Consider the following 67184-nt stretch of genomic DNA (forward strand, 5'->3'; position numbering starts at 1 on the left):
AGATGAGCTCTGAGACTGCAGACGGCTGACGAAGCAGCTACTTTGAACTCTGCAGAGAGAAAAAGGGGGCGTCCCGCTCTCTTCTGCACGATTATGAGTCAAGAAGAGGCTTTTAACCAGAAAGCTCGCCGATGGACACCAAAGCTCACTCAGCCTGGGTTCAGACTGTGGGGAAATGCTTAATCCAATTGTGAAAATGTGCAATTTACCTTCATGTCCACCAGGGTCAGAGTTTAGTGATGTTAGTGAAGCCCAACCTGTTTATATTGCAGGGAACGGGTGGACCAATGAATCAGGGGGCGGGATGCTTTGCTGCCAGGGTGAAGTCAAATTAACTAATCGAACATAAAGCATCTGAACCAAGTAGAACAGGACAAAAAAAAGACCCAAACCAAGAACATCTGACAGACAAAAACTGAAAACAGAAGAATATAAACAAAGACAATCTCAATGGCGGAGGATTGCATTCAGACTTACCACTTCAGCTCTCACCTCTCTGCAGCCTGGGGTCCTCAACATAGGGCAGGGGCTTAATTGGAGAGCTCCTTGCCCTCCTCCAGCTCGCTGCCAGATTCCCTGCTATTCGCGCTCTTGTTGTCATTGTGAGAGCTCCGATTTTCAGCCGGATGATGCCCAGCAGGAGGAGTAATTGCCCTGTTTTGACTCCTCAGGGCATTTGAACCTAAATCCTCCTCTTTGGATGTTTGAGGATGTTCAGAGAGACCGATGATGCTGTCAGGGAATTTACTCAAACTACAGCATTTTCAAACTGGTTCCTCCAGACATGAGACTCATGTACAGGAAGAATGGTTTAGAGAGGACACTGACTATTTCATGAGAGAGCAAAAATGGCTTTGTTTTATCTCTGAAGTTTAGATAGATGGGTTCTGCTTTAGCTGACGGAGATATTCTGATCTCATCAAATCCTGCTGAAAACTGTGAGTAGCTACACCCAGAAACATAAAACCTTTAACAATTTTCAGGTTAGTCGGTTCAGTTTTAACGTCACATAAACACAAGTAGCAAGTGAAAATCAAAGTTCTGCATTTCTAAACACAATTCTCAACATCTGTGTAAAAATGTTCATCCTCTTTTCTCCTCACCTTTCTTCCTCACAACATATCAAGTTCATGGACCGCCTACTGAGCAAAAATGTTCATGCATATTTTTTCTACAGGCATGCTGCAGGCGAGAGGTCTTAGCAAACAACACACAGGGGTAAGTAATGGTGAAGTACATAAGACACCGGCACATCGTATACATTTTTCATCTTCTTAACCCCCCCCCCCGAACCCTGTGCACTGTGCAAGGAGCCTGTTAGTGTTCTAGTAATAAGTACATGCTCCTTGCTTGCAGCCTTGACTACATTCACATCGCTCTCAGCCGCACGCACTCAAGTGACCACTTTCGAAGAAAGCCAATGTAAACACAAGTAAATGCAAGTTTGGGGCTTCCGTTTCCAAAACTGTCACCGTCACACATTGCTAGGAGTTTTCCACATTTTCAGACTCTATGTACAAAATGCTGAAAGTTCAATCGGTGGAACTTTGACCAATCAGGGCCTCAGATTTGGTCGAAAGGAATGGATGACGTCCCTTTTCATTCACGGAAGTGGCAATCATGTAAAAACTGATCATGAAGGAGAAATGAATAATTTAGGTTTTCTGCCCTAAATATTATGACTCCAAGTCTTTCATAGGTTGGAATAGAACTGTGAAAGAAAAACCCTTGAGCAAGATTCACAAGATTTGACATTTTGCACCAAGCCTCTTCCAACTGTAGGTGGCAGATATGTATGCTAATAATCAGTGGCACATGTGCGGTGTGAACACCATGTGTCAAGTGCGTTTAAGAACCGGGATTCAGCTCGTTCTTAAACGCGCGACAGATGCCCGATCTGAATGTAGCATTAGAAAGTAGGAAATAAGATAATCAGAGTGTAGTTTGTGTGAACATCCTACAGGCATGTATGTATCAATGGGGAAATTCCTCTCCGCATTTGACCCATCCCCTGGGGGAGCGGTGAGCTGCAGCTGAACTGCGCTCGGGAGGCAGTAGCGTTAAGGGTCTTGCCTAAGAACCCTCACTGAGTGATGTTAATTGCACGCCATTGATATGGTAATTGCCCCAGTACCATTGCTCATTCCCCTCCAGGAATCGAACCCTGGATTCCTGCATGGCAGCTTCTCACCTTACCAACCTAAGCAAGTACTCATATCTTAGTAATGACTATAGCATGTGGCGTATAGACACCGTAAAACAGCATCACTTGTAAATCATAAGTGTGTGAAACTCACATTATTCCTACAAATGCTTCACAATACACTTACCACACACACAACAATGGTACGTTCCATTTTCATTACATCCTTTAGGGTGGCCATACGAGCCTAAAGGGACCTGCAAGACACAACTCTAAGAGCCACTCCTCTGTACAACGGGCCTGGACAACCCAAAAACCTGCACTACCTGTACATGTCAACATCTGTAAGGGACCTACTAAGGGGCCTCACAGAGCCAATGAAACGTTACAGAAATGATCAGGCCTTGCAATGCCCCTGTACAGTCATGTAGGCTCCATTTCCACTGCATGGTTCAGGTGACCCAAATCCGATTTTTTTCCTCTCATGCGGCACAGATCGGATATGACCGGTGAACGTGTGAGCAGGACAAAGGCACATGGAATCTGATTTTCTCAGATCGGATTCCGGCCTCATTCATATGTGGAAATAAATCGGATACGAATCAGATACGCGCATTTGCGCGTGCCATTTAAGCAGACAAATTGGATATTCCTCAGTAAAAGCGAGTCCTACGTCAGTGACGTTCTCTCAGGTGGACACCACCACCTGAGACCACATGACTTATTACAAGCGCGATGGAGGACGAAGGCTACACACAGTGGAGCAATGCAGAGGTTTCATGCCTTAAGTCTTTGGGGCGAAAAGACAGTGCAGGCAAAAATGCTGGGTTGTTATCGAAATAAATCTGTGTTTGAAGACAAGCGAAAAGCTTAAAAAGCAAATACAAAGCGGTAAAAGACCACAACAATAAGAGTGGAAATAGCTGTGCAACATTCCCATTCTTCAATCAAATGAAAGGCATTTTGGGCGACCACCCGAATTACTAGATAGCTTTAGAGAAGATGACGTCGCTCCATCAGTGGACTGTGAAGAGCCGGAGTGTGAGAACAGTCACCTTACAGGTAAAGGCAAACTAACGTTTTTTCATTTGCTTTTTTATATGTTATTTTATTTTTTATATATAGTCTAGCATTTTAAAGTTGTTTCAGTAATCGACAGATTATAAAAATATGTTAGCAATTACGATATTACAGCTACCATCATTCATTACAAAGTATGATAGCTAACATGACTTTATAATGTGATGAATGCTTCAATATTATATTATATGCAATAGGCTATTACTTCAGTTGTTTATATTACATTTGTTTTTTGATATCATAGACACTAGACAAACGTGATCACAGTTGGTCATACTTATTAAGAGTAATATCTGATATCTTTAGTTCATATCAGCCACTTTTTGGAATTTTACATGTCAACATTCGCAAAACAGATGAGCCCCCTGACACGCCACAGACCACCTCAAGTGAGACCAGTGCTTCATAGTACGTAGTACACCGGGTAACATTAATAATCATTTGTATAACCGTAATTTTAATTTTTTACAAATAGGTCATTTTATTTTCATTCACGGTGTTAAGTACTTATTTTTTGTACAAAAATAAATACTATAGCAATACAGCTATAATGTTATTGGTCAACACTCATAATGTAGTAATTGATAAAGCAGTCAACAAAAAAATAGCTCATTATCTAAAACATTTGTCTTTTTACAGGTGCACCTACCACAGAAAGCGAAAAAATAAGCTTGAATCCACAATGGATGATTTTCAAAGACCATCAAAGAAGCCTGTCTCAGGCAGATGACCCTGAGCTACAGCTTAAATTGCAAGCTGCCCAGCACGCCCACGAACTAAAGATGACACTGTTTACACAGTTTCTTGCAGGAAGACCATCGTACCAGCCACCACCTCACCCAGGCCATGCCACAGGGTCAAGCTATTTCCCAGATCAGGTTCACCCGCCTAGATTTAGCAAGATTTTTCCCACCCTGGTCCCTTTACTCAGGATCACACACACCCACATTTTCCCCAACATGATGGCCACCCCTGTCCCCCCTTTTACCACTTACTTACTACTTACTTTACTTATGTTTATGCTGGTCCCTTTCACTATTCCCACCCTCCATTCTTTCCAGATAATCGTACACCACTCCTACCTCCTAAATCCCCACTTCCAAAAATCCTCACCGCCCTTCAACCTCCACCCTCTCAACATACATAAAATACAATTATGAGGATAAAAGTTGTGCCTAAATAAGAGTCCAGCATGACAGTGTCGTGATTTGGCAAACAGGACAAACCCAGATGTAGGAAAGAACTACAAGCACATTAGCAGCAAAAGTCCAAAGATTTTCCTTTATACATATAGAACCAAAGAACAAGGGCTCAGCAAACTAGTCAGGAAGCAGAACGAGCAGCCACTGAAGGCTCCAGCAGAGTTCCTTAAATACACTGAGGCTAATTATTATAACCATTATAGAATATATGGACATTTAATAAACATTATAGTATTTCAAAAAACAGTACACACTGTAAACCTAAATAGGTTCAGTGAGCTAAAAATTTATGAGGAAACTGATTACATAATATTTTCCTTACCTAAAAATTATTAGTTAATCAGAACTTAGGATGTTTGAGTTGAATAAAATAAAACACTTTAAATAAATTGAAACGACAACTTTTTATTTAACTAAGTCAAAGATTTTTACTTTACTAGACTACCATATTAAACCTAAATACCATACTTGGGCTGCATGATGGCGCAGTGGTTAGCACTCATGCTTCACAGCAAGAAGGCCCCTGGTTCCAGTCCTGTCTGGGGGACCTGAACCAGAACATCAATGGGGGTCCTCTCTGTGTGGAGTTTGCATGTTCTCCCCGTGCATGTGTGGATTTACTCCGGGGTCACCGGCTTCCTCCCACTGTCCAAAAACATGCTTTATAGGTTAATTGGTCACTTTAAATTGTCCCTAGGTGTGAATGTGTCTGTGATTGTGGCCCTGCAACAGACTGACAACCTGTCCAGGATGTCCCCTGCCTTCACCCATTAGTAGCTGGGATAGGCTCCAGCAGCCCCATGACCCCGAAGGGGATAAAACGGAAGAAAATGAATGAATGAATACCATACTTGATTACCTCAAAGACATTAATATATTCACTCATCTTCTAAACCAGTTTTGTCCTTTTCGGCCTATCCCGGCCACCTGTGGGCAAAGGCAGGGGACATCATAGGGCCACAAATCACACACCCATTCACACTCCCATTCACACCTAACAACAATTTAGAGTAACCAATATCAATTTCCTCCCACTGTCCAAAAATAGGACAGTGAGAGGAAGCCATGCACGGTGAGAACATGCAAGCTCCACTCAAAAGGGTGTTCTGTTATCCCCAGCCGGGACTTGAACCGGGGCCTTCTTCCTCTGAGGCAAGAGCGCCACCGCGTCTTTCTTCAGTACGTGGCTGAGTTCACGTTCATGTGCATTAAAATGCCAAAGAATAGTAAATAAATAAATGGCAAAATCAATCAATCAAAAGAACTCTTGAGTCGTAACTGAACTCAGTGATCGCCGCAACAGCGACACTCAACATGAAACCCATACAAGGGTCCCTAAAAATGTTTTTAAAATAGTAAATATTAAACCGCAATCAATTTTTTATAGGATTTTCCATAGGAAAAAAAACTCACGTAACCCAACTTAATGATATGAACGGATCAGACGTGGCTATTCTACGATTTCAGATCCTTTTGAAAAAATGTGGAACGAAACAAACGAACACAAACTGCTTGTCTACAATGAATGAATGCAATGAAAGTAAAGGGTACATGTACTGCTAGAAATGTCCTCAAAAATAACCATCACAATCTTTGCATTTTCCACGGAAAAAAGAGAAACATAGAGAAACACACGTGTGCGGGGAGCACAAGTCCACAGAAATGAATGAAAAGAAGAAGAAAAAAAACGTCGTTACAGACCTTTTTCGCAAAAACCGGAAATACGTCATCAACGTGTAAACCCAGTTCCGGTTTGTGCTTTGTTGGCGGAGAAATGGAAGCTAGACTAGTGTTTTCGAAACCCTGAGTTGTCTTCCGAAGTTCACCAGCCCCGATGTGGTGAAGAGTGTGGAGATGCATTCGTCCACTAAAGGAAACAAATTGGACAAGGGATATAAATTCTTCCACGAAGAGTTTATCCACCATTACCAAGGTAAGCTTTAGCTAGCTTTAGCCATAGCCGCATCACCGGTAACTCTGTCTGTTTACGTCAACTGTAAATCCTGGTGTTATTAATTTGTAATTTAAGGTATAACACATCGCAGTGAATATATTGTGTGTATGTTTAAGTGAAAAGGCATGAGATTAACATCATAACACCCAAAAATTTGGTGAAGCTGTAAATAAGAAATGTTACCGACATTCAAGTTGCCCGTTTGTGTGTTCATTCTTTTTGCTGCGGTTGCGGCACTTTCTTCACTTACTATTAGCATTATTTTTTCTGAAAGTAAAGGTGACCAGACGTCCTCTTTTTCCTGGACATGTCCTCTTTTTTGATACCTATATAATAAAATAACATTGAACATAGATGAAATGTGATCATATTTGCTTTATGTACGCAGCTCTGCACACCAATTACTCTCGATGAAATATCTCACAAACTCACTTCACTCCTCTTTTTTACAAACTCAAATCTGGTCACCCTACTGAAAGTTAGAGTTTCATGTTATTATGAACATTGATGTAGCAACATAAGTATGTCCTATTTAATTGTAACCTATTTAATTTATTGTGTCCAGATATCACTGGATGCAGAAAGTGCCAACCTGAAAGCTTTCTCCTGCAGTTGTGCGACTGGTAAAGGATTCTGCAATCACATAGTTGCCATCCTGTTCCAGACCACACATTATTCACAGCTGCTCCATCCCCCTGGCCTGCACGAGTGGCTTGCAAAGATGGCACAGACCAAGAGCACAGGTGGGTTTGTGATAAAATTATCATTATGATTTAAGAACGGATGTGTATCCATTACAACTGTAAATTATTATAGAAACACCCCCAGTAGTGACTATAGATTGTAATTGCTTTTTGCCTTTTATTTATAAGGGAATCCATCCTGAACCGGTTAGTGAGCTGGTGGTGCAAAAGCCCAAAACAGTTGGCAGGGACGGTCTGAGCTCCACACTGTACAAGGCATATACAGGTGATTAATTTAACTTTTTGTTGCTTTGTGAGCAAGTTAAGTTGTTTTTTCTAATCTTATGACTAACCAAATTATGGTTATTGCAGATATAAAGAATAAAATTTAAATGTACTTATGCACTCATGTCTAACTTTTGTGTGTTGTGTTTCTCTTGTAGGACCACAGCCAGATCCATATCTGATGGCATCTGGAAGCAGATTATGCCAGGTGCAGCCCCAACCTCTCATGGCTGTGTTGGATGGGGTTTCTGAGATGGAATGAAATAGAACTTGGATATATATTATGGCAAATGCATGAATGCATACCTTAAATTACACTTATCTTGTCTTTATCAGTTTAGCCTTCTGTCTTACTGTTAATGATCTGTAATGTTTTTTTTAATGTAAATTTTTGATGTTATTTGAGTTGTTATTAATCAGTTGATGTTACACATACCAAGAAATTAAATGAGGCACAATTTTGACCAAAATTGTTTTATTTGTTCATCTAATTTTTTTGTGAAGTCAAAGTCATATTTCAACAGAAAAATATAAAGAATATAACAATTATATTTAATTAGATTTTAAGAATATGTGGGAACACTAAATTTTTCCAGACTATTTACACATTATTCATTATTTACATACCAAACATTAATTCACTCTTCAAAACAAAAAAGTCCTTGATAATTTGCCAAAACACGGCAGTTAAGCCAGATCCGATTCACACTGCCAATCAGTGTGAGCGGCACGGGAGAGTCCCAGATGTGAAAGGACTTTATCCTACTGATCACTCTTTCCACCATAATTCTGAGGCGGGTAATGGCTTGGGTTTGTTCCGGTTCCCCATTGCTGAATTGAGCTGAACGCTTAAAAGGTGGAATGATGATCTTAGATCCAATGTCAGTAAGGAGGTCTTGAACGAGGAACCCTTTGTCTGCCATGACATCGTCTCCTGGCTCCAGCAAGGGAACTTGGCTTCTAAGTCATGGATGTAATCCAAAGCCTCATCCAGAGCACCTTTAAAGATAAAGAAATTAAAAACCAGTCTTAACATATTTTTGCTAACTTTCAACACAACGCAGTAATCATGTTTCGAAAATTTCATTTATTTTTGTTAAGGAAAATAAAAATGACAAAATACTCAAAAGTAATTAAATACCGTACACGTAAATGAATGAATGAATCTATATGTACATATATATTTATATATAAATCTATATCTATAGATACATATACATAAAAACACATCTATATATATACATATATATCTATACATATCTATACATATATATATATCTATACATATATATATATATATATATATATATATATATATATATATATATATATATATATATATATATATATATAAATATATATATATATATATATATATATATATACATTTACTCATATATACAGTGCAGTCACTAAGTATTTGTTCACCCTGTGATTTAGCAAGTTCTCCCACTTAGAAAACATGGAGAGGTCTAAAATTTTCATCATAGGTGCAATTCCACAGTGAGAGACAGAATCTGAAGAAACATTCAGAAATCACGTTGTACGATTTTTTAAAACAATTTATTTGTAAATTTCTGTGACAAGTTCATATATATGTGTGTGTATATATATATATATATATATATATATATATATATATATATATATATATATATATATATATATATATATATATGCAGAACAGCAGTGGGGACAGGCAAGGTAGTCCACACAGGAGGGGTCTCACTCCCAGAAGGAACAATAACAGACATCGAGGACAGTTACAAGTACCTTGGAATTCCCCAGGCAAATGGCAACCTGGAGCAGGCAACAAGGAAAGCTGCAACAGCTAAATACCTCCAACGAGTAAGGCAAGTCCTGAGAAGCCAGCTCAATGGCAAAAATAAGACCCGGGCAATAAACAGCTACGCACTGCCAGTTATCAAATACCCTGCAGGAATAATAAGATGGCCAAAGGAAGAGATACAGACCACGGATGTTAAAACACGAAAGCTCCTCACCATGCATGGAGGGTTCCATCCCAAATCCAGCACACTGAGACTGTATTCTAGCCGCAAGGAAGGAGGCCGAGGACTAGTGAGTGTAGAAGCCACTATCCAGGATGAAACATCCAAGATGCATGAGTACATCAGGCTCAAGGCCCCAAATGACAGTGTGCTCGGTGAATGTCTCAGGCAATGGAGAGCAGAGGACACAGTGCTGGAGGACAGATCTTCATGGGAGGACAAACCCCTGCATGGGATGTACCACCGGACCATAACTGAAGTGGCAGATATCAAGAAGTCCTACCAATGGCTAGAAAGGGCTGGCCTACAGGACAGTACTGAAGCGCTTATCCTGGCAGCTCAGGAACAAGCCCTGAGCACCAGAGCGATAGAGGCTCAGATCTACCACACCAGACAAGACCCAAGGTGTAGGCTGTGCAAAGAGGCCCCTGAAACGATCCAGCACATAACTGCAGGATGTAAGATGCTGGCAGGTAAAACATACATGGAGCGCCACAATCAAGTGGCTGGAATAATATACAGGAACATGTGTGCAGAATATGAACTGGAAACCCCAAGGTCAAAATGGGAAACACCTCAGAAGGTGGTAGAGAATGAGAGGGCAAAGACCCTGTGGGACTTCCAGATCCAGACTGATAGGATGGTAATGGCAAACCAACCAGACATTGTAGTGGTGGATAAAGAACAGAGGAAAGCCGTTGTGGTGGATGTGGCAGTGCCAAGCGATGGGAACATCAGGAAAAAGGAACATGAGAAACTGGAGAAATACCAGGGACTCAGAGAAGAACTGGAGAAAGCCTGGAAAGTGAAGGTGACAGTGGTGCCTGTGGTAATTGGAGCACTCGGGGCAGTAACCCCCAAGCTGGAGGAGTGGCTACAACAGATACCTGGAAAGACCTCAGACCTCTCAGTCCAGAAAAGCGCAGTGCTAGGAACAGCTAAGATACTGCGCAGGACCCTCAAGCTCCCAGGCCTCTGGTAGAGGACCCGAGCTTGGAGGAGAAACCACCCGCGGAGGGTGAGAGGGGCGTTGTTTGTTTTTTATATATATATATATTTATATGTGTGTGTATATATATATATTTATATTTAAACACACAAACACATCTACATATATCTATATATATCTATATATATATATATAGATATAGATCCAACGATCTATATCTATATATATATATCTTCAGTATGATCCGGTGGTACATTCCATGCAGGGGTTTGTCCTCCCATGAGGATCTGTCCTCCTGCACTGTATCCTTTGCTCTCCATTGCCTGAGACATTCACTGAGCACACTGTCAGTTGGGGCCTTGAGCTTGATGAACTCATGCATCTTGGATGTTTCATTCTGGATAGTGGCTTCTACGCTCACTAGTCCTCGGCCTCCTTCCTTGCGGCTAGCATACAGTCTCAGGGTGCTGGATTTGGGATGGAACCCTCCATGCATGGTGAGGAGCTTTTGTGTTTTAACATCCGTGGTCTGTATCTCTTCCTTTGGCCATCTTATAATTCCTGTAGGGTATCTGATAACTGGCAGTGCGTAGCTGTTTATTGCCCGGGTCTTATTTTTGCCATTGAGCTGGCTACTCAGGACTTGCCTTACTCGTTGGAGGTATTTAGCTGTTGCAGCTTTCCTTGTTGCCTGCTCCAGGTTGCCATTTGCCTGTGGAATTCCAAGGTACTTGTAACTGTCCTCGATGTCTGCTATTGTTCCTTCTGGGACTGAGACCCCTCCTGTGTAGACTACCTTGCCTCTCTTTGTCACCATCCGGCTGCATTTCTCGAGCCCGAATGACATCCCAATGTCAGTACTGTAGATCCTGGTGGTGTGGATCAGGGAGTCAATGTCACGCTCGCTCTTAGCATATAGCTTGATGTCATCCATGTAGAGAAGGTGACTGATGTTGGCCCCATTTCTGAGTCGGTATCCAGAGGCAGTCTTGGTGATTATTTGGCTGAGGGGGTTCAGACCTATGCAGAACAGCAGTGGGGACAGAACATCACCTTGGTATATCCCACATTTGATGGACACTTGTGTAAATGGCTTCCCATTGGCTTCAAGGGTGGTTTTCCACAGCTTCATTGAGTTTCCTATGAAGGCTCTTAGAGTCCTGTTGATGTTGTACAGCTCCAAGCATTCAGTGATCCATGTGTGTGGCATTGAGTCATAGGCTTTCTTGTAATCGATCCAGGCTGTGCACAGGTTGGTGTGTCGTGACCTGCAGTCTTGAGCGACTGTTCTGTAGACCAGGAGTTGGTGTTTGGCTCCTCTGGAGTCTCTACCAATGCCCTTCTGTGTGTTACTCATGAATTGATCCATGTGCCTATTTATCTTGGTTGCAATGATGCCTGACATGAGCTTCCATGTTGTGGAGAGACAGGTTATTGGCCGGTAGTTGGATGGGACTGCACCCTTTGATGGATCCTTCTGGATCAGGATCGTTCGCCCTTCCGTTAGCCATTCGGGGTGAGTCCCATCTCTTTGCAGCTGGTTCATTTGTGCTGCCAGGCGCTCGTGGAGTGCGGTAAGCTTCTTTAGCCAGTAGGCATGTATCATGTCAGGGCCCGGTGCTGTCCAGTTCTTCATACCTGAGACTCTTTCTTGGATGTCTGCCACTGTGATGGTTACTGGATTCTGTTCAGGGAGGTTGCTATGTTCTTCTCTCAGAGAGACCAGCCACTGGGCATTGCTGTTATGTGCTGTCTCTTTCTCCCATATACTTTTCCAGTACTGTTCAGTTTCTAGCCTTGGTGGGTCTGCTCGGCTGTTTTGACCCTGCCACTGAGCGTACACTTTTGCAGGTTGAGTTGCGAAGAGCCTGTTTATTCGTCTGGCTTCATTGTCTCTTGTGTACCTCTTTAGGCGGCTGCTCAAGGCTAGGAGCCTTTGTTTGGCAGTTTCCAGTGCTTCAGGTATGGGCATCTGGCTGTATTTCTTAGGTACTTGCTTTCTTTTTTTTTTTTTTTTTTTTTTTTTTTTTAAACTTGTCCTGTCCAACAGCTAGGCAAACAGATGAGAGCTGAAGGCCTCTTGTGTTGGACATATTTTATTTTAACAAGAGGGGTTATTAATCTTCAGACAAACCAAAGGTATGTCTGAATAAACCCCTGTTGTAATTGAGGCCAAACTTTATTAATTTCAATCATGTTTGAAAATCTTTGGTGTTGGACCGGACGGAAAAGGAAAGAGGGGAAAAAGAGAGAGGGACGTTAGAGAGAGGGGGGGTAGGAGGGTGATAATAGGAGGGGAAGGGGGGTAAGACCATGAAGCAGCATAGAGCAGACAGGTTTAATGGTTGTTTATCATTACGGTACGGTTCAAATGTAGTACAAAAAGGGCGGGGCCTGTTCACACACACTCAAATATTATCAACACACCTGCTAGCTGCAAAAATGTCCACATGTCAACATGTACACAAAACTATGCCTTTAAACCAACTAGTGTGAAATCTTTCATTCATTCAATCATGCAAACTATTAGTGCAAAGGTGAGCTAACACCTGCGCTCAAGTGAGTGTTTATGTTCTTCTAAAATGGATGGTGGAATGTTAAAAGAAGGAGGAGGAGCGCCCAGCCACCCCCACACCCAGACCCCCGCCGCAGCAGCAGCGGCAGCCGGAATTCCCCCAACGCCACACGGGAACAGGCAGGGAACAACCGCCCCCCGGGCGACCAAGACCGCCACCCAGGCCAGGGCCAGCAGGACCGCCGCGAGGCCCCCAGAGCCAGAGAGCAGGGAGGCGCGGAGGGAAAGGGAGCGCCGCCCCAGCCCAGCCAGGAAAGCAGCCCCCCCGCCGCGCCGGAAGAGCCCAACGCAGGGCCCCACCGGAGCCCACACGCCCACAGCCCCAGACGAGCACCCCACCACCACCCAGGAGTTCCGGGCATCCCCCCGCCCCGACCCCAGGTACGAGCCAGGACCCCCCAAGGGAGACCCGCTCCGCACCCCAGGCAGCCACCCACCCGGCCCACGGTTGGTCCAGGTAGGAGCAAGGCAGGGGCCCGCCGCCCCCGCCCAGGAGGGGGGAACCCCGGGGAAAAAAGGGTGGCCCACAAGGGGTGTTATAAATATGGCCCGACCAGGCTCGGCCATGTTGGAAGTTTGGCGGGGCCCAGCGCCCAGGGGCAAGGACCAGGACCCACCCCCCAGGGACACGAACACCCCCGGCTCAGGTGTAATATGAACCCCCCCACCGTGCGGAGAGAGCACCGCCGGGCCCAGGGAGCCGGCACCCAAGGGACACGGCCGCCATCGCCAAGGGGCCCACACCCCCCACCAGGGAAGGGGTAGGGGACAGATGGACCCAGGTCCCACCTTCCATGTAAAATGTGTGTGCGTGTATGGGTGTTTGAGAGGGTGTTTGTGTGCATTTGTGTGTTTATGTTTGAGTGTATATATTGAAGGGGGAGGGGTGTGTGTACTAAGGGGGGTGCAGTTAAAATGGGCGAGTAGGGCACTAAGGGGACATCTCCTGATTACTCACAGTGATGCCCCCTCACCCTCCACACCAAGGGGCCCTAAATGTCTAAGGTGCGGTTAAAATTGGCGGGTAGGGTGCCAGGAGGACATCTGCTGCTTGCTTGCAGTGATGTCCAAGCAACCCCCCTACCAAGGACCCTACATGTCTAAGGTGCAAATAAAACCGAAAGAGGGGGGGCCTACTCCGTATGGCAACCATAGGAGGGGGGCCACTGCCAAGTAGCCCCCCCCCAAGGCGCATCGCAGGCTAGGACCCCCACCCCCTCACCCTAATATGAGGTTATATGAGGAAGGGGGTAAGTTGGGGACAGCTGGTAGACTGTCCCCTGGTGGTCAAACAGCCGTCCCCCAGCCCCCCCCCAGCAAAGGGGCCAGGGCCACCCAGCCCAGGGGCCCCACCCCCGGAGGCGCCGACACCCCAGGCCCGGCACCACCCACCCCACACAGAGAGAGAGGAGCCAGAAAGCGTCGCCCCCCCCGGAGCAAGCCCAGGCCCCCACCCCCAGACGCCGGCCCTAGAGGAGCTCTGGTCAGGCCTCGACGGGACCGAGGAGGCCAACCGGCCGAGGCAACCACCGATTGCCTCAGCGGAGACCCCGACCCGTTAGCCCCCCCGACCCGTACCAATAATGGCCCCCCCCTCCCCCCCCAGAACGCCCCCCACAGGACAGGGCCGACAAGCCCCCCACCCCACCCCACCCCAGACCCCGCAGCCGAAGTGGGTGACACCCAGAGCGACCGGGGGCCCCGAGAGGGTTGTCCCGTCCCAGAGCCAGGGAAGGGCCGATCCCAGCCCCAAGTGCAGATGGGCAGCCCATCCGGCGCCGCTGGGCCCCCCCCCCGAGCAGGGCCCCCCGCTAACCCCCCAAGCACAGGCAAAGGGACCACCCCCCCAAGCCAAGCCAGACCACCACCCCACCCCCCCACCACGCACCCCCACACCCAAGCCCAGAGGACCACGCAGCGCCCCAGCCCGCCCCACCCAGGCACCGGACCCGACCCCCCGACCAACGGAGCCCCCCACCGCCCCCGCCAGGCACCGGAAGCCCAGACCCCCACCCCAAACCACAGCAGAGGGGCAAGGAGCAGCGACAACCAAGCCCCCCACCCCCTAAGTCATGGAGTCAACCACAGGAGACCAGAGAGACTGAATTCTTTCAAAGTTACTTGAGCTTTGGGCTGACATTTTTTCCAAGCTGATATGATCAAACAGCAGATTTCTGTGTTGACTTATGTTTATATTTTTCTTGTTTTTCCAATTTATTAAAATAGTTTTTTTGGCAATACAAAGAGTTATGAAAATGATAGATGCTAATCCTTCTTCTATATCGATGGCACTCATGTCACCAAGCACACAAAGTGACGGTGAGGCAGTGATTGAAACCTTAAGCCAGACTGATAAATCGGCACATACCTGCTGCCAGAGAGCCTGGACAGGAGTGCAGAACCACAGTGCATGCATGTAGCTGTCGGGTAGATTATTATCACTCAAGGCTAGGAGCCTTTGTTTGGCAGTTTCCAGTGCTTCAGGTATGGGCATCTGGCTGTATTTCTTAGGTACTTGCTTTCTCATTGTACCTCTTTGAGCCTCTGTCAGCTTACTCACATCCTTCCGAGTTGCCTTGATTTTGGCCTCCAACCGTTTCTTCCATGGTGGGTATTATTTTCTACCATGGTTGCTCTTGTAGCCAAGCATCTCAAGGATTACTGCTGCTGAAGTGTAAACCAGTTCTTTGGTTTCTGTGATGGTTGTGGTAGGAATAGCCCTCAATGCTTCATTCACAGTTTCCAGTAGACTTTCAGGTAGTACATCACTTAACCGTTGTAGTTGGTGTCGGGGTTGTCTAGTGTTCATTGTAGACATGATCTTGTCTTTCAGGTCAGTTGCTGCCTTACTCAGCGTAATTGTGGTTTTTGGGGCTGTATACCCAATCTCAAGGTGGGAGTGTGGTATAACCTCCTCTCTGACCTGCTGTTCTGGCTCTCCCGTGGCATTGTATTTTGTCGTTTCAATCTCAAGTTGTGATAGGAGTTGCCATTTGTGTATGTTAGAGCACTGGGCTACCAGTTGTTTGGCAGTTAGTCTTGATTGTGGGTTTCAAAGCATCCATTCATTCCACATTCTCTGCATGTAGCCCCTCTGGGTGGGATTACTTGAGTAGTAGCATTCTAACAGAACCTTGTTCTCACATCTAGTCCATTTCCGTCTTGTTCCAGTAGCCCACTTTCCATCACGGTGCTATGGTCCCTCAGCACCTGACGCAGACCTTGTTTGGCCGGGCGACGTCTGAGCCGGCATGACATGTGGTTCATTAGCTCTCATGTTGTGAGGTAGGCATTAGCGTTAAGGGTCTTGCCCAAGCACCCTCACTGGGTGATGTTAATTGCCCGTCGTTGTCATGGTAATTGCCCCATTTCGAAGGTAATTGCCCCATTTCCATTGCCATTTTTGCCATTACCATTAATTGTTTGTTCCGCCCTGGGAATCGAACCCGGGTTTCCTGCATGACAGTCCTGCACCAGTCCTGCATGTATATATATTTATATATATATATATATATATATATATATATATATATATATATATATATATATATATATATATATATATATATATATATATATATATATATATATATATATATATATATATAAATGTATGAGTATATCTGCATATATATATATGTCACATACGACCTTAAAGACAAATCGTAGCACTGAAGGCCTCACTGAGCCAAGAGATGACACAGAATGGTGACTGCGAATGCCTCGTTGAACCGTGACCACATCTATGGAGCTTTTAATCAGCATCCAGCTGAGTATGACCTTTGTGAAGTCTTGCACAACCTGAAAAGCTCTATTGGGTCATGACAGTTTTCAGAGTGAATTGAAGCTTTGTGTTGGACCACATAAGAAGCTCCAATTTCCCACAACCCGCCAGGTTTTCACACCCAGCCATTATCCTTGACATCTGAAAGGCCATGAAGATCTTCTCCCCTGTGTCTGGGTGGATGATGGGCTGTAATGAGAGCACAGGGATTCAAATTAGAACATAATGAGTGGAGACAAGCTTTTTCACCCAATTAGAATGGTGTAGGAAAGAGGGTTAATGCAAACGTATGTCTCTTTTATTACACAAAAAGCAGTGAGACACATCACAGTGATGACACACACCAGGCTGCAGACAAGGATGATCGTTATAGGGAACAGTTGTTGTTGCTTTCCTACCAACCCTGTTCTTCACTATGTAGTTGTTCAAATTACTTGAGACAAAAACAGGCAGCAAGTTTTTGAATGTATATATTTATCATGAGTGAAGTTACCGGTGCCAAAGGTCAAAATAAAAGCCCATGGCCAACTTTTACCCTTGTGCTATCCTATGACCCCACCCTTGCATTGACGCGTTCTCCCTACCATGACAAAGGTGAATAAAGGTGGAAAGATTTCATGTAATCCATGGACACCAGTGAAGATCACAAATCATTGATGAATAGAGGTTCAGCGCACTGTCTAGTGGGTCTAGATGACCCAGCTCCCAATGTTAAAGTGCCTAGGATAGCACAAGGGTTACGATGCAACAGCTTGTAAATCTACCTGCACTAAAAAATACTGGAAGAAATTGTTTTGTGTCTGCCATGAACCACATCTGACATTGCTGTTCTAAACTGGCAGGGATGGTTCTTAACTAAACTGGAATTTTATGAACGGAATTAGTCTGAAGGAATGACTGTATATAAAAAATAGACAGAGTGAATTTTCACCACTGCCGTTCCAAATAGGAAGTACCTGCTGCTTCCAAGAAGCCAAAATCCCATAGACTTCTATAGAGAAATAAAGAGCTGTTACTCAGTCATTCTATGGGTCAGAATAACCATTCTTGCTTAATACCTTTTTTATCATGTTCTTGCTAACCCCATTTTTTTCATGATATTTTTTCTGTTGTGAAAGTTATTCAAGTTACACATTGTCCAATCAGATGCCTCAGTAAAAGCATGTGGTCTCATGGTGAACATTTAAAACATTTGATAGACAGATTTTGTGTAAGCCACTTTCAAGTGGTAGGGGTGTGGACTTCCAACAAGCTTCATCCTAATTAGCGAGAGTGGTTACCATAGAAACATTGGCCAAGAAAGACCAATCACTGCCTACTGATGTCCTTTTGCTCCAACATGGTTGCATCTTTATTACGAAAAATGGCGACTGAATTGACTATTTGTTTGGAGCTAGAAGTAAGCAATTTTTATGGGTGATGTCACACTCACTTCCTCCAGTTCTCATATACAGTCAGAAGTCTTAAGTGAATTTTAATGGGCTGAACTGGATGGACCATACTGGACCATACTGAGATAGAATATTCTAAAGTGGACTAGACTAAACTAGATGGTTTTGAGCTGGAGAGATCAAAAAGGAATATAGATATTTCAAAACTGGACTGTTCTGGACTACACTGTAGTGAACTGGCCTAGAAAAAGCAGAACTGAAAGGATTGTATCTGAAATTGCTGGTATCCTTCAAAACTGAATTGGGTTGCTTTGTACTGGACTAGTCGAGAACTAAGCCACACGGATCTGAGTTTGAATGTTTAGAGCGTGAACTAGAATTGTCTAACGTAGCTGGTACCACTACTAGTGGCCATGGGGTTGTATGAGGTTGAGTGGTAAATCTGATTGGAGGATTGCAGGTTTGGTTCCCGCCTTGCACGCTCATGGGTCAAAGTGTTCTTGGGTAAGACACTGAACCCAAAGTTGCTCCTGGTTTTAGGTGTTTGGCAGCAGAGCCGTCATCAGTGTATGAATGTGTGTGAATGGGACTGGGACTGTAAATCACTCTTGGCCCTTGAAGAAGGTAGTAAAACGCTATAAATGTATATGCCATTTACCATTCTTACTAAACCAAAGTTGAAATGACTGTATTCGTCTAAACTAGACTGGTCTGAACTTGATTGTGCACGGGGCTGGTCTGAATGTAACTATTCTGAATTGGTCTGGACTGATCTAATTTGAACAGGTTCAAACTGGACTGTTATGAGCTGGATACTTCTACAAACAACCTTTATTCCCCTACAGAACTTTTTTTCCCCTAAACCACAGTGACACTAAGTTCTTAGATTCACTTTGAGCCCATTTCGCAGTCTTGGTAAACTTTCAAAGATCATTCGATAAATCTAACATTCTACTACCCAGATGGCACAAGTTGTTTCAGAACATCATTGATCTGAAGCAGCGGAGCGGCAGCAGCTGTGACTCCACAGGACGATGCTTTTCCAGCTGTTTCTCACAGTCGCTAAAGTCTCATTAATGCCTCTGCACTATTTCCTATCTGTTTCTGTAACAGTCCAAATCCACACTCACAGAACACATTTAATGCACATTTATTATTTTATCTGTTTATTTAGAATGGGGCAGAAGGGATCGTTTAGAGCTCACGTTTAATTATGCCAACTGCCAATTTGGATGGAAATCTGCTCTCCGAAGCATTGCTGCCACACATCCCTTGCTGAGCATATGGTTGGATGCTGAAAACATGGTGCTGGGGATGGGGGTTAAACCTGACGAGTTCAGTTTTCCTATGTGCTGTTTGAATAAATCTGTCTGGTCCAGGACCCTAAGATGAACTGGGTCAAGACAACACATGCTCTCATTCATTTATCTAAAATTATTTTAGTGCTCACCAAATTATTTTAGTGCTGACTGCTCATGAAAAACAGAAGGTAGCTTCTCGGCTCTTTATGTTTCTTCTTTGGGGATTTACTGTACTCAAGAAAATGTATTCACTGCCACTTTCTGGATGAGAGTTACACTGGAGATCATCGCTTTCTTTGTTTTGTGATGACCTCTACTCCCAGTATGACCAGTTTCCCACACAGTGACCATATGGTTTTTCTGTGGAATCATGTTTGAAATACTTTATGAGAAGCATTAGGGTTGATGAATGTATGTTTTTATGTGTCCTTGCAGCAAAAATGACAGTTCATAGCAATATAATTTTTTGAAGTTTTATGTTCATAATGTTCATAATTGCAAAGTACATGTACACTCATTTGGCACTTTAATAGGTACACCTTTCCAACTGAGCGTTAACGCAAATTTCTAATCGTTCAATCACATGGCAGCAACTCAGTGCATTTAGGCAGGTAGACATGGTCAAGACGATCTGCTGCAGTTCAAATTGAGCATCAGAATGAGGAAGAATTTGAATGTGACACAACACGTCCAACCATGGGGCAGCTGGACTACAGCAGCAGAAGACCATGTGCCATTTCTGTCAGCTAAGAACATGAAACTGAGGCTACATTTCACACAGGCTTACCAAAATTGGACAACAGAAGATTAAAAAAAGTGTTGTCTGGTCTGATGAGAGTCCATTTTTGATGTGACATTCGAATGGTAGAGTCAGAATTTGGGGTCAACAACATGAAAGCATAGATTCATATATATATATATATATACATATATAGATTCATGATTTTTATCTATAGTTCAGGCTGGTGGTGGTTATGTAATGGCGTGGGGGATATTTTCTTGGCACACTTTGGGCCCCTTAGTACCAAATGAGGTTGGTTACAATGCCACAGTCTACCTGAGCATTGTTGCTGACCATGTCCATCCATTTATGACCACAATGTACCATCTTCTTATGGCTACTTCCAGCAGGATAAGGCACCATGTAATAAAGCTGGGGAGATGCGGGCCCCTGTGCGATTCGGATGTGCCTCTGCCGCTGGATTGAGTACCTGGGACGGTCGTAAGGGGTCGTTAGGGTGGCGTGTTGTTTTGGTTTCTTGGTGGTGAGCACATCTAGGCATGTGGTGGGGATTCCGTGCTGCCGCCCCGGCGCTGTCCTTTGGTGCGGGCCGTGCCCTCCTGTCCATAGTCATTCCTATGCCGGTTCCAGGTTCCACTCTCTGGTATTGGATGTGTTGACTTTGCCCCCCCCCCCCCCCCCCCCCCATTCCTCTCATCTGCTGGCGACTGATGGTTGGGGGGGACTACTCTCAATATTTTTTGAAGTAATGACAAGATGAGTTTTAATTCTATTTCTGGTTTTATGTTGGTTACTGCTTTTTTTTTTTTTTTTTTTTTTTTTTTCCTTTTTTTTTTATTTTTTTTATTTTTTACGGACCGGACGGAAAAGGAAAGAGGGGAAGAAGAGAGAGGGACGTTAGAGAGAGGGGGGGGTAGGAGGGTGATAATAGGAGGGGAAGGGGGATAAGACCATGAAGCAGCATAGAGCAGACAGGTTTACTGGTTGTTTATCGTTACGGTACGGTTCAAATGTAGTACAAAAAGGGCGGGGCCTGTTCACACACACTCAAATATTATCAACACACCTGCTAGCCGCAAAAATGTCCACATGTCAACATGCACACAAAACAGATAGTGTTCACGAACGCATACCTATGCCTTTAAACCAACTAGTGTGAAATCTTTCATTCATTCAATCATGCAAACTATTAGTGCAAAGGTGAGCTAACACCTGTGCTCAGGTGAGTGTTTATGTTCTTCTAAAATGGATGGTGGAATGTGAAAAGAAGGAGGAGGAGCGCCCAGCCACCCCCACACCCATACCCCCGCCGCAGCAGCAGCGGCAGCCGGAATTCCCCCAATGCCACACGGGAACAGGCAGGGAACAACCGCCCCCCGGGCGACCAAGACCGCCACCCAGGCCAGGGCCAGCAGGACCGCCGCGAGGCCCCCAGAGCCAGAGAGCAGGGAGGCGCAGAGGGAAAGAGAGCGCCGCCCCAGCCCAGCCAGGAAAGCAGCCCCCCGCTGCGCCGGAAGAGCCCAACGCAGGGCCCCACCGGAGAGGGACGCCCACAGCCCCAGACGAGCACCCCACCACCACCCAGGAGTTCCGGGCATCCCCCCGCCCCGACCCCAGGTACGAGCCAGGACCCCCCAAGGGAGACCCGCTCCGCACTCCAGGCAGCCACCCACCCGGCCCACGGTTGGTCCAGGTAGGAGCAAGGCAGGGGCCCGCCGCCCCCGCCCAGGAGGGGGGAACCCCGGGGAAAAAAGGGCGTCCCACAAGGGATGTTATAAATATGGCCCGACCAGGCTCGGCCATGTTGGAAGTTTGGCGGGGCCCAGCGCCCAGGGGCAAGGACCAGGACCCACCCCCCAGGGACACGAACACCCCCGGCTCAGGTGTAATATGAACCCCCCCACCGTGCGGAGAGGGCACCGCCGGGCCCAGGGAGCCGGCACCCAAGGGACACGGCCGCCATCGCCAAGGGGCCCGCACCCCCCACCAGGGAAGGGGTAGGGGACAGATGGACCCAGGTCCCACCTTCCTTGTAAAATGTGTGTGCGTGTATGGGTGTTTGAGAGGGTGTTTGTGTGCATGTGTGTGTGTTTATGTTTGAATGTATATATTGAAGGGGGAGGGGTGTGTGTACTAAGGGGGGTGCAGTTAAAATTGGCGAGTAGGGCACTAAGGGGACATCTCCTGATTACTCACAGTGATGTCCCCTCACCCTCCACACCAAGGGGCCCTAAATGTCTAAGGTGCGGTTAAAATTGGCGGGTAGGGTGCCAGGAGGACATCTGCTGCTTGCTTGCAGTGATGTCCAAGCAACCCCCCTACCAAGGACCCTACATGTCTAAGGTGCAAATAAAACCGAAAGAGGGGGGGCCCACTCCATACGGCAACCATAGGAGGGGGGCCACTCCCAAGTAGCCCCCCCCCAAGGCGCATCGCAGGCTAGACCCCCCACCCCCTCACCCTAATATGAGGTTATATAAGGAAGGGGGTAAGTTAGGGACAGCTGGTAGACTGTCCCCCGGTGGTCAAACAGCCGTCCCCCAGCCCACCCCCAGCAAAGGGGCCAAGGCCACCCAGCCCAGGGGCCCACCCCCGGAGGCGCCGACACCCCAGGCCCGGCACCACCCACCCCACACAGAGAGAGAGGAGCCAGAAAGCGTCGCCCCCCCCCGGAGCAAGCCCAGGCCCCCACCCCCAGACGCCGGCCCTAGAAGAGCTCTGGTCAGGCCTCGACGGGACCGAAGAGGCCAACCGGCCGAGGCAACCACTGATTGCCTCAGCGGAGACCCCGACCCGCTAGCCCCCCCGACCCGTACTAATAATGGCCCCCCCTCCCCCCCAGAATGCCCCCCCACAGGACAGGGCCGACAAGCCCCCCACCCCACCCCAGACCCCGCAGCCGAAGCGGGTGACACCCAGAGCGACCGGGGGCCCCGAGAGGGTTGTCCCGTCCCGTCCCAGAGCCAGGGAAGGGCCGATCCCAGCCCCAGGTGCAGATGGGCAGCCCATCCGGCGCCGCTGGGCCCCCCCCACCCGAGCAGGGCCCCCCGCCAACCCCCCCCAGCACAGGCAAAGGGACCACCCCCCCAAGCCAAGCCAGACCACCACCCCACCCCCCACCACGCACCCCCACACCCAAGCCCAGAGGACCACGCAGCGCCCCAGCCCGCCCCACCCAGGCACCGGACCCGACCCCCCGACCAACGGAGCCCCCCACCGCCCCCGCCAGGCACCGGAAGCCCCGACCCCCACCCCAAACCACGGCAGAAGGGCAAGGAGCAGCGACGACCAAGCCCTCCACCCCCTAAGTCATGGAGTCAACCACAGGAGACCAGAGAGACTGAATTCTTTCAAAGTTACTTGAGCTTTGGGCTGACATTTTTTCCAAGCTGATATGATCAAACAGCAGATTTCTGTGTTGACTTATGTTTATATTTTTCTTGTTTTTCCAATTTATTAAAATAGTTTTTTTGGCAATACAAAGAGTTATGAAAATGATAGATGCTAATCCTTCTTCTATATCGATGGCACTCATGTCACCAAGCACACAAAGTGACGGTGAGGCAGTGATTGAAACCTTAAGCCAGACTGATAAATCGGCACATACCTGCTGCCAGAGAGCCTGGACAGGAGTGCAGAACCACAGTGCGTGCATGTAGCTGTCGGGTAGATTATTATCACAGTGCTCGCAAATGTCTGAGTTACTGAGACCCATCTTGAACATCCTCTGTCCAGTGTAGTAAATTCTGTGAAGAGTTTTGAGATGGATTAGCTGCAGATTTGGACTTTTTGTCAGTTTAAAGGTGTTTAGACAAAGTTCTGACCAGAAGCTTTCATCTGTGCTGATGCTCAAATCTGCATCCCATTTTTTTGTTGGAAGGGCAATATTGTTATCTAAATTACATAAAAGTTTGTATATTTTGGAGAGAGTTCTATTCATTGAAAAATTAATCAGAGTGGTAACTACATCTGGTAGCTTTAAATCGTCGTCTTTAATTTTATACTTTTTAGTAATACTTGATTTAAGTTGCTGATATTCCAAGAAGTTATTTATTCCATGTTTGTCTTGAAGTTCCTGGGGGGTTATGAATCTTCTATCAATAATTACGTGCTCTAGTTGTTTTATGCCCCCTGCTTGCCAAGCTGGGAAGTGAATCATTTTTTTGTTAATAAGGATGTCCGGGTTGTTCCAGATGGGTGTCATTTTGCACGGTTGAATTGATGATTTTGATATTTTGAGAAATTCCCACCAGGCTGTTAAGGTGGCATTTATATTAATGCTTTTGAAACAATCCTGTTTTTTAACTGTTTGGCTAATAAATGGTAGCTGTGACAGGTTGATCTTTCCACATAACGCCTGTTCCAAGTCTAACCATGAGTTGGTTTCTGGATTATTTTTTAACCATTTTAAGATGTATTGTAATCTATTTGCAAGAAAGTATTTGTGGAAGTTAGGTAATTCTAATCCTCCACAGTTTTCTGCAGATTTTAAAGTTTTTAGACTAATTCTTGCAGGTTTGTTGTTCCATAGAAAGCTTGATATGGATGAGTCTAATGTTTTGAACCATTTTAATGGCGGTTGTGTGGGAATCATTGAGAAGAGATAATTAACCTTGGGTAAGATTTTCATTTTAACCGTGGCTACCTTGCCCATAAGGGACAAAGGCAGGTTGGTCCAGCGTGTTAGATCGTCCTGTATGCTTTTCAGTAATGGGGTGTGGTTACTGCTTTTGACTTCTCTATTATTAAGGATATAATGAATGTATAGTCATATATTTCTATAGCCTTTCCTATCCATCTACATGAATCTCTATTATTGCATCCCTAGATATGTATAATTATCAGAATGCATGATTGTCAGTTCAAGATTGCAAGTATGTAATAGAATTGAATTATCTCTCTCTCTCTCTTGCTGTCATTCTCTCTCCCCCACACTTTTTCCTTCTTCGCCCTTTTTTTTGCGTTTGTCAGATCTGTCTGTCCAGTGTGTTTTGTCTTACTTAAAAAAATAAAATAAACAAAAAGCTGGAATCAGCTCCGACTGGTTTCTTGAACATGACAATGAGTTCGCAGTAACCAGATCTCAACCAAATAGATCACCTTTGGGATGTGGTGGAACAGGAAATTGGCATCATGGATGTACAGCCGACAAATCTGCAGCAATTGTGATGCTGTCATGTCACCAAACTCTCTGAGGAATGTTTCCACTACCTTGTTGAATCTCTGCCACCATGGATTAGGGGAGCTCTGAAGGCAAAAGAGGGTCCAACTCAGTACTTGCAAGATGTACCTAAAAAAGTGGCAGGTTAGTGTGTATGTATATTCCAGGATGGTAATGACAAAACAACCACACATTGCAGTGGTGGATAAAGAATAGAGGAAAGCCTTGGTGGTGAATGTGGCAAAACCAGGTGATGGCAACAAGAAGAAGGAACATGAGAAACTGGAAAAATACCATGGACTCGGGAAGAACTAAAAAAGGGCATGGAAGGTGAAAGTGTTGATCGTGGTAATTGGACCACCCGGGGCAGTAACCTCTAAATTGATCTACAGCCAATTCGTGAAAAGACCTCAGACATCTCAGTCCAGAAAAGGGAAACAGGAAGACCAGCAAAAATACAGGACCCTCAAGGTCCTGTGCCTCTCTCTGGTAGAGGACCTGAGCTTGGAGGAGAAACCGCCTAAGGACCTAAAAAAATTCTCTCAAGAGAAGAAAGTTAATCAAGTTAAGAGAAGAAGATTACCTGATCCAGGTAATCAACAGCAAGATGGGCCGGATTTCTGAAAAACCAGCTGGATGCCAGCCCTCGAAACATGGAGTGCAACACCTCTGGTTTACATGTTTTCCCACTTACCCCCACCCCTCCAACCCAACATTCCCAGTGCAACAAAAATGCTGAGCAATATTGGAGCTATCTAGCCTTGCAGTTTTGAGCCAGATTCCTGCTCTGACGAGGAAAACAAAGAGGTAGACAGATCTGGTCTCCCACAAGTGGATGCATCAGATTGGAGCAAAGCAGGGAGGTTGTGGCCCGCCCAGCATATTTTCTACCTCACAAACCTCCTCTTTTTTATGCAACATTTTCTGTTTCAATTTCCATATTGAAAATCTACGTCACATCACATCAAGGTAAGCTGGGTTCTTACATCACTCGCTCTGCACGCCACTCATCAATTAAGCCTTTACTCTAAAAAAGTTGATAAATTCCCCACCTTTTCTTCTCAGCCAATCACAAACATATTTTTGCTTTTAACCCTTGTGCTATCTTAGATGACCCCACCCTTACATTGACGTGTTCTCCCTACCATGATAAAGGTGGAAAGATTTCATGTAATCCATTAACACCAGAGAGGTTCACAAATCATTGATGTAAAAAGGTTCAGAGCACTGTCTAGTGGGTATAGATCAATGTTTTTCAACCTTTTTGAGCCACGGCACACTTTAACCTTGACAAAAATCGTGCGGCACACCAGCATCCAAAAAAAAAAAAAAGCCGAAATTCATGGTCTGTATTGATCGACAGCACCCCCCCCCCCCCCCCCCCCGCCGCAATCTCACGTGGATTTCTGTGGTACTTGTGGCAGAAAAAGCAGGAAGTTGCGGCTGTTTTTTTCTAGGAGATGAAATAAAAGTTAAATTAGAAAAATTTAGAAACTGTTTGTTTGTTGTGGTTTCAAGACGTTTCACAAGGACGACTCATTGTGCGCTGTTTCTTTAAGCCAATGCATCATGGGAGATGTAGTGTGAAAACTGCCGAAAAAGGACAGAAAGACTCGCGTCTCTGAGCTTCATTGTGTTGTTCACTTGTTTCACGGTCTGACACCGGACTCTTTGGAAAGCTACACCGCTAAAGACGAGCTATAGCTGGTATTTATGTTAGAACTGAGCGACTTTATCAGCAGAATTAAGAACAAGGAAGTGAAGACTTTAAGCACTTCTGATTGGTCAGACTGATGACATGTGATCAAGCCTTCAAGAATGATTGGCGGAGACAGTTAAAGGGGCGGGACTTTTCCTTACACAGTTATAGCTGCAGCTAAATCGCGGTACTGTCATTCTTATCAAAATGTCTTTAATAGAATTAAATAAACACAAAGAAAAAGTAATTTTAAGATCTTTTATATTCCTAACTACTCAGTGTTTTTTCACTGGTTGAAAAACACTGGTCTAGATCAGTGTTTTTCAACCAGTGCGCCGCGGCACACTAGTGTGCCGTGGGAAATTGCCCTCATTAACTGATCTAAAAACATTTTCCATCTCCAGGATATCAGCTCTGTGTTCATCCAAACAGGCCCTGATAAAATACTGAGTAGTTAGGAATATGAAAGATCATAAAATACTTTTTTCTTTGTGTTTATTTGATTAAATTAAAGAGATTTTGATAAGAATGACGGTACCGCGATTTAGCCTCAGCTTCAGCTGTTTTCTGAAAAGTCCCGCCCCTTTAACTGTCTCCACCAATCATTCTTGGAGTCTTAATCACATGTCATCAGTCTGACCAATCACAAGTGGTTAAAGTCTTCACTTCCTTGTTCTGATTCTGCTCATAAGTCTGTCAGTTCCACCAAAAACACCAGCTAAAACTCGTCTTTAGCGGTGTAGCTTTCCACGGAATCCGGTGTCAGACCGTGGAACAAGTGAACAAAACAATGAAGCTCAGAGAAGAGTCTGTCTGATATCACTACATCTCCCATGATGCATTGGGTTAAAGTGACAGCGTCTCAGCGCACAATGAGTCTCTCCTCTTAACGTCTTAAAACAACAACAAACACATATCAGACAGCTTTTGAATCTTTTAACTTAACTTTTATTACATCTTTTAGAAAAAACAGCTGCAACTTCCAGCTTTTTCTGCCACAATTATCACAAAAATGCATGTGAGATTGTGGAGGGACTGTAGATCAATACATACTATGAGCTTTTCCTTTTTTATCATTTTTGGATGCTGGTGTGCCGCAGGATTTTAGACAAGGTTAAAGTGTGCCGTGGCTCAGAAAAGGTTGAAAAACATTGATCTAGATGACCCAGTTGCCAATGTTAAAGTGCCAGGATAGCACAAGGATTACATTCATGGACTTATATGTCTTTAGACATCCTAGACCAGGGATGGGCAACTCCAGGCCTTAAGGGCCGATGTGTCTGCATAATTTCGAGAGATCTAAGCCATACTCACGACTGATTACCTGGTTCAGCCAATTAGAACATGCCAGAGCAGGTACCGTATGTTGGAAAACATGCAGGAATGCAGAATTTGAGGCCTGGAGTTGTCCATCTCTAGATGGTTTTGCCAGCTCTCCTCCACCACTTCCTCCACCTGCACCAATGCTGTATTATGGACTGGCCCTCAACCACCATCAGCGTCTAACCTCTGGGGTTCATTCATATGGTCTCAGCACGTTCCACCAGCATCCTGGACATCAGCAGCCCAGAGCCCAACCGCCAACGACTATGAACTTGTTTCACGCACATCTTTTGTATCACGAATAATTTTTTTTTTTATTCGAATTACTAAGATCTCTTCTTATTAGAGGGGAAAAAACTTCTCCAGCATTTCAGGCTCTCTAAACTGAAGGATGAATTTCATTTGTTTCATCCATCAGACTCCATGTTCAGTAACACGAAGGACCACTTTTATTTTGGAAAAAACAAACATTTAGTCAGTGCTACTGTTCTGGGCTGCACAGTGGTGAAGTGGTTAGCACTCACCTCACAGTGTAAATGCCCTAGTTCCCACCTGGGTCCTTTCTTGGTTGCTTGCACATGTTCTCTTCGTGCATGTGTGGTGTTTCTCCAAGAACTCTGGTTTCCTCCCACAGTCCAAAAATGATGTTTGATGGGTTCATTGATGTCTCTAAATTGCCTCTAGGTGCGCATGTGAGTGTGTGTCCCTGCAGCAGACTGGTGACCTGTTCAGGGTGTGCCCCTGGATAGCTGGGATAGGCTCCAGCAACCCCACAACCCTGAAATGGATTCAGTGGGTTCTGAAAACTATGCTTCTGTTCTGTTGGACCAGCTGAGGTCCACCAGGAAGTTTGAGTGAAAATGGGTTTAAAGCAAGTAACTCTTTAAAATAGCACCTTTTTACGCGCGCTTTACAACACGCATCATCCCAAATGATAGTAAACTGGTAGAAAATGAAAGCCCCCCCCCCCCAAGACTTCCGTTTCCTTCTGAACCTGGACTACACCAACCAGGAGGTTCTTGTAGTGGGTTTTACAGTAAATATCCTGATTAAAGGATATACCTGATAAATTAAACAGGATAAAGTTCATCCAGTTTACTGGTGTATATGGATGTATGTACATGTATATATTTTCCAATCATTCCATCACCAATTATCCTAAGTTTGATATATCTCTGTTAAGATTCACATATTTGTGTTGTCTTCATTAGTTTTATTTTTGTTTTTATTGCATGAAATAAACCACTTCCATATCCAAATGGGGAAAATAGAGCCTCCTGGTGGTGACTTTCTCCACAGACGAGCTCAGATATAAAAACATGGATGAAAATTACCGTTGATGTGTTTGATTGTTTCTGCATGAGCTGCTAACTGATGCCAGTGAAGAGGCATCAAATCAATTTCAAATAATGTTGACCTTTAACTTAAGTTTGCCCTTCAGCTGCCTCATTTGTTCTTAGAAATACAGAAATTAAGCAAAGAAAAGGGTCAGAATTGATCAAATTTAAAGAATGAAACACTGAATTTAAAAAAAAGAAAGCGTTTTAACATATTGTGAGCATAAACCACAAAATATTCTTTATTAAATATACAAAAATTGTGAAACATTTGCATCACAGAGTGTAAACGTTCCAATCCTGCCCCACAGCTGGAGCCCGTTCACACAGTTGGGGGAGCAAACAGTTCAGGCTGACGTCTGAATGCTTCCCCGTGGAAGACAGCGGACGTCGGATCAGCGCCTGCTGCCGGCTGCTTCTGGAAGCGCCGCTCAGCAGCAGAGGCGGAGGCCAGGCGTCAGTCGGAAGTGCTGTATAAGATAACTAAGTGCTGTTAGACTAACAAACGTACTGCTTTGCTTCTGACAGTTCAGTGCAAGAACATCCATGAATGCTAACGGAGGCATAATGACCTGAACACTGTTTTCGCTTTTGTTTTTGGCATTTCACAGTAAAAGCACTCTTTTCCTATGGGTATGCAGACACTTTATTCTGTGCATTAATCTAAAGAACAAAGAAGCAGAAAAATAAAGCCTTCGGAGAACAGATGGCTTTTCCTTTTCCAACCTGCCCAGACAGGAAAATTCATTCTGGAGCAGCGTCCAAACACAGCGGAAATAAGGCAGCATTTGGCATTTCACTATGACATTAAAGATGATTCCCTTTATGACACCTGGAGCAGAAGCAGATGTGATGCGCACACTGGGGGAGGGAGGGGGGGGGGTCAGGCACCAGCATGTTGCAGGCATCTCCTCATCGTGCAGGAGTCTTGTGGAGGAGGCACGTGTGAGGAGGAGGAAGAGGAGGAGGGAGGAAGACCAGAGAAGCTCCAGCCTCTAACAGGAGTGACGCCCTCTTTACCTGAAAATGCCGTGACCGCAGCCCGCCAGCTCAGCAAGCACACACAAGAGTGTGGATGTGTGTACAAAAAGACCCAGAAAGAGCAGAAGAAAGCAAACAGTTGTCTAAGAACACTTTGAACATTCAGAAGCTACAATCTGTTCCGGCGCCGTCCACGTGGTGAGGAACGTTTTACCTCCGCTAATTTGGCTTGTTTTACTTTCACTTCTGTGTTGCCTGGAAAAACATCTATAAAAATGCAAGAACGCACAAACGCAGACATCTGTGCACGTGAACGCACAATAACTTCATGGGGACCCCTTCACTGGAATTCAAACCTCAACTTTACAAAGATTTACTGCCTTCATTTGTGAGGTTTTTGTAAGTTGTGTGATCGTTTTTTCTGCAAGTTGTGTTACTCTTGTGTAAAAGTTTGTGTGTCGTGCAACAGTTGCCTATCTTCTGTGCGTCTGTTGTGTGACAGCAATGTGACAGCTGTGTTTTGGTTGTGCGGCTGCTGAGTGACTGTTGTATAATAGTTGTGTGAGGGAGGGATGTGTTTTCTTTGGGTGTCTAAGGTGTGTGATGGTTGTGTGTTTGTTGCATTACGGCTGCGTGCCTGTTGTGTAACAGTCCTGTTTTAGTTGTGTGTTCAAGGAGTAACTGTTGTGTGAATGCCGTGACTGTTGTGTTTTGAAGGTGTGACTGTTGTGTGACTTGTGTGATGGTTGTTTTAATTGTGTGTGGCTGTTGTTTTGATAGCGTGACTGTTGTGTAACTTGTGTGAATAATCTGTGACAGTTGTGTTTTGGTTGCATGTGTATTGTGGGAATGTTGTATAACTATTGTGTGTCAGTTGTGTGATCCAGTTGTGTACAGTTTTTAAAAAAGGCAGACCCCCCCTCCCCTCAGCCAGAATCTGTCTGCATGTTCGGTTCCAAACCCAAACTTCCCTGTTGAAACAAAAGAGGGGGGCACGTGCCCCCCCCAACGTGGCTTGTTAAATCTGGAAACAACCTGAGGCGGAGCTACATTCAAACCCCTCAGACCGTCCTAAAGTGGGGGGCGGGGCCAAGCTGGAAAACGTCGCATCTTCTGTGTCCGTGTATCAACACTATGTATGACCGCAGAGCAGTGAGAAGCCTAAGAGCTGTTCCAGTGGGCGGGGGCGCACTCTGCCCCCACCCCTGTCACTTGAGCTTGGAGCGCACTTGCAGGAGGGTGGGTTTCTGCTCCATGATGCGCACCAGCAGCGTGTCGATGTAGTCCTCCAGGTCTCTGACCTGTGGCTTCAGCTTCTTAAGCTCCGCCTCCCGTTTGGCCAACAGCAGTTTCTGATTCTTAAACTCCTCCTGATGCCTCTGAAGCTCCGCCTCCCGCTGGACCAGCAGAGCCACCAGCTGGCTGTGGGTCAGGTGGTAGTACGAGCCCGCCCCTCCTGTGAGAATCTGGGAGCACATGACCGCAGGAGTTTAGGACGCATTCAAACACAAAAATCTGACTGTAGAAATCAGTTCTTCACATTTCTGTCACAAACCAATGGGGGGTGGGGGGGTTTCATACCTTCTTCTTGTCCTCCTGCTCTGTCAGGTGGCTTCCCCTCCCCGGGTGGATTGTGGACTTGAGCTTCTCTAGGCCGCTGGCCAGCTTTGAGCGCTCCTCCTCTGGGGGGGCAGTGGCCGTCAACGGCTTCACCGGGTGGGGGCTGTGGACGAAAACAAGACAGGAATAGAAAGAGACCTTCAACCATCAACCACCCCAGCAGGACACGCTCATCCTCATCTGGGTGCCATTCTGGAGGTCAACGATTTGAGATCTTCTGACAAACAATTTAAACATGTAAGGTGTGAAAACTAGGGATGCCCTATCCAGGGTTACTGATCCCTATCCAGGGTTACTGATCCCTATCCAGGGTTACTGATCCCTATCCAGGGTTACGGATCCCTATCCAGGGTTACTGATCCCTATCCAGGGTTACTGATCCCTATCCAGGGTTACTGATCCCTATCCAGGGTTACTGATCCCTATCCAGGGTTACTGATCCCTATCCAGGGTTACAGATCCCTATCCAGGGTTACTGATCCCTATCCAGGGTTACAGATCCCTATCCAGGGTTACAGATCCCTATCCAGGGTTACTGATCCCTATCCAGGGTTACTGATCCCTATCCAGGGTTACAGATCCCTATCCAGGGTTACTGATCCCTATCCAGGGTTACGGATCCCTATCCAGGTTTATTGATCCCTATCCAGGGTTACGGATCCCTATCCAGGTTTATTGATCCCTATCCAGGGTTACGGATCCCTATCCAGGGTTACGGATCCCTATCCAGGTTTATTGATCCCTATCCAGGGTTACTGATCCCTATCCAGGGTTACTGATCCCTATCCAGGGTTACGGATCCCTATCCAGGTTTATTGATCCCTATCCAGGGTTACTGATCCCTATCCAGGGTTACGGATCCCTATCCAGGGTTACGGATCCCTATCCAGGGTTACTGATCCCTATCCAGGGGGAGCAAGGGGGAGCAAAATCCCAGAACCCCACGGGGGATCTAGTGAACGATCTAGGACCAAAGTAACAAAGGTTACTACCATCAGTAACACATTATGACGCCTGGTGAGATGGACAATGCACTGTAGGCAGGGGGGGAGCCTTCTGCCCTGCATTAAAGATAATGTTCTGTGGCTGACCATCCAAAAAAGGAATACTTATGTAAACTCTTATGTACTCTTATATAAGGTTCTATGTTGCTAATAACCAAAAAAGGAGAATGTCTTGATATGTTTATGATGTTTCTATGACTGACCCCCAAAAGGAATGTTTAATATAAAGTTTTATCCTGTTAAGGGAGGACTCTGTAGAGCATATCCTGACAATGTTTAGAATTTTATCCTGTTACTGACCCGTAAAAGGAGTGCTCTGTAGAAGATATTCTGACATGTTTATGATGGTATAGGATGAGTCTACGTGCAGGGTGAGCCTGCGGGAAGGGACCGGCCCTCCTTTTCCTCACGCTCATCAAAGAATATAAAAGATAAGGAAGCCCAACTTTATTCAGAGTCTGCTGTGGGTTACGTACGAACGCCCAGCCGGAGTTTTGTTTCAAGCCACTCTATCGGGACTGTTGGCTCTCCAGTCCGTGTGTCACGGTAGGGGCAGATGAAATGTTTTCTGTTGAAACTGCATGGCTTAAACTCCTGTGTTATGTTGTGTGACTGTTTTGAAGCGGGGAATAAAAAGACACATTTTATTCTAGCTTGCAGTCTTTGAGTCATTTGTTTCTGCTCAGTGCCTACCTCCCTCGAACCTGCAAAAAATTATTTCATAAAACACCTGGGAATCAAATCCTGCAGAGCAGACGTGTCTCCCTGCTAAAGCCAGTACATATGCAGACCGGTCTTAAGTTTGCTAGAGAGCATTTGGATGGTCCAGAAGGGGGTTGGGAGAATGTCCTATGGTCAGGTGAAACCAAAATAGAACTTTTTTCTACTCGTCGTGTTTGGAGGCGAAAGAATGCTGAGCTGCATCCAAAGAACACCAAACCTACTGTAAAGCATGGGGGTGGAAACATCATGCTTTGTGGCTGTTTTTCAGCAAAGGGAGCAGCACGACTGATCCGTGTAAAGTACAGAATGAATGGGGCCATGAATCATCAGATTCTGAGTGTAAACCTCCTTCCATCAGCAAAGGCATTAGAGATGAAACGTGGCTAGGTCTTTCAGCAGGACAACCATCCTAAACACACTGTATGGGTAATGAAGGACTGGCTTTGTTAGAAGCATTTCAAGGTTCTGGAGTGGCTTAGCCAGTCTCCAGATCTCAACCCCATAGAAAATCTTTGGAGGGAGTTGAAAGTCTGTGTTGCCCAGCGACAGCCCCAAAACATAACTGCTCTAGAGGAGATCTGCATGGAGGAATGGACCAAAACATCACTGCTCTAGAGGAGATCTGCATGGAGGAATGGACCAAAATACCAGCAACAGTGTGAAAACCTTGTGAAAACGAACAGGAAGCGTTTGACTGCTGTCATTGCCAACAAAGGGTATATAACAAAGTATTCAGTTGAACTTTTGTTATTGACCAAATAGTTATTCTCTAACATAATTTATAAATAAATTCTTTAAAAATCAGAAAATGTGATTTTCTGGATTTTGTTCTCTCATGTTGTCTCTCATAGTTGAGGTAAACGTATGATGAAAATTACAGGCCTCTCTCATCTTTTTGAGTGGGAGAACTTGCACAATTGGTGGCTGACTAAATACTTTTTGCCCCACTGTATATCCATTCATTTGGGCCGCTTGCAGTCCCTTGGCAGTTGGCTCACTGCCGTCTATCCATTTTAGTCTCATGAAGTAAAAATCTTCTTTTTTGAAGGTCATTATTCGGATAAAGACAAATCACTTGATGTCAGTTTTAAACATTTACTACAAGTGTTGTTGAGCCTGGAAGTCCGAATTTGTGTATATTTAACCGAACTGTTTTTGTACACCACTTATTGACAAAAATAAGAGGACTGGACTAAGTTACCCTGTACCCTCTGGTTTTCCAAACAGGAAGTACCTGCTGGTTCCAAGAAGCCAAAATCCTATAGACTTCTATAGAGAAGCTGTAACTGTTACTACCGTTATGTTTAACATGTTCTTGATAATCCCCCCCCCCCCCCCCCCCCATATGTTTTCTTTACTTCTAGATATAAACTGACCAATTAGAGGCCTCAATAAAAGTATGTGGTCTCTAATCCAACATTCAAAGAGTTTGACAGATTTCCTGTAACCTGCTTCCAAGTGGTAGGGGTGTGGACTTCCAAGAAGCTCACTCCTGATTGGTGAAAGTGGTCGTCATAGAAACGACTGACTGACTTGGACTATTCATTGCTTACGGACTATTTCTGGCTCCAACATGATGGACCCATATCCTGAAAAAAACGGCCACTGAATTGACTTCATTTCGTTGGAGTTGCGAAGCTCAGCGCCTCCTGCTGCTGAATTTAAGGCAGGAAATGTCATGATCTGCTCATAATATGCAGACTTCAGGTAGAGCATTTATCTGTAATAATAGACTTAAAATATATAGCGTTGATCATAAAAATCTGAATAAAATAAAAACCAAATCCCTGATCGGGAGGCAACATCTGATTTCAATCGAGTTTGAAATTACGTGATTGGACCAATTACCGTTCACGTGATCAGGACATCCCTAGTTACAATTTTTGTTAGCATGCTTCAGGGAGAACATCCAGGCTGAAGCAGCAGCTTCAGAGTCTTCAGACTCGTTCTCTAAGGCAACAGCAGAGATGAAACAACATTTAAGCCCCTAACACGCCTCAGGGACGGAGGTAGAGGAGGGCAGGGCTCATGCAAAGACGCCAGCGAAGAACAGGGAGTCAGGTGTGCGTAGGTGTGAGGTCAAGAAGAATCAATCGCACCTTTTTGTGAGTGTAAGGGGGAGGGGTGTTAGTGATCAGGGAGGAAAAAAACCTGCTAATTGTCATGAGGCTTTACAGCCCCCCCGCTGTTACCCCAATAGAGACACACAGGGAGGAACCTGCAGAGAGCGTGTCGGTCTGAGAACATGTGTGTATGTAGTGTTGGGGTGTGTGTGAAAAAACAGCCCCCACTACACAGGAAAAGGGCCCAGAAGAGAAAAGACTGGAAGATGAGAAATCCCTCCACCTGTGGCTCCGGCGCCGAGCATGTGCGGCCTCACCTGTCCCGCTGGACGACCGCCTGCTGCTCTGCCCCCTCCGGACTCGGGTTTGAGGCGTCTCGCACTGAAAGGTTTGCACAGGGAGGGAGGGCTACAGGGAAGCTAATGCTTTGAGGAGCAGGGGGGGTTAGAGAGAGGAGGCGGCTGCCCTCAGGAGCCAAAGAGGACCGTCTCCTAGAAACAGCATCACTCTCAAAAGAGGGTGTGGGAGGAGCCAGAGTGCCCTCTGATCGAGAGCGCTGCAGCTTCAGCTTTTGTGACCGTGGGTCCGTTGAATCAGCGTGCTGCACCTCCCCACCTCCTTCAGGAGGACTCTTCAGACCGGAGCTGATGAAGGAATGTTGTGATTTGTGCCTCTCTGTGATGCTGGTCTCCAAAGCCAAAGTTTCATCGGCGGTTGTGTGAAAGTCACCTCCTTCACCCCAGAGCAGAGAGTTTTTGGAGACGGTTTGGTTTGGCTCTGAGGGGCCGGATGGGTTCAAGGATGGTGGAGAACGGCAGGTTTGGTAATCTTGGGACTCTGCGCTTACGTACAGACTTGGAAACAAGCTGGTGCCGCTATGATCCAAAGTCTGTGCATCAGTAAAACCCTGCTGAGAGTCTGGGGTGGAAGTGAAACCAGGAAAATGTGTCAAACCTGAGTGGAGGTCTGATCCCTGCTCTCTTAGTCCCCCATGGCGGTGGTCCAACAGACCCTGCTGGGCATGAGGCGAGGAGGTGAAGATGTAGGACGGCAGGAAAAAAGACGGGTCATCGTTTGAACCCAAAATCTGGACTCCTGTGCTGTTGTTCACAGGAGAATCCCAAGTGGACCCATCCGGGACCTCCATGCTCCTAGCCCGGTTTTCTTGGTCCAGTTGTGGTTCCTCTGGGTCTGTCTGAGTCTTTCCATGCGACCCATAAGTGGTGGCGTCCTTGGAGTAAGCAGACCCCAACTCACAGGGTGTTTCAGGTTTCTTTGAGGAGGATCTGTCAGGCTGGGAGAACCAGAAAAGACCACCGTCTGCCAAAACACCAGGTCCGGAGGAGCTCCCGCTGAACGGTGTGCCAGCACTGTGGGAGGGGGCTGCGCTGGTGTTAGTGCTGCTGTTGCGTTTAGTTTCAGTGCATGCAGACAGAGCATGAGAGTTAGCAGGATTCAAAGCTCGGTCATCGCTCCTGAAGGCTCCGGGCTCTCCTCTGGAGAACCAGGAGGTTCCCACGACGCTTTCCTGCGTTCTTAAGTCTGGGCCCACCGGAGACTGCAGCCTTCCTGCTGCAAATGCTTCAAAAGATTGGTCCCACTGTGACTCCACATCATCCTGTGGTCGGTCAGCCCTCCTGAAAGGGTTCGATGAGTTCCTGGGAGGAGGTGCTGCACTGGGTGGAGGAGGTCCTCTGGTAGCTGTGGTCATCCCCTCCGTCTGTGCATCAGCGAAGGGGTCCTCCATGGTTGGGGAGTCATGCGCCAAGGTGGGGTTAGAGCTACTTGGCTGGGGCATAAGGTGGGTCATGGGGGGGCAGGAGCTGGAAAGATAGGGCAAAGGAGGCAGCGGGGGGGTTGAGGCCCTGGTAGAAAGAATGTCTTCATAGAAAGGGTTGTGCTGCAGGACAGAATGGAACGGGTTGCAGGAAGAGAGATCAGCGTGGGGGAAAGGGTTAGCGTGCTGCAGGGGGGGAAACACAGAGCTACCATCTACAGAAACACCCCCGGGGGGTGGGTTAGGTAGAAAAAGGGGTGGGTGTGGGTCAGTGCTGGGCTTTAGTATGTGCGACACCCCCAGGCTGTGAAAGAAGGACACGGTCCTCTGGATTAGTTTAGATTCCTTTGACAGAGACCAAACTAAAGTTCATCATTTACAATTGTTGTTTTTTCCAAGCGGCTCTTACCAACCTTTGCATTTGTTTCTATGCTGCACTTCAGACGCTGCACACAGGAACTTCGCTCTGAACCTACTGTTCTGTTCAAAGTTTAAACATGAATCGGCAGAAAGCAAGCTCGTGCCTTAGTCACCAGAGGATACGGGCTGTCTGCAAGACAAAAACCTGTACGGGCCACGCAGGCGGCGCAAATCGCATTTTAGGATTGGAAACCACCCGACCAACATGTAGAGCAAAAATGTTCATGCACATTTTTTCCTACAGGCATGCTGGGGACAACCGGTTGTAGCCATTGCTTAAACTGCACTCACACCGCACGAGATTAGCACTTCAGGGGTGTCCAGTTTCAATGTTAAGTCAACGTAAAAACGCCATCAGCTGTCTGGCAGTGCATCTGAGCGTAAGCCACGGCGTGCTGCTCTGGCAGCTATGCATTCCAGGTGTCAGGTCACGTCCAGAGTTCAAAAATCTGAACTTTGACAAACTTTGATGCTGCGTCAACCAATCAAGGACTGAACTTTGGCCTGTGGCGTGTTGATGGCGTAATCAGCGGGTGGAGTCAAAAACCAACATGAAGGAGAATCTGATTGTACCACTCCTGAACTTTGACATATTTTTCTAATTTGCATGGAGACAATAATAAAGAGGTTCTCTAATTTTATTTGTATTTTTTCCCTCCTCTTACTAGTCTGGGGGGTGTAAGTCGTCAAACTGGGCCGCAGAGAGAAGGAAGTAGAGCTGAAAGCGCCGTCATTCAGATACAGCTCCTGTAGTAGATGATGAAGCTCACCGTACTGGGAGAGTCTCTGAATGGTCGCATGAACCTGGACCCAATGTACCGACGCTTTTGGAGAAATCCTCAACATAAATAAATCTGAAGCCTGGACATCATTCTCGCCTTCAATGATAATAAGAGATAGACAGAGTTCCTTTTCTCCCTGATGGAATCATCTGATTCACGTTAATCGTGTGAGCACTTCACTACCGTAAAGAGTTGCATATTAGTGCACGGCTGCTTTTCTCTGCTTCAGGTTCTGCCGGAATGATCTTAATTGTGCAAATGTAAACGCTGCTGGAGCTAAAACTCTGGTGTTAACGGGTTAAACTCTGATACTACATCTGCATACAAACAGAAACTCTGAATATGCCGTTTTAATCTGCCGCAAATTTTGATACAGCGTCTGAATGCAGCAAAGAAAGTCTGGGATTATAATCTGCCGCAAATGTCACAGCAGCACCTGCACAAATCCGACTAACCAAGAGTCACGGCTAGCATTAGAATCCAATTCAAACATCAATGTACACAGCAGGAGAATCAAACCTCAGAATCAGAGAATAATCTGGTTGAACATTAGCTCTGCAACTGTGAACTGCAGACTACCACCTAATCCATCCATCAGCCCAGGTCAAACCCCAAACAGGAAGATGAATGATCCCAGTCTGAGCTGCAGTTGAGAGTAAAATAGTGAAGAACATCCCAAAGATGACCCTGGTACTCGTGAACTCCGGTTAGAGTGGGTCTGAAATGCACTTTGCTGCGTTGGTGATGTTGTTGTAAAGAGAGAAAACATTTAAAAGCTTAACTGCTAAAACAGAAGTCTGCAAAACGTCTCCAACACAAACTCCAGGAGGAAGGTGGGATCGTACCGCTTCAGCTCAACTTTCAGAGCGACGTCTCCACCCCAACCTCCCCTCATCTTGGCCCCACCCATCAGATTTAAAAAAGCCATGGTATCGCAGGTGACTGAAGAGACAGTCTTTACTGAACCGCACAGGGTTAACCCCCCCTCCCCCTCCTCCATCTGCATTGCAGATCCCTGCTGTAACCAGAGACCAGAGCACGCAGAGCTGGAGGCATCTTCAGCGCTTCGACGTGGGGATTTCCCCCCAAAACAAAACTCAACATGATAAAGAGCGAGACAGGAAGATCCAGAGTGTTTGCAGGCGGCGACTCTGACTAAAGGTCAAACATTTCCATCAACCGGTTTCAGCTAAAGACACAAATACACGGAGCTGGGGGTGAAGTATGTCTACAGGACAGGAAAGATCAAACTAAATTGAAAATAAAAAAGTAGATGGTCAACAAAGATGTGATTCAGGTGCAATAACCTTCACCACACTCCCTCTCACCTTGGTTTGTCCTTTGATCCAAACCAGCTCCTGACCTTCTCCCCAGCGCCAGAAGAAACCTGCTCAGGCTCGTTCCTAGACGATGTCTGACCCCTCCCAGGCTCACTCCGCCCTGGCGTGATCAGGTCCCTCCTCTGTTGTTTTCCCTTACAGTCTGACTCCACCTCAGAGAAAGTGTTGGCAGCTTCTGGCGTGTCCTTGACCCGCATAGGCCCGCCTCCCTCCAGAGCCGCTGCCATGGCAGCTTTCTCTTCCGTGCTGGCTCTGTCAAACGACCAGCGGCGCCCGTCCCCTGCAGGACCTTTGGGAAGGTCCATGGACGCCCGCGTGCTGAGGTTCTGCAGAGACACGGACACAGGCAGAGACTTCTGCAGCAGACCCCCGCCACACGCCGGTTTTCCAAGGCCAGGGTCCTGGGGCTGGATGAGGGGGGCGTGGCTTCCATTTGCAAAAACAAACTGCTGCGGCACAGCGATGCTGATCTCACCGGTCTCATCACCGAACTCGGGCTTGAGGGAGGTTGAGTCTGGAGACGTGTTGGCCGTATGCTCTGTCAGAAAAAAAGGAAATACATTTTGAGTGCCGTTTATGTAGAACACCCCCTAAACGAACAGGAACCGCTTCACAAGCCATGGGTTGGTGTAGTGGGAGAAGGACTTTCAGAGATTCCTCCCTAAATATTTCTGAGTAAAACAACAGGTTTATGTTTGAGGCGTCACTAAAACAAAGCTAAATAGAGAGGCCATCATTTCTACCCTACGCACCACCCTCAGGATTCTCAGAGGCAAGTTGAACCTCTTCCCAGTGCACGTTATGCATTGGTCACAACCAACCTTACGGGTGTATACGGGCGAAAAATGGGCAAACCTGTACGGGAGACACACATGGTCTACCCAAAATATCAAGGACATAGATGGCTAAGTGAGCCTATAGAGTGAAAATGTTCATGCATGCTATTTTCTATGGGAATGCAGGGGGTGACAGGTCACAGTGAACACGTAAACAGCATGTAAAGGTAAGTATGGGCAAATAGTTGGGGTTGCACGATATGGGAAAACTTGTAATATTAATGCTCAATATCATAACGACTAAATGAACACATAGCAGAACAAAAAAAAAAACAATACATCGCAATACATTGTTTCCATTTCAACTCAACACCAAGGAAAAATGATCTACTTTTCTGGTAGTATTTGCCAAAACAAATAAAGACCATTAATAAGAACATTGTTGGGCTTTTTAAAAGCATAATGATTCTCTGTCTATGCTTGTGTGTAAATATTCAAGGTTACCATTTTGAAAAACCATTCATGTCTTTTGCAATAACGCATATTGCGTATGCTTATATCGCGATGACAATACATTTTCAATTTACTGTGCAGGCCTAACATTAGTGCTGTTCAGATGATAAGTCTGTGTTCTTTGCCTTCAGCCTGACGGTTAGAAATGAGGACATTAGACAATCGGTTAGTTTTTGTGAGCATCCTACGGGCACTTTTGCATCACCTGTACACCCCATGTATCCGGCATTTGCACGTGGTCAGTAATGAGCCATTACTCTTACGGTACTAGTGACTAAGCGTAAGGGTACGACCGTACGACAGCATCACTTGTATGTCATTCTTCTTAATACTTCATGATACACTTACCACACGCACGACAATCATACAGTAAATTTTTTATGATGTTTCTTGAGGTTGCCATAAGAGCTTTAAGGTACCTACAAAACACTCCTGTGCTCCTCTTAAAATGACGCCAATCCGGTCTCCGACCCTCCACAGGCCCGGACAACCCAAAAACCTGGACTAAAGGCCCGTACACACCGGGACAAATATTCGCCAGGCGTTATTCGCCAGCGTTTTTTGTGTTCACACCCAGGCAATTTTCGCTTACGATGGGTCCAAGTGAACATGCAATTTCATTCCCTGACATTAGATGGCGCTTAATGTATAACAGAAATACTCCTGTACACAAGGTGGCGCTGCGCAACTTTACGCTTCTTAAAGTCGCTTTTCACTCAGAAGAAGAGAGCAAGTATTTATGCGCTTGTCAGAATCATACAAAGAAAACATGAATATTTCAAGCACCAGTAGCTCTAGCTCAGTGACGTGCGGTGAGGTTAATGGCTGGTGAGGCACTGACGTCATCAGTCAGATTTACAAACATATGAACCATACTGAGTAACTTATTCACCATTTGATTGACAACAGTTAATGTGTTTTGTTTAAAATATAATTTCAACATGGTTTTTTTTCATATACAAACTGCAGCATAGAAAAAAGCACAAACGTTATTATCGTCTTACCTTTACTTGTAAATAAAGTCCATACGCCGCTAGGGTTGGGCGATGTCCCTTAAATTGGCCGTTGACGATGTTTGCTGTCAACCATCGGGATGGACGATGACATCGTCGGGGGGGGGGGGGGTATTTTTACATTTTTCGTTCTTATATAACTGCTATTCGTTTTTTTGCTTTTTTCATTTTATTTCCCAACTAATGACTAATCCGCGATGATCCAGTATAAACTGAGGGAAGTGACTTTAACAGAAAAAGTAACAAACAAAATAGAAAAGAAGTAGTCCGCTCCCGCACTTCCGGGGGAGTGCGGACTTACAGCTTTGTCTTTGATGGTACATGAGCCGCTATGTGCGGGAGATTTAAGACTGCGATCCGTCCCGCAGCTCTAGGGGTACAAGCAACCGAACTCAGAACCGGGTCTAAAAGTGTGTGTCTGAGCACAGCTCGGATCGTCAGCACACACAGCGGTTTGAGCTTCAAAGCAGAAATGTCGCTCAGTCCTTAGAAAACATTCAAACAATCACGCGGATTTGTGTTTCCAGTCGTGTCCCGACTAAATAAAGGCTGAGGTTATTCTTACACGTTTACGTGCAGCGCCACCCAAAGCTAATGTTGTTAGCCCGTGTTAGCATACTGCTAATCCTGGCTTCGTTCAGAAAAAGCACTGACCACACGGATTAAAATTCAAATGATGAGCGAACAGGTGTTTCATAATAACCGTAACATTATTAAAAGCACGTTTAGAAGATCATCTCGTATTTTACCGAGCTGACATGTCAATATATATAGCCGCTCGGCGCTGTTTAACAATGTTTTGTATTGAATTGTTACATACAATAAAGTTTGAAGAAAAAAAGCCGCTCGGCGGAGTTTATATCCTTCCGTTTTTCAAACCCTACTGCGCATGTGCGAATGATTTATTCCGACCGAAAGTGTGACCTTAGTGAACGTTTTTATATTCTGAAAACATTTTTCTGGGCCCATCTACACGGTTGGATTCTAATCCGACCATTGATCCCATCAAGATATTTTGTACATTTAACCGCGGCTTATGGTGTCGACGCGCAACGTGGCGGGGGCGTGGCATCACGATGGTGGTCTCTCCATCGGGATGTCAGTCACCCATCACGATGGACGATGATATCGTCCATCGGCACAACCCTATACGCCGCTTCTTCTGAAGAAAATGACTTGCCGCTTGCCATCACTTATTCTATTTTTTTTTTTGCGTCATAATCTCAGGGCTCACCGGCGCCCCCTAACATGAGCCACGAGAACTACTGGCCTCACCCAAGCGGCTTTTTCGCCGGCGTTTAGCACTCAGCACAAGAAACACGTCCCTCACATACAGTTATTTATAAAAACAAACACTTTACATCATATACATCTGCTAAATTATGTAAACTCAGCTCATATAGTACAAGTGATTGAACTGACAAACAGAGAGACAGCAGTACCGTCTGACTGCATAGGTATTGCGCAATCCAAGGTGAGGCTCAGGGGGCTGGTGCCTCATCGCACGTCACTTAGTATCTGAACGGCAAATGCGGAAATTCAGCGATTTTGAAAGAAAAAAACACCCAAAAATGGTAAATTTAAATGGAAAATGACTGCAAAGCACAAATTACTGATTAAATATAATAATTGAATTTATTTTTTCTCTTTTCTTCCCATAATGACAGGTGAGGCACAGCCTCACCTGCCTCTCCTGATTGCACGTCACTGCTCCAGCTCCAGTTCCAGCGATGAAGAAATTATTGTTCTGTTGAATGATGACAGACGCCGGAAAAGACGTCAATTTGGGTACATCCCATAGATACAAGAAGAGAAGAACATGGGGAGTTTTATCGACTGGTACAAGAGCTGAAAATGTATCATGAGCGTTTTCGGGGATATTTTAGAAAGTCCGTCAGTGAGTGCATCTTCTTCGTCTTATTTCTTCGCGGCAGTGTAGACGCTACTTGGCGTAGATCTTCTTTGCCGTGACGTATGTGTGCTCAGCAAGACAGTTTGATGTTTGAGCGCCCCAAGTTGTGTTTTACAGTAACTTCAGAAGCTCCAGACACGTGTGCAAAAGCGCCATTCTCATTGGTCGTATAGTTTTTGACGCGGCGCGTCAAACCAAAAAAACAAACCCGAGGCGTTTTTTTAAAAATGACGCTTTTACGCGTGGCGTTTTTCGCGTCGGTGTGCACACTCACATTGGTGCCCTTTGTTTAGTCACGAGGCGTTAAACGTCGGCGAATATCGCACGCCAAATCGTCCCGGTGTGTACGGGCCTTAAGGTTTAAGACTCTAGAAGGGATGCCCTAAAACAGGGGTGTCAAACATACGGCCAGCGGGCTGTATCCGGCCCGTCAGGTGGTTTACTCCGGCCCACACATGAAGAGTAAAAATCGTAAGGATGATTAAAAAAGAAAGCAAGTTTCTAGTCCTCTCTGGGTACCGCTGTTTTCTTGCTATAAGGATGATCATTAGCGACACCCTAATGACCAAAATGTTGTCAAATAAAGTGAAGTGGAGTGAAGAGCTTTCCAGGAAAAATGGATATAGTTTTTTCTTTCTTTCACGAAGCTGAATGCTGAATGCAAAACCCAAATGCTTTGTATGTCATCAACATTGCAGTGCTCAAAGAATAGGACATCCAGCACCACTAAGAGACTTACCATAAAAAAAAGTTTCTGGATTGGTTCAGTGTCAGATGTAAAATATTCAGTCTGTATTAATTTGAATAGACCAACTTTTTTTAAATTGAAATTAATTTTATGTGAGATCCATTGGCCTCAAGTGATTAGGCTACTATGTTGGTTGAAGCATTTTTTCCAACTGAGTAAAAACTAAAAAAAAAGCTGTTATTTTGCTTTTATGTTATGGTCCGGCCCACTTGAGATCAGACGGGCCGAGTGTGGCCCCCGAACCAAAATGAGTTTGACACCCCTGCCCTAAAACATTTTAAGAAGAGCATTTCTAGGAGCAACCAGTGGGAGTTTATTTTGGGGAGTGTAGGATTTCATCCCTACATTTTGCAGATGATGTTCCTCTGTTTGCTTCATTAAACCAAAGCAATGTGGTGGTTCGCAGTTGAGTGTGAAACAGCTGGAACGGGAACTAGCACCAGCACCTCCAAGTCGGAGGCCATGGTTCTCAACAAGAAATAAGGGATTTGTCCTGCATGGACGGGTAAAGAGCTTCTGCTCCTGGATGAGATGTTTGAGGGTCTTGGGGTCATGAGTAAGGGAAAGCTGGAGCGTGAAATTGATAGGTGGATAGATGAAGCAGCTGCAGTAATGCAGTGGCTGTGGAAGTGAAAAAAGAAATGTAGCCCATTTATTCTAAGATTCTGGACCTAGATATTTTCTGGTCACTTTCTGCTCAAGACCTCATAAAAATGTCTGTTTGTCCCTGGGATGGCTGAGTTAAGAGACAGCGCCATCACCTGGGAGAAGATTGCAGTAGACCCACTGCTGCCTTCTCGGGGTAGTACTCCCGCCACGTCCCATGGAGGGGATGAAGACACAGGACACACTGAAGGCATCAGGTCTCTCCACAAGCCTGGCAGTTTAGCAGGTGTAGTTTAGTTCTCATTATTTAAATGATAATCATTTTTATTTAGATGCTCACGGAATACCAGTTTGTAATAGTTCATTAAATGATGTTAGAGAATTAATCTGACTTTGCAAGTTAATGGAGATGAAGTTGCATGTTAAATATTTCTCATTTGCCCCTACCCTTCACCCTGTTTTCAAGGCTTTGATGAGCCTGACTCAGACCATCAGTTTTACCGCCGTTTCATTGAAAGCACCTTTGAGATAAGACGGTTTGACCTACTAGGAAAAATCACAACGACCATCAGCCTCACAGAGTAAACGCTCAGAAAGGGTTTAGTGATATTCAGTCAAGAAAACCTCAGCGGTCAGCATTGAGTGACTCTTTAATAGTGGGGGAGTAATTATTCTTTAATGACTTGTAAAGGCTTGTTCATGAACAAAATCAGATTAATGGAGTCCTGTATTTGTTTTCTCCTGCACATCTGCTACAAATTTCAGATTTTAATCTTTGTTTGGTTCAAAAACTTGTTTTCACATAAGTGCCGATTTCACCTTAAACCTTAGTCACGAATGCCCTTATGGGTGATAAATGGGCATACCTGTATGAGGCACATAGGTGGCCCGCAGGAAATATCAAGGTTGTACACCGCTTGGTGAACCCGTAAAGCGAAAATGTTCATGCATATTTTTTTTAGGTGGGTATTCTCCGGACAACAGGTTGTAGTGAACACCTGGAAGGCAAGTAAGGGGGGTAAGCAGGTGAGACGCAAGCACATCGTTGAGCTGTGACTGTGTGGGATTGTTGATCAAGCAGCAAGAGTCGCCGTGTCGCGGTTAACAGCAAACCCCCAACAAACCAACAACTGTGCTCCTCTCTGTGACCCTCCACAGGCCTGGACCATCCAAAAACCAGGTAGCATGTGAAGAAGGCTTTAAACAAAGGTGCCACTGTCATAAATGTAAGTACCATTATTATTATAACTCTAAAATATGGGTGAAATTTCTGGGGAGAGATGGGAGCTAATGGGAGGTGTTTAGCACTAGCGGCACAGGTTCTGGTTCAAATCCCAGCTGGGTTTCTTCTGCATTAGCATGTTCTCCCTGTGAGAGCTTACATTTTAATTCACGCATTTCCTCACGGAGTCCAAAAACCTGCTTCATAGGGTGACTTCAAATTGTCCCTTAGGCGTGTTTGTGAGTCGGTGGTCCTGAAATAGAGAAGTGAACGTCCAGGTGTCCTCCACAGAGACATTTGATCCACCAGGGACAGACCTGTGTGTTCAGATCTGTGCATTCCTCTGTAGGGAGAGGGGAGGACTCACCTGGACTGTTGTCTGCAGTCAGGTTGCTGCTGTTGCTGGGTGAGTTGGAGAGGTCCGACACCACCACGCTGATGCCGGCCGTAGGACTGAGGCTCCCCCCTCGTGACGAAGACTCACTGCTCTCAGAGCCCACAGACGTGCTGGAGCGAGTGTCTGACGTTTTCCGCAGCTTCCCCCTGAAGAAGAATGTTCTCATCTTGCTTCTCCGGACCTCACCCCCCTCATCATCTTCATAGTCCTCCTCCCCACCTCCGTCGCTTGGCATTCTTTGGCGCAGGCGGTACAGAGAGGCATACCCCCCAGGTAGGACGGCAGATGATGCGTCATCCTGGCTGGACCTCCTCTTTCCCTTGATGCGCTCCTTCAGCTTAGTGAAGGGGGACGCTCCTTTCTCCTTCATGAGCAGGTCGTACATGCTGGCGGTCAGGTTGTTGCGGGTGAACTGGATGGTGACCTGGATGTCCCCCCGCTCCTTCTCCTTCTTCCCTGATTTGGACTGGAGCCTGTACCAGCTGGAAAAGAAAGACTCGGATCAGAAAGGCCTTCGAATAGAGTCCAGAAGCTCCTACTGGAAATCCTTTAGCTCCAGTGTTTACATTCCTTTGACTGTTGTAACTTTTCAACCGTTTACGTAATTATCGGAGATCAAGCAGATTCTAAAGTGGAGAAATGCAGCTTTATGTTTGTAAAGTGTTGCAATATGGCTTTCCGGAAAAGATGCTTCTCTCTGCGTCAGAATCAGCTGATTGACGTTGATCACATAAATGGTCAAAGAGAGCGAGTTAGTTAGGAGTCGCAGGTTACCGCTGCGGTGTTAAAGGGTTAATAGCAGAAAAATTTCATGTCCAACTACCTCAGTTCACAGCACCAGCGCTTTAAGAGTGCAGGGCCAGTCATGAGACTCCACCCACCCACCCTCACATGATGTAACTGTTTAGGCCATCAACATGAATCAGCCAATTATGATGCAGGGAAAAGCAACTTTTCATATCGCCTTTGCACTGATATGCAAGACATAACTACTGTAAAGTTGCGTAACAACGCAAAGCTGCTTTTCGGCGCTTTTCTCCGCTGCAGAATGTTCTGGAATTACGCTAATTGTGTTAACTATTGAAGAGTTACAGTAGTAGAAAGAACGCCAACACTGGAGCTACAGCTTCGGTTTTAAGGAGTTAAAAAGAAAATACAGAAAGACATGGGATGCTCTCATCTGGCTCTGAATGTCATTTAAACGTCTCATTGAAGGACGCGAGGCCGGCCCACACAAAGGGGAGTTTTGGAGCAACCCGTCTCCTCAGACAGTCAGGAAGGGTGTTCTACAAACTTGGTTTTGCTTATGTTTCTCAGATTCCAATAACTTCACATTAGCCTCTAGGCAATAACGTAAACACTAACTAGAATTTACATTTTCAAAAAGTTTAATGTGACAAAGTCCCCCACCCTATGTTCAAACCTATGAAAGCAGAAATAGATGCTCATCAGCAAAACTATAAACAGTCAAAATAGTCATCAGTTGCAGCCTCAGACTATTTGTGAGACCACAGCTTGGAAACGAAGACACGAAATAACCGTCAACCCCCCATGAAGCAGCAGGAAGTCCTGAGCCCCAGGAGAAAGCAGAATTTGTTTTGAACATGTCACTTCCTGTGCTGCTTTCACAGCATGCCACACGCGGAACAGTCCAACTCAGTGGGGTCATGGTGGAACGACGATGCAACGATGCATAGAGTGTTACCCAAAAGCACTCAACCCAAACCAGGTCTTAGAACCTCCACCTGACTAACATCAAAGGCAGACACTATGATGTTTGGCTTAAATCTTCCTTCACAAACATGAGTCAGCACAAATGTCAGCGCATCACAATCTAAAACCACAAAGGCGCCCAAACGCTAGAGCAGGAAAGAAAAGCCGTGAGATGAACCAGAATGACACTTTTGAGCAAGTTAGTGAACCTGCAGAACAATATCTGACACTTTTTCTTTTTTATCTTGTTTAGAAAGTTCAGTCATGTGGAAATATTTACATTACACTGAACTTTTTTGTCACTGACGTGTCGCATTTGTCTCACATTTATTTCACATCAAGTAAAAACCAGTCAAACAATCATGTGATCTGAAAGGTTTACTGAAACCTTTCAAGCCAACAATTTCTCCTGGCAAATATTTTTGAGGGCCCTATTGATGATAAAAGTTGTGAAATCTGCAAAATATCATACACACCGTTGAGCAAAAAAGTATTTAATAAAATTATTATTAAAATTATTATGAAAATATTATCAAAAATTAGATTCTTATTAAATAAATAAATAAATATTAAATAAATACAGCTGTGAAAGTGTAAGAAACATGTGGTCTGCAAAACATGTGATCAACTGTAAAAAACATGTAAAAAAGAATATATATATATATATATATATATATATATATATATATATATTTTTTTTTTTTTTTTTTGAAATAAACTTCTGTGGTTTGTGTTGTGTTTTTTTGTTGTTGCTTTGATTGCGTGACATCAACTAAATCCAAATCCAAAACTTAATAAGATAGGAGAAGCCTGTAATGTTCATTATAGATAAACTTCAACTGACTTGATGGCAACATGAGAAAAAAACACATCCAGAAAAGCAAATTGTCTGATTTTATTTGCAATTCACGGAGAAAAACAGGTATTTGGTCAGAAACAACAGTTAATCTCTGTGCTTTTTTTATGTACCCTTCATTGACAGTGTCACAGGTCAAACGTTTTCTGTAGGTCTTCCTATATCCACACACTGTATCTGCTATTTTGGTCCATTCCTCCATGCAGATCTTCTCAAGAACTGTAATTTTTTTGGGGTCGTTGCTAGAAAACAGACCTTCACCTCCCCCCAAAGATTTGGATCTGGAGACTGGCTAGGCTACTCCAGGACCTTGGCATTCTTCTTACAAAGCCACTCCTTTGTTGCCTGGTACTGATTATTGCCAACCTGAAAACCTCGACCAAATTTCATTTGCTGTTGGAAGGAGGTTTCCATTCAAAATCTGTCTGGCACTTCAGGAATTTGACTGGCTGATAGTATTGTGCTGGTAGTGAAATGTTACTGTTGGTAACCTTGGTTACTTTAATCCCACCTCCCTGCAGGTCGTTCACTAGGTCCCCTGTGTGGTTCTGGGAATTTTGCTCACCGTTCTTGCAAGGAATCCTGGATGGAGGGAGATCATCAGTGGTCTTGTATGTCTTCAATTTTCTTCTAATTGCTCCAACAGTTGATAAATTCCCACCAAGCTGCTAACCGATTCCAGATTCAGTCTTCCCAGCCTGGATCTTGTTTCTGGTGACCTTTGACAGCTGTGAAGTTTGGAGTGTGACTGAGGTTGTGGACAGTTGTCTTTATACTGTACTATACTATACTATGCTTCACTCCTGTAACAGATTGATGCTTATTTGGCTTCATAAAACATAGCAGCACTCTGGTATATTAGTGTAAAAATGAATAACTGTTCAGATAACCACAGCATTAAGAACTCTTTATTACTTCAAATCACCAAATGCGTTGAATTTTTCATCTTCGATGTTGCTTTGAACAGTTTTGCAAAGCCCGGCGTAAGATTGAGTGGTGCTTCTTCTTCTGTAGTGTAGCAGATATTGATGCATACACCTGCAGCGCCCCCTACCAGTTGTTGCTATTTATATTTAAAAAAATAACACACAAAAGTAACATTTGAGTATTAATGGCACCCCATGCAAAGCTATGCAAAACTTAGACTCCGATAAATATGGTACCTATGATGAGGCCTCTCTCATCTTTTTAAATTGGTCCACTTGCACAATTGGTGGCCGACTAAACACTGGAATCTCAAGAATAAAAAAAGAAATAATTTCTTAATCTTTCTCTCAGGCGGTTCAATGGTGAGGAATTTCTTTACAACAAATCTGAATCTTTTGTCTAAGACTTAAAGTCTCCTTCTGATACCTAAAGAGCAGCAATAATAAGGGGCAAATTAAGTCATCCACCCGCACCCTTCCTGCCCCTCCCCACAAAGGGGAGTTCCTGTTGAAGCTGAAAACACGTCCCACTGCACAGCCTCAAATCGGATCCTCCCTCTGCAGACCTCAGGCTGAGCCCAAACATGTCTGTGAGCCCATGACTGTGGACCAACACCCAGAAGAATCCCAGAGAAAACACAAGCGTGGTGTCCCACAGACGTAACAGGGAGGGACAGCAACTTCTCATAGCAAAACATCCAACTGTGAGTACAGAGGGAGCCGGAGCTTGCTGTTCAACTGATCAATTGCTAAACTACCGTAGAAGGACCCGTTAATGTGAGGAACACACCCCAAAACGCAAGCGCCAATACTCCCACACAGGTCCTGTTAGCCAGGGCGGGTCTCCGCTTTCACACAGGACTCTCAGGAAGGCTGAAGCTCCACGCCTCAGTGCTGAGGTCGGTTTGAAAGACTGAGGCAAAAGCTGCTTCATGAGAGCTGAGAAAACCCAAAAACCAAAGTGCCCAAAGGCCAGGGACGACATTACAGAAATGCAGCAGAGAACTAACACCAACAACCCCCTGCAGGGGCACAGATATGCAAACTCCTCCCCTGAGCTCGGTTGATTGTGATGTCTTCCTGCTTCTGAGGAATTCAGAGATTCCAATTTTCATAAACAACCATTCCACATCTGCACAAAACAGGAAACCATTGACCTCCACCCTGTCCCAGCATTACTTCCCCTGCTTCTGACATGCACAAGAAAAGCCCATTTACCTCAGGACACGGACGACTAGTCTGGACAAGGCATTGGTCGAGCAGAGGACCTATCAGCTTAGAAAACCTCTAACATGATGGTATTTAGGGCTTGAATCTATATTTTTCCAAACAATGAAGTCAGGAGCTTACAGGGAAGATCAAGAAGCCGAGCAGAAACCTGAAGAAGAACCAGAGATAAGCCCAGAGCGAGAAGTCAAGGAGGACGTTAAGGAAAAACGATGAGCAGGAACCAGCAGAAGAACTTGGAGAAATCTGAGAAAAGGAACAACAGAAAAAGTTCCTTTGCATTTAAAAGCAGGGGAACGAGAGGGAGGAATAGCTGTAAGCTCCATTTGTTAGGGGTGGGGGGTAGCTACAGCCTGAAACTAGAGAAGCAAGCAAACAATTTGGAAATGTCTGCTGGGTAAATGTGGTGCAATGAGGATCCGCAGACGCTTAGTCCGCTTTGTTTTGGACAACAGGGCCCAAAAATCAGTCCATCCACCTCTCCTGGTGCAAAGCATCCAACAGCCACGTGGGTTAAAAATGTGGAAAATGCTGCAATGAACGGTTTCCCCTGTAATGACGTATTCAAGCACTGATGCAAACATCCAATAAAAGGCCCCTCCTGGTGTTTTTAACATGTTCTTGTAGCATTTCTTCTGATGATGGGAGACATATGTGAGGAAAATTAAGATTAAAAATCTGCTTTGGGTCTTGAAGCAAGGTAGAAAAGCGCTACACAAGTACACCCCATCTACCAATAATTTCTGCTCAGTCTATTTGACATGTGCCACCAGCCAATCACAGAGCACATAACCCTTTAGAAGCAGAGACTGTAGCACATGCCCTACGACGTAGGGTTACTCTTCAACTGTTAACCCGATCACCGTAAATCAGCGGATTCTGATGAGGAGAAAAGCAGATTTGCTTATCGGCTTTGCACACTTAACGTTAGTAACAACCAGACTTAGCGCAATATCAAGCTATGCGGTATGTCTATCGCAAAAAATCAAATAAACCCATTTATGCCATTGTCCAACTGGAAGAAGCCTTCTTATGTTAGATGCTCGCCTCCCATGTAGACTAGTTTCATTTGGAGTATTATTTAAGGCATGTTGACTCTCTCTGAATTAAACTGCAGTGAAATGGAAATTGTGTTTTTGGTCGTTTTGCTATTTGTTCATATATCGCAAGCAATATCGTCATCGCAACATAGATCACTAGTGTCGCATTTGAGTTTTCCTCATATCGTAGCCATAGTAACACAAAAACTGTCAACACTGGAGTTAAAGCTCTGGTGTTGAAGTTAAACCTCACCCCTCTTAAACCCTCTTCTGCTTACAAGCAGCCTGGAATGAAATATTTGACAACTTCAGCTCCTTGCAGCATCCTGCATTACCTGCTATTAGTCAATCAGAGTAACCCTGCTCCTTTGATAAAGCAGAAGAAGGCACAAAGCTGTTGGTATAAAGCCCTAAACCTTTACAGTCAGAAATAAAACATCTGCAGTCACAGACATGAGCGGCCCACCTGGAGGATACAAGTGTGGACTGAATCCTGCACCCCTCCGACTGATGAAACCACTCGCACAAGTGAGGAAACATTTCAATAAGGTCCAGTTGCCATGACTCCACATGAAGACAGGCGTTACAGTTAAAATGCTAAAGACAGATGCAGATCTTCCTCCTCCATGACCATGCCGAAGTCTCCAACACTTCAATACCTCCACCTGCTCCTGTTTCACTCCATCTGACGTACTGCCAACCCCCCCAATGAATTTAACTATATCTATGGTACATAACTAAACATCACAAAAACCAGAGTGATCACTGACACTCAGAATAATGGGTTACAGTTACCTTCCAACAATAAGCTCATTGTGAATCTCATTACAAGGAACTGTTGATCCAGAAGATGCCCAGAAAAGAGCAGCAACCAATGAATGACGACATCCTTCATTTTCGTCAACACGTTGCACAGAAACCACTTCTTCTGAGCCTGAATGCTCCTGCAGATGTTCCTGCTGTGGATCTGAACTTGTTAGTTCCGACGCTTCACAGGAACGCTGACCTGCAGTAACTGAGACTCCACAACCATCAGCAGCGCCTCAAACTCAAACTGTTTCTCACGGACGTCTTCTTGATCCGTTTCCTGCTTGGCTGACCACAGCTACTCAGAAACGTTCAATTTCCCTTATATATGGATCTTCTATTGATAAATAGGACTGAGGGGTGGAAGGAGGACAACAAACGTTCACACAGTGTACAGGAAAGCAAGCGCTGCAGGCTTTTAGAAATCGGAACGATTTCATGCAGGCGAGCATTTTCTGTCCTGTTCTACGCTGGAGTCAGAGGCAAAAGTAACTGTCTGAACTTTTGTACTTTCAGTTTCTTGGTGGTGTGAGGGCTTCTCCACCAGCTAGATGACTAAATGTGCTGCTCTGGAAAAAGTTCTGCAGCTTCTAGACGGTGAAGTGAAAATCACATCAACGAATCAGTCAAAGCAAAAACATTAAAGATCACAACAACACCCAAAATCCAAAACCAAAAAACCACATTACACTTGGAAAATACTTTGGATTCCTGAAATGTTCCCTTTTTATTTTGTTTCATTTTTTTTTGGAATTGTGTTTTTTTTTTTAAGGAATTACTTTTTGGTTTATGGAATTTTTGTTTTGCTTTCTAAAATATGACTAAATTGCTTCTTCTAGATTGTTAGTTCAATACAGTTCATAGGGTCTGTATGTGTTAACTAACTTCTTAGGTTCTTCTATTATCAAACATGGTTGTGTTTTTTCACATACCTGATGTGTTTTGACGTCAAAACACATCAGGTATGTGAAAAAACACAACTATGTCCGATAATAGAAGAACCTAGGAAGTCACTTCTAGACAAATGCTTTTGTGTTTTGGACTCTAGGGCCACCGTACTACCAGCTAGATTTAAATCCCACTAAAATCTCCTGCTCTGGAAAAGTTCTACAGCTTCTAGAAAGTGGTCAACGAACTGACATTTTTTTTCCTAATACCTCTGATTTTTGTCTTTTTTAAGAGCTGATGGAAACAAAAATGATCTCAAACAGAGGGGATTGTGCATTTATGTCCTAAAGTTCATTATTTAGCCTCGCAGACACAGCAGGTCACATGGCTGAAGACTCTACAGGGATTCTCGCTTTAAAACTAAATCGTACGTTACACCATTGAAATGAATTGTGGTCGAATCGAACGTGTCTCGTTGCATAACTACTGTTTACCATGAGGTTAACGTAAAAGTCTTATGGTTCAAACACACATTGTGCTAAACTTAAGAATAATTTATTGGATTTGGATCGAACCAGGTTTAGCATAAGCAAACTGAAAGGTTTTTATTCAACGGTAGTAGCTTATTAACAAATAGCAATTTTCCAGAATTTTTTGTATTTTATTGTTGTTTTGCAATAAAACAAATGAAATCAGATCCTTTTAACATTTTTATTAATTTTATCCTTGTTTTAGCAACTAGCACAACAAATGCACTTTTTCTAGTTGAAAATTAATTGGCTGTATCTTCCTGTTTTTACTAATGCACTTGTTATTTTGTAAATGGCCTCCACAATAGGTCGTAAATTGTATCACAGTGGATTATTATTTTCATGATTGAGTGATGCAATGACCAAAGAGCACTTTTCCATTTTTTTGTAACAGTGACAATAAAGTACCGTCTATAGATCTGAAATCAAACCCAAACAGAACCATTACCCAAAAATCGACGTTTAAACCTAATGGTTGCATCTCTAATCCACAGTGCTTCTCATGACATTGAACTGACTGTCGTGAGAAGCTGGATTATTACTTTTCCATACATCTTTTGTCAAGTTTTTAATCGATCAAGACTAAACCTACAGATCATTGAACATAATACCAAATACAGCCTTTGACTGGTGCTTATTCATCATGTGCCAATAGCAGTGCTTAGTCATTTCTATCCAAATACAGTTTAAGTTTTTTGTTTGTATTTTGTATAAAACTGCAGATTTAAAGAAAATAGACCAAATTTCTGCTGGGAAACATGAAATCTCACAGTCCAGATCTAAACTTCACTGAATGAAACTCAAGCCCACAGCCAAGGTGAGCAGATCCTGGTCTGCCTCTGCTGATCCACTGAAGCTTTGGTAAGACTCATTTTCCTAAAAACAAACCACTGCAGAGACCAGTCAGGTCAACCGGACCTCAAGGAGGGGCTGATGAGTCAACACTTCAAAGTTAGAAGCAGACATCTTTGACGACAGATGGTCATGTGACGGCTCATTCCAAGCAAACTGACAGGAGCACCGTTTGCCATCAACTCCGTTGGGTTTTATGAACATGATCCAGAATGGAACTTCAAGCACCAGCCCCGCACATCACTGCCCGGCTCAGGTGACCAACTTTTTAACAGATCCCAGAATGCCTCTGTTCCCAAGAGAAGAGGACCTCCATTCCACCTGGGTGTGTTCTTTTAATGGCTAAAACTGCTACAACTCACACCTCACACCAGCACCTGCATCTGTTGGCGTTTTAGGAGGAAGACCGTCTCGGGTCCACCAGGAATCATGGGACCGTCCTATAACAGGCAATTGAGCAGCTGACAACTTGACACTCCTCAGTGAAAGCCCGGTCCAGTCCAGCCTGGTCCAGTCCAGTTGGGTTAGGATAGTGCTCATGCCTTCGTCACAAGCAACCCTATGGGGGTTGACCCAGGATGCACACCTTTCACTTGCAGGCTACCTGGCTTAGGTTTAAAAAAATAATAAAAAACTGTACGATGTGCCAGCGTCTCTCCTAATTAACCCTTACCTGTTGCTTAAGTGTTCGCTACGACCTGTTGCTGGCAGCATTCTCCTAGAAAAAATGTGCATCAACATTTTCGCCCAATGGGCTCGCAGAGTAGTCTACGATCTTGAAATGTCATACAGGTTTGCCCATATCTACCCGTAAGGGCATCTGTGACAAAGGTTTTACCTCTGTCATCCTTTTCCACCCCACCATGTGCGCAGCAGCAAGTACTCCACGGGACAAACGTGTCGGGTGAAGCCAAACATCTGTCTTTGAGGAATCCCGTTCAGGCAGATGTTCTTTTCAAGCAGCAGCGGGCCGGAACAAACCATCACACCTACTTTTAAGGATCTACTTCAGATCAATCGAGGTTCCTATTTTTAAAAAAGCCCATAAAAACCCAGAAGGATGCTAAAATCTTCTCCCGATGTCACGTCCTGTTAAACAGACCTTCCTGTAGATCAACTGATGCTTCATCTTATCACATGTGACATCTGTACGTCCCTCCGACTGAAGCAGCCCAGAAGAGGACATGAACTTTCTAGAAGTTCAGGGGTTTTGATCCTGGCTGAGTGACTGAGGAGGGCCTGATGCAGCAGCACAGACCCAGAAAGAAAGGTGCAGCTCCAGAACCCTAACCCTGGAGAAGAGGTAGGGTGACGAGCATCAGAGGGAGGGAGAGGACGCAGGTTTTAGAACTTACTGGTTTTTCAGGCATCTGCTCTGGTGGAACACCTCGCCCAGCTGGATCACCGCCTGCCCGAGGAACACGTCCTGGACCACCAGCCCCCGGTGCATCACAGTCAGCACCAGCCGCCCGCTCTCCAGCGCGTCGGGCTGCAGCTCGAAGGTGCACTCCTCTCCCCACTCCGGCTCGGTGGTCTTCTCCGCCACGCCGGTGGAGTACTTCTCCTTCCCCAGCTGGATGATGGCGTAGGCGTCGCTGGTGCCGTGCTTGCTCTTGCCCTGCAAGCCTCTGCCCCTCAGCACCGTCACCAGGACGTGTGTCGGTACCCACTGCTGCTCCCCCTCCACCATTAGCGAGGACATGTCCCCCCCCGCGCCCCACCTCCAGACGTCGGGATGGTGATGGCGCCGCTGCCTGCAGCTCACATCAGCTCCGAGCGCTGCCGCATAACGGCCGGGCCCGGATGTGTCCGGCGCTCGCTTCCTGTCAGCAGGGACGGCTCTGCGGCAGCGTCTGGGCCCGGCTCGAGGTAGGACGTCACGGGAACCCCCCCTCCACCCCCGCCCGCCGCAGAACGAGGAAGTGGTACCGCCTGAACAAATGGATGCGCGCGCACGCAGCTGTTCCCGCTCATTAAGCACGAGCTCCTCCCCTCCTGAAAAAATCAGGTTTGTGAAAGGAAAACGCCTACAAACGCAAGTTACAGCCAAAAGAGACCTTAATTTAGAGAAAATGTATCAGTTCATCAATAAAAAATCAACTTGTACTTGAAAAACAAAAAATTTAGTAGTTGAATCATTCGATTTTACTTTAAAGTAGATCTTTTTTTATGTATGATTTTCAAACTTCTTATAAAATTCAATTGCAAAATTTTACTTAAAAAAACTTCTAAATTTCCTGCTATTATTTGTTGACCCAAACCCTTTCATTATAAGTTTTGTTGAGATGTAAAAATAATAGATGTAAAATAATAACTACCTGATGAAGACAGCTGCTTATATCAGGAACAGGTGTTAGTTAGAGCAAAGAAAACAGGTATAAGATGCTAACAGGAAAGCAACCAAATATCGCAAACATGCATACATTTGGCTCCACATGTTTGGCTTACAAACAACAGAAAGGAAGGTTTTAGTCAAGATGTAATGAAGGAGTTTTTGCATGGAGGATGGCCCAGCTTACCTAGTCTACTACCCGAATGAGAGTAAAGTCCAGAAACAACAGCTGGTAAAGTTCATTAATAGGGCTACATGTGGAAAAAAAACAAAACACCAGAGCCATATTTGGAATGTGTTGATGGAATGTTTCCTAGAGAAACAAAAAATGATGATCCAGCAGAGATGGAAAAAGAAACAAGTAAATACGTTGACTCTGACTGTGAGGTTCCTGAAACTCTCCCGGAAGTGACAGAGCAATCCTGTGCTGGGAAACCCCGGGAGACAGCTCAAAGAAAGTGTCCAACTTGAACCAAAAAGAAACCGGCTTATCTCCAAGACTGTGACACTGAATGTAATGACGACCTCCAAATCTGGAGGTCTACAGGCAGGAAAACAGTAGAGGGAAGGTGGGTCCATACTGTTAAAACTGACCGAGCTGATAAATATAAACCAAGGTTTGTAGCTGAAGGCTATAACCAGAAAGAAGGGACAGATTTCAGTGAGACTTTTTCACCCACTGCAGACATGGCAACTGTGAGAGTAGTGATGCAAAAAGCAGGACAGGAAGGTTTCATCCTACACCAAATGGATGTCAAGACAGAACTGTTTGCATGCTCCAATGGTCTGTGAAATATTTGTGAAACAACCACAAGGTTTCGAACAAAAAGATAAAATCAGGTCAAAAACTAGTGTGTAAGGTACAAATGTCACTTTATGGGCTAAAAGAAGGTTGAAACTTGAACTTCTTGCTACACAAGCATTTGACTGAAAATGGTTTTGAACAGAATCCCGCTGATCACTTTCTGTGTTCTGGGGAAAGGCAGGAGGAGAAACTGATCATTGTGATTTGGGTTGATGACCTTATTCTAGCTGGAAGCAGCGAACAGGCTCTAAGTGATGTAAAACAAATGGACTCCCAAGGACTTGGGAGGACTGAAGCATTTTTGGGGTATTGTTTTCCATCAAAGCAAAAACCAAGTCAAAATGATATGTGAATAAGATCTTAGAAAGGTTTGGATTGGAAGACTGCAAACCAAGAGAGACCCCTTGTGAACAGAAACTGGTCTATTCTGACAACGGAAAGAAGATGGCAAACGTAAGAAAGTACAGAGTAGCAGTAGGAAGTCTAATCTATTTGTTAACTCATACTAGGCTGGACCTGAGTTTATCGTGAGCAAACTCTCTCAGCTCTTTGGACATCCTACAGAAGAACACTTGAACAGTGTTGCACATGTTCTCAGGTACCTTAAAGGTACTCAGGAAAAGGAGTTATGTTTTAACAAAAACCCTTCAGGTATGCTAGGCCTCAAGGTTTATTGTGTTACTGACTGGGCATCCAAGGAAAGGGATAGGTGCAATGTTTCAGGGTGCTGTGTGAGTCTGAGTAAGAAAAGCTCACTGCAAACACATTGACATCAAATACCATTTCATCAGAGAGATCGTGACAACTGCTAAAAATGACTGCTGATGTGATGACTAAACTGAAATTATAAAGGTTTTCCCAGAATTTGTTTGGTGTTTAATGTGTTATTGTGAAACTGATAAGTAAAGTATTATGTAACACAGTGAGCTAAGTTTGAGTGGGGGTATTAAGATGTAAAAATTGAAGTGCGCCCCTACTCAATGTGTTATGGCAAGGTTAAAGCGTATGTTTTAGGATGTGTTCAGACACGCTGTTTTACGGTAAGCTGTTGACAGGGATGTCTTTGGTTCTGCAGCTGAGCTGCGCATGGGCAATGTTTAACATGTATGGCTGACTCCTTGATCTGAGGATCGTTCTGTTGTGAATAAACGTGCCCGTTATGCACAAAAGATAAAGTGGCTCTGGATTTCTCCATCACGCCAAAAGGACACGAATGCAGATACCGTTCTCCTCCATCCATCTACAGGGTTTCTAATAGGTGTTTTAGTCTTGTGTTTTTTTTAGACCTTTAGTAGAAAGAAGTCTATTTAAATCTATACTAAAACATCAAGACTTGGTGATGAAGATGAAGACTTTAAAGTGGATGCTAATAACCTAATGCCAACTTCAGCCACATCAGACTGTTAAGGTGTGGTGGATAAATAAAGTAAAATAAAATGACAAGACCATCAAAAAACTGTTTTTCTCTAAATATAATAATAAACATGAATCCACCGTGTCTGCAACGTTATTATCTGCATATGTCATATCTATATCTGTCATATTATCTGCTGGGGACGGGAGATGAGGTCCACGGCCAACGACAGGAGCACAGATGAGCCAACTGGAAATGAATTTTTCTGCTATGCTGAAAAGATATTGATCATGTTTGGCTCTGATAAATCAAATCAGTTTGTTGTATTTATTAGGGTCATTTTTTTGCAAGTTTTGAAAAAAGAAAAAACATTTTGTTTACTCTGAGATGGAAAACTCGATGGTGGTGGTGTGATTATAGTTAACATCTTCTTGCCTGTGTGTGTGTTTAGCATAGGTATTTTATCTTATTATATTAACACCAAGGACAAGATTGCTGACCTGAAATAGACTGGAATGAACCAATCTAAAATAAACAACAGCTCGATGAGAATAAATTGTGCCAATTCAGTAGACTTTTGGTAGACTCGAAGGCCGTAAGGTCAAATCCTTGACCAAGTCATGCCAAAGACTAAAAATTGGACCCTATGCCTCCCTGCTTGACACTCATCATTAAAGTCCCACTCCAACTATATTTTTTATCTTTTTTAAAAATCGTTCCCAGTGGTCTTTTAGTTATGATTTTGCAGTTTTTAGCCAAAATCAGAAAGACTGTCCTTTTTAAGACCTAGTTTCTGCAGCGCTGCTGTCGCCTTGTGGTAGAGTGTCCACCCTATGACTGGAAGGCCGTGAGTTCAAATCCAGGTCAAGTAATACCAAAAACTCTAAAAATGGGTCCTAATGCCTCCCTTCTGGCACTCAGCATTAAGGGGTTGGATTGGGAGGTTAAACCCCCAAATGGTTCCCGAGCGCGGCTGTGTCTGCAGCTCACTGCTTCCCCAGGGGAGGGGTCAAATGCAGAGAACAAATGTCACACACCTAGGTGTGTCACAGATAACAGGACTTTAACATTGTAAGCGCTTTGAGCAACAAGAAAAAGTGCAGATAAATCTAATCCATTATTATTATTATTACGTTTATATCCCAGCACTCCTTAGTTTACACTCTCTTCTGCTAGCTGACAGCCCCTCACAACCTCAAGCTAATATTAACGTAGCAAAAGTAAACAGCAAGCAATATTGATACTAACCATTCGAACAGGAACACAAAGACGTTAATGCATCTTTTTGTTTACAAGTGGATCTATTAAAACTGAAGCAAAACAGGAAGACTTTGGTCCGTCCATTGCAGTTTCTGCGGCACAAACCCGAGCTTTTTCAAACTGGATTTTCATTTGCTCCTGATCCATTACTTTTTGAATAAAGAAATACTCAGAAATGCAGTTTAATATTAAATTCTTTTATACATATCCACCATCATGAGAAAAATTCTACAACATCATGTTAAAAACACATTTTTCATTGGAGTGGGTCTTTAAGGGGTTAGATTGGGGGGTTAAACCACAAAATGGTTCCCAAGCGCAGCTGTGTCTGCAGCTTACTGCTCCCTCAGGGGATGGGTCAAATGCGAAGAACAAATTTCAAAGACTTAGGTGCATGGCAGCTAATTGGACTTTAATCAACAGTTGGAGCAATCAATAGAAAATGGAAAACTTATTGGTTGAAGAAAAAGTTGAAAGAAAATTCAACAATGGGATTTCCTTGATAATTTTATCTTTACATTCTGTATCTCTCAGTTAAAGTGTTTCTATGATAAACATTACAGACCAAACTCTTCTTTTTAACTGTGAGAACTTGTGGAATTTGACTAAAACTATTTCTTGCCCTTCTGTACATGTGGAAAATGTTCAGACAATAAAGAAAATATAAAAGACAGGTTTTTAATCAATCAATATCAACATCAAGCATTTAATATAAATTAAAACATTTTCAAAAATTATTGAAACAAGAAAACCGGCTGACAGACTATCTACTTTGGTCAAAATTGTCATGATCAGCTCTGTGCTTTCAACTTCACCCTTCAAGACTCATTCACTCTGCTCTTTGCATGCATGCAATTGACAATCATCGAATTAAAAGTAGCTCACGTGTCACTAAACCTGTCAAGATACAAATAGAGAACCATTGTAAAGAAATATGTTTCCATGTAATTGATATTCCGGCACTCTGTCAATTTTGGATTGCTTTGGTTTAGAAAGCACAATCCCCAGATTTATTGGTGTACCGGCAGGATTAAGGCCTGGGGTCCCGGGTGTCCTGCTAACTGTCTCAGCTCCATGCAACACGACCACATTCCTGTTCTACATAGAGGAGGTGTATCCTGACTTGTCAAAGGTTGCCTCTGAATACCTTTACCTGAAAAAGGTGTTAAATACGGTCAAGACTACTGTTGGTTAAGACCATGTATTGACTTCTAGTGAAAAACTTTCAAGAATCATTATTGTCTTCCCCTCATTAACCAAGCTTTTGAATTACTTCAAGGTCCTATCATCTTCACCAAAATGAAGTGAAGTGAAGTGTCAATGCTGAGTGAAATATTTAGGAGCAAGGATTTGTTGCACAGGTGGCTTCCTCCACACTGAAATTCACTGGGCTCCTGAGATCGTCCCATTCTCTCACAAATGTTTAGAAAAATAGTCTGCATGCCAGAGAGCTTGATCTTATACACCTGTGGCCAGGCCAAGTGATTAGGACACTAATCACTGATCATTTGGCTGGATGAGTGAACACTTTTGGTTATATAGTGTACATTTTGAATTGATCCCATGGGCGGAGGAGGCCTTCTCATATCTGGAGAGATATTTTACGCTTGCTCCCATCCTCAAGATGCCTGATGAGGAGTGGCAACTCACCGTGGAGGTAGATGCCTGTTATGAGGTGGGGGCAGTGCTATCTCTGCGAGGTGAAGACAACAAGGTTCATCCCTCAAGCTCGCCTTGGAGGAGTGGTGCCACTGCCTGAAGGGGTCTAAACACTCATTCATTGTCTTTACTGATCAAAAGAACTTAGAATAGCTGTGGACAGCTAAGAGACTTAATTCTCGCCAAGCCAGATGGTCACTGTTTTTTTGCTCATTTTGTTTTTCACTGTCCTACAGACTGGGTTCCAGATGCCCTATCCTAACTACAGGTGTCCACACCACCAGATTGCAGTCCTGAGACTATCCTGTCACCTTCTGTCCCCTTAGCTATTCTTACCAGTAACATTGAGGCCTAATTAAGACAAGCTCAAGCTCAGGTTAATGTTCCCAGTGACTGTCCAGCTAGTATGGTATTTGTTCCAGAAACTCTGTGGTCCAGCGTCATCCAGTGGTGCCACTCTTCCCCACTTCAGTGCCATCCAGGAACCTAAAGGGACTCTTGCTGTTATCAAACAGAGCTTCTGGTAACCATCGCTACTCTCTGACGTACAAAATTATGTCGCTGCTTATCTTGACTGTGCTAGTAGCTCACATCGACGGCCTGCTGGACTTCTTCATCCACTTCCTGTAACTTGGCGACCCAGGTCTCACGTCACCATAGATTTTGTAACAGGGCTTCCATGTTCAGTGAGTAATGACACTATACTCACCACGGTTGATAGGTTCTCCAAAATGGTTCATTTCATCTCTGTGCCAGGGTTTCTGTCTGCTAAAGAGACTGCTGAGACACTTTACACTTTTACGCCATGTTTTCAGTCTAACCCACCATCACACATACTTATCCCTGCTTCTGACCATAAGAGCAGCTTTAATCATTATTTAGTGCTGTTACAGTCATAGGATCAAACCTTTTCAGTGTCTGTCTGAAACAGAATCCGCACAGACAAGCTCCTTTTTTCTCTTCATGATTAGTGATACTGTAAATTCCTCTCAGTAAAGTTGCAAGACACTTGTGACCATTTTACTAGTTGCTTTAGCCTGAATGTTTACAAGCCTGTTTTTAACACGGCTATAAGGTAGCTGCTGTCTCTCAACCATTTAGGGAAACCTTTCTTCATTCACACCACATCTTTGTCCCTCTTGCATTTTCTGTTCACAGCCCCAGATTGTTTTTTAGTTGCCTTCCCATCTTTAGCGCGCTGTCATCAGATGATTACACAATTCAAATAAAAACAACAAACTGTGCGCCTCCGCGTGCGACTCCGCTCCAGCAGGTTCTCGCGGACACGTGCTGGATTACACTCTCTGTACAAGACCCGAGTGAAGGAGGAGCGGCTGCGGCGGGGGTGTCCAATCATTTATGATGTGCTTCTGTTACTGATCATATCATGTAAATAAATGTGCACATACAGCTGTGAAATTAAAAAATATGAAAACTATAAACAATATTCCCAACCTATATAGCATATACTGCACACCCACTTTTTGCACCCCTTAAGTCTTACAATTTTTATTTTTGCTGTTTCCTGTTTTGTCTCCACAGGAGTGATGGTTTGCTGGCAGGGACTCCTGACACACCTGCACTTCATCTACACTTCCCCTGACTGTATTTCAGACAGATTTCTACCAGCCCTTATTCACTAGTTTATCAGCAAACGTCTCACTCAAGGATCTCCAACTTTTAAAGCTAAAAGAGCCATTTGGTTCAGTTTGTTCCTGACCAAAACCTAGTGAGAGGCACAAAGTCCCCTTTCACCATTTGGAGAAATACTCTTTATTGATGTTTTTGCAACCATTAGGACTTTGGAGCCACCCAATCGTGCCTCTTCACTCGTCTCTCTGACTCACCAGATCCCACCAGAGTCCGAAGTTTTCCCATGATGGACACGCGTTAGCTATCACCGGTGAGCACCGTGGGTGTAGCCAGCTGGCGTCGGGACTTGTTGCAGAGTCTGGAAGCATGCACTGGAGCTGTGGGGATTGTGCGCAGGCTCTGATGTGACCCATCCGCCATCCTTCGTGTAATGTAGTGTTTAAGGGGTCTGTGCACTGTGGATGTGTGTGTGTGTTTGGGGAGGCGGTGTGCATGGGACACAACTTCATTTTCTTCTTAATTTGGTTGGAACTGGAAACAAGTCATTTTCTATGGGTGACATCATACAGTCCAGTTCTTGCTTACAGTCTGTAGGTGTTACATTGTTGTTATTCATGAAGAGGCTTTTGGAGCAAAACTGTTCATGTTTTAGCTTTAATTCTCAACACTAAAGTAATCCTAAAAAATGTGTACCTGGGGGTGTATTTTCTCAGAGAAAAGACAAGTAAAGTATGTGAACTTTGTCCACTTTCCTGGAAGAGCAGCATCAAATCCTCAGTTGTGCTCTATGAGGATTCATTCCAGTTTCACAGTCTCCCACTGACAGTTAATGGGGGTCCTGAAGGTCCAACAGGCTTTTTGACCAGGCTCTGACATGTTTAGTGACATTTATGACAAACTAATCTGTCTAGTTAGGATGTTATCTCTGCGATCATGAAGACGGCAGAGAGATTTCCACAGACAGACGAGCCTTGAGCCCAGGCCCCCCCTTCAAAGAGAACTGCTTAATCTATTCTGGGGGTTGAGCTGTCAATCATATAATCAACAAGCTCCCACATTCATCCTTGTTTCGGACACGACAGCTGGGACAGACCAGCAGATAATCCAACTGCGGGCTGAATGTAGACACACATGGGGAGGCGGAGGGGGGCAGCTGCTACACACACACATACACACACACTGACAAACCAGCACTGACATAGATCCTGTTCAAGCTCCAGACTGCAAATGGCCTATTAGAGTTTAAACGAAGCAATTAGAAACTTAATCAGAGCTCACTTTCTCACTCTGGAGGAGAGGCTCCTGTCCTGTAATTGACCTCCCCCCTCTGGAAGACATGGACGGGGGCTCACAACAGCTGCATGAGCTGTCTGTTGTGTTGGTCCTTGTCCATCCTTGGCAAAGATCTGACCACTGGTCATTGCCTGACACGATTTCAATCTGGTGCAATCCTGGTCTGACTTGATGCTACAGTTGAGTCTTTCTTGTGGTCCTGGTCCATCTGTTTTCCAGGGCCTGGTGTGATGTGGCCCAGTCTTTCTGTGGTACTGGTTCTGCCAAAGTCCTGGTCTGATGTGATCTCAGTCTTGTGCAATCCTGGTCTGACATTATTGAAGTCTTTCTGTGGTTCCGGTCCATCAATGGTCCAAGTCTGACATATTGGAAATTTGTCCATATTTTTGTTTTTGTTTTTTCTTTGATCCCAGTCCATATGTTGTCCATCTCTAACATGGTCCTGGCGATAATAATAATAATAATTTATACTTTATTTATCCCACAATGGGGAAATTGTTCTCCGCATTTTGTACCATCCCCTGGGGGGAGTGG

The 67184-nt window shown here is 44.8% G+C and overlaps 1 protein-coding gene and 1 long non-coding RNA gene across 4 annotated transcripts; one reads left to right on the forward strand and one right to left on the reverse strand.

Annotated features, from left to right (window-relative positions):
- Nucleotides 1-6806: 6806 nt before the first annotated feature.
- Nucleotides 6807-7658, forward strand: LOC144988949 (uncharacterized). Its single transcript, XR_013653053.1, has 3 exons — nucleotides 6807-7122; nucleotides 7252-7348; nucleotides 7506-7658. It is a non-coding gene; the product is annotated as an uncharacterized LOC144988949 (long non-coding RNA).
- A 22175-nt stretch (nucleotides 7659-29833) lies between these two features.
- Nucleotides 29834-58463, reverse strand: rab11fip5a (RAB11 family interacting protein 5a (class I)). 3 transcript variants are annotated; one of them, XM_023951556.2, is made up of 6 exons: nucleotides 57710-58463; nucleotides 47486-47997; nucleotides 40317-40866; nucleotides 36327-37832; nucleotides 32181-32322; nucleotides 29834-32065 (listed from the first exon to the last, which is right to left on the reverse strand). In XM_023951556.2, the coding sequence occupies exons 1-6, from the start codon at nucleotides 58054-58056 to the stop codon at nucleotides 31808-31810; spliced, it is 3315 nt and encodes a 1104-aa protein (XP_023807324.1). In that variant the 5' UTR covers nucleotides 58057-58463; the 3' UTR covers nucleotides 29834-31807. The 3 variants fall into 3 exon arrangements, with proteins under 3 accessions (XP_023807324.1, XP_023807323.1, XP_023807325.1); XM_023951555.2 differs by having other exon boundaries at nucleotides 36327-38090; XM_023951557.2 differs by lacking the exon at nucleotides 36327-37832.
- Nucleotides 58464-67184: the final 8721 nt, after the last annotated feature.

This window comes from Oryzias latipes, chromosome 22, assembly GCF_053564925.1.
Source record: "Oryzias latipes strain Hd-rR chromosome 22, Olatipes_Hd-rR_3.1".
NCBI lineage: Eukaryota > Metazoa > Chordata > Actinopteri > Beloniformes > Adrianichthyidae > Oryzias > Oryzias latipes.

Excerpts from the sequence above, each read along its gene's own strand:
- rab11fip5a (XM_023951555.2), bottom strand. The coding sequence starts at position 58,056 with ATGTCCTCGCTAATGGTGGAGGGGGAGCAGCAGTGGGTACCGACACAC. Across the intron at positions 38,091-40,316 it reads GGATCAAAGGACAAACCAAG|CCTGGGGGTGTCGCACATAC; the intron begins GTGAGAGGGAGT and ends CTTCTTTCACAG. Across the intron at positions 32,323-36,326 it reads GCGGTCGTCCAGCGGGACAG|CCCCCACCCGGTGAAGCCGT; the intron begins GTGAGGCCGCAC and ends TTTCGTCCACAG.